The sequence below is a fragment of the Oncorhynchus clarkii genome, chromosome 9 (assembly GCF_045791955.1).
Source record: "Oncorhynchus clarkii lewisi isolate Uvic-CL-2024 chromosome 9, UVic_Ocla_1.0, whole genome shotgun sequence".
Taxonomy (NCBI): Eukaryota; Metazoa; Chordata; class Actinopteri; order Salmoniformes; family Salmonidae; genus Oncorhynchus; species Oncorhynchus clarkii.
The window spans coordinates 14,675,048-14,736,730 of NC_092155.1; the positions used below are offsets into that span (position 1 = coordinate 14,675,048).

Here is a 61,683-nt window from a genome sequence, read left to right on the forward strand (position 1 = left end):
TTTGGTTGGCTCTAATTGTGTTGCTGTCCTGGGGCTCTGTGGGGTTAGTTTTTGTTTGTGAGAGAGCCCATTGACCAGCTTGCTTAGGGGACTCTTCTCTAGGTTCATCTCTCTGTAGGCGATGGCTTTGTTATGGAAGGTTTGGGAATCACTTCCATTTATGTGGTTGTGGAATTTAACGGCTCTTTTCTGGATGTTGATCTCTCTCTCTCTCTCTCTCTCTCTCTCTCTCTCTCTCTCTCTCTCTCTCTCTCTCTCGCTCTCGCTCTCGCTCTTTTAGTACCTTTATTCACTGACAGGTTTGCCAGGTTTGAGCAAATAAAATAACCACAGTCGCAAAATGGCCATTAAAATATTTATCTTGTAGTCCATCAAGGGATATTGGGTTATTGATATTCTTAAAATTGTTCATAGGGGATATCACCATAACTATAAATATGTGCCCTGTACTCTGTTCTATAGAATATGTGCCCTGTCTGTCTGTCTCTGTCTGTCTGTCTGTCTGTCTGTCTGTCTGTCTGTCTGTCTGCCTGCCTGCCTGCCTGCCTGCTAAGGACTGCACTGGCAGAACACAGTATGCAGGCAACAGTATGCAACTGTATCTATTTCAACAGGTTCTATGGCACAGAGTATTAGTTTCAGGATATTATCAGGGGTGGCAGGTAGCCTAGTGCTTAAAGCATTGGGCCAGTAACTGAAAGGTTGCTGGATCGAATCCCTTAGCTGACAAGGTAAAAATCTGTCATTCTACCCCTGCTGTCATAGTAAATAAGAATTTGTTCTTAACTGTCTTGCCTACTTAAATAAAGGTAAAAATAATAATAATTATGAATGTTGATGATTATATGACGCTCTCAATATGTCTCTACAGTACACCTCCATCAACCCAATCTCATAGCTCATCAACCCTCAGAATTCAATGGTGGCCATCTTGTGAATGCTCACACCTTCGGTGTCAGTATTTTTAGGCATGGTCAGGGACCTCTACAAAACTTAATATGGGAATGGAATCCTCCCTCTCTCTGTCACCCATACCTTCTCCCCTCCCTGACACTAGGTATGTCTCTCTCTCTTCTCGCTCCGTAGCCATGGCATCCAACAGGTGGCCCTAAGATAGCCCCTCCCACGTGTCCACCCATTTGCTATTTTCTAAACCCCCCAAACCCCTCGTCAGTAAGACCCCCCTTCTACTTTCTCTCCCTACTTTTCAGCGGTCAACTCTCCCTGGGTCTTCAGCCTGCTTCTCTCTCCCTCCAACTCACTCTCGTTATTGGAACCACTCCCCTCCCTCACCCCCCTGGCCAGTAGCGTCTAAGCCCACGCGCCATTTTTTTAAAAGGGGGATTCAACACTCCGACCTGCTCTTCTCTGGCCGGCGTCGAAACGAAGTGGACCTTGTTCCTGGGTGTAGTGTTTTGTGTATTTTAGGAACAACGTAAAACATATATATATTTTTTTTTACGAAACATTAAACAATTCATCCATTGACGTCCGAGTCGTGGGAGACTTGAGTGTCGGGAACCAACAATAACCTGGAACCATGAAGTGGGGTTGGGTGTTTCTGGGGGCCCTGCTCTCCTTGGGGTCCCTGTCCTGGGGGGAGAAGGGTCTGGAGATCCCTGAGTATGATGGGAAAGACCGCGTCCATGATCTCAACGCTAAGAATTACAAATCTGTGATGAAGAAGTACGATGTGATGGTGATCTACTACCATGCACATGTGGAGAACAACAAAAACGCCCAGAAAGCTTTTGAGATGGAGGAACTCGCCCTGGAGGTAGGTCCTATAAAGGGAATGAATGGAAATATGGAGGGTGGGTGGATTGAGAGGATGAGTGAGGTAGTGAGGGAACAATTAAGAGTCTTTGAGATGGAGTTGGCCCTCAAGGTGTGTCCCAAGGAGCATGACCAATCGGAGGGATGAGGGGAATAAGGGTTGTAGAGGCACAGAGTGGATGGAGGGATGTGAGGATGAGGGAGATGGAGGACATGACCCTGTAGGTAGGTGTTGGGACAGCATGACGAAGTGGAGGGATGAGGGGAAAAGGGTATGGAGGGATGAAGGGTTGAGGGTGGAGGAATGAGGGAGATGCAGGAGATGGTGCCGGAGGTCGGTCCTAGAGAGGTACAGACAAGAAGTTGAAGGGTGGGAGAGTGGATGTAAGGAAGCCGAGGAATGAGAGAATGGAAGGAGGGGCAACAATGAGGGAGAGACACACGGCATCAGTGGAGCTGTAGGTACATCCCAGGAAGTCAGCATCATCAAGCCAGAAGATATTGAGGGAAGAGAGGAGGAGAGAGAGGGGAGACAAGATGGCAGGGGAGAAGACTAAATGCTGAGAGATGCTGAAAATAGCTGCGTCGATCAGTCTTTACCAAGTCTATTGTCTATCCCAAGTCATTCTAACCTGGTTAGAATGTGCACAGCAGACCAGGCTAAACCTGGGGCTGTATGCATCAGTCGTCTCAGAGTTGGATCTAGGGTCAGTTTTTTAGATCCTAATCAATTACATGGACACGAGGGACCTGGGGCTGTATGTATCAATCGTCAGAGTAGGATTGCTAATCTAGGATCAGGACCCCCCCCATCCATTTAATCTTATTCATTGTAATTAAAAAGAAAACACTGATCCTAGATTTGCACTCATACTCAGAGACTGACAGTGTCTTCTTCCAGGTCTAGAGTAGGGCTATCTGTAAACCACGACTCTAAATTGCTCTGGAAAGGGGTGACGTGGTTAGGAAGAAGGCCTCTGGGGAGAGAGAGAGCATATCTCATAGCTCTAACTGTAAGGTGGCAGGTAGCCTAGTGGTTAGAGTGTTGGGCCAGTAACCGAAAGGTTGGTGGCTCAAATCCCCAAGCTGTTAAGGTAAAAATAGCTTGTTCTGCCCATGAACAAGGCAGTTAACCTACTGTTCCTAGGCTGTCATTGTAAACAAGAATTTGTTCTTAACTGACTTGCCTGGTTTTAAAAATTAACTGCTGTTTATGTGCCATAACACACAATGCTTGGTCTCAGGTTAGTGTCTTAAATCATTGTTTTTGTACCTATCACGCTTTGGATATGATCGGTGGACTGGGTGAATGTGCCTGAGTTGAGCATGTTTGCGAGTGTGAGGAGTTGTTGAGTAGCTAGACCCCTATTTTCATACTGCGGACTCCTAGCCAATCGGTAACTAGCTCTCAGGGGTCTAAAATAAATACTGAAAATAGCAGGTCATTACTACCAAATGGGATTCATTCATTATTAAATGATGGACCCAATAGAAACATATGTTATTGGTTTTATTGCAGTGAAGACCCTACAATCTCAAGATATTGATCAGAGGAATGGTTTTTCATGGTGGTTTAGGTTGTGTGACATGCTCTGACACATTTCATAGCTGGGAACATTTCATATGTTTTCTCTTCGTCTGTGTGATGTCTTGTAATGCTATTGGACAGATGAGTAGCATACGATGTGTAATCTAATGTTCTCTATCTAGCTCTAACTGTGTTGATCAGACTTCTGAAACTGCTGTCTCCTCATGGATATCCCAAAACCATAAAGAGGCTCAGCGTGGATACGATTGATTTAACCGTTAGATACAAATTACAGCAGTCTAGCCACATTACATCATTTTTGTTGAGGCTTGTTTCTTTCTTTAGATTTAGCGTTGTTGTTGAGGTTGTGACAGTGTCTGGATTCAAAAGCAGTGTTTATGTGAAAAGCTTATTGAATTGGTAGTCTAGAGGTTAACTGTTAAGACTGCTAAGTGAGAGATAAAGAGAGAGAGAACGAGAGACACACCAGAAACACTGACAGTTAAGACAGGTAGTGTGACTCTCCATGTGTACGAGATCGCAAATATGTCCTCTTGTGTCCATAGCAAATAGGACCCCTGGTTTTACTGCCGCCCGAGACTGAACCATCCTCGTCTAAGTGTGGCTGTCGCGGACGACACCTTCAGCATCTTCTTCTCAGAGAGATCAAAGGTTAAAATGCTGGCGAGAGTCATCCTGGTCTGTCACCCCTCTAACCCTGCTGGAGTCAGGTTATAGTGTATCTCTCTGGGTTGAAAAACAAGACCACTGAGAGGAAGATGCTATATCTATATGTGTTTGGGCGTATCGGTTTTGGGGTTGATGTTGAGGAGTATATGATGTTGCTTGAGGATGATTTGGGTGTGGGAGAGTATCAGTGTTCATATGTGTGCAGTTTGTGTTCATGAGGTGTGATTATAACAATCCTGATTGAGAAATGCTGATAGTGAGAGGGAGCAAGAGAGAAGAATAGAGAGAGTTCTTTGTTCTCAATGAAAGTACCAAGCCTACTATAAATGGGTCCAGATCGCAGCTGTTTGGTCACTATGGAGATGTGTCTTAACTTGAGTCAGTCAGTGACTGCTGCAGTAGGCCTAACAACATTGACTCATGCTAGCTATAATTGCTGTACTGTAATAGGCTCAAACGCCAATGAATCATGCTAACAAAAGCTAGCATTTCTGCTTGAGGCATAACGACAGTGACTCATGCTAGCTAACATCGCTGCACCAGGCCTAACAACATCGACTCATGCTAGCTAACAATCACTCATGCTAGGAAAAGCTAGCATTGCTGCACTAGGCCTAACAACAGTGACTCATGCTAGCTAGCATTGCTGTACTTTACTAGGCTCGAACAACAATGACTAATGTAAGCTAAGCTAGCATTACTACCTTAAGTCATAGGGAACTGGTTGGCTCCATGGTGGATTCTATTGAGAATGTGTAGCATGCACTATGTGTAGTACTGGTGAGCTAGCATTTCTACACTACATTATGCCTAGGGAAGTGGTAGCTATGTGGTATTCTATAGAGAATATATTTGTCAGTGACTCATGACAGTTTAGCACACTACACTATGGTGGACTCTGTGTAGTTGGGTAAAGATAAGACGAAATGCCACATTGAGGCAACGTCGTCACATTGATTGATTTGGTTGAAATGACGTGGGAAACAACATTGATTCAACCAGTTTTTACCCAGTGGTTAGGTTAGGGGTAGCTGTACTTGAATTTGTAACATTCTACCCTGAAAGTATCTATGTCTGCCTGTCAGGGTATTTTAACGGTGCAATATGTCTACTGGGTATACACATCCAAATCTCACAGGATTGCATCCAAAGTTAAAGACTTAATATGCTGAGTCCTCGCTAAGGCACCTAAGCATAGTAAAGTACCTAAGTAGCCTACAACATGGTTTTGCAATGTACTTTCAGTTTCACTATGGGACTCTAAAGCCGTTATGTTGACCAGACCTCAGGGTTATACCCAAGAAGAAGAACATGAAGAATGTTGGTATACCAGACATCAGATAACTCTGCAACAAACTTTACAGTGACTTTTCAGTCGTTGTCTGACTAACGCTCCTTGGACCTACATAGCCAATATTGGGCACCATTGCTCTACCACTGTTTGCAGGGTAGGGACTGTGAGCTAGGTCTATACCATGTATCTAAGGTGGGGAGACAGAGAGTGGTCGAGGTCTGGTCAGTAAAGGAATACTGTAACCCAAAGCCTGAGGAGTGCCTTGATTTATGCATCTAGGAATGTACTCGAAGCAGAAAGGTCAAGGGTCAACCTCATAGGCTGAATGGGATACTGGCTAAAGGGGGCAGCAGGACATCTGGTTCTTCATGTCATAGAAGGGGGACAGTGGGCAGTTAGGCTTTTATGGCTCAATGGCTTTGAAAAGAGGGGAATAGAGTGAACAAGAGATGCATCCACTGTGGTAAGGTCCACATGATACTGAAGTTTCCTTGGGTCAAGTTAGGGTGTAGTTTTATCTCTTCTATGGGACAGGACTGACCTGGCCTAACATGAAGTGGGACACTAAGGGGCAGCGGGCAGCTATAGGTTTTATGGGTCTATGTCTTTGAAAAGATAAATGTACTTTATAGTTTGTATGAAAAGTAAATGGTACATGAGTTCACACGTGATACTGTATTTAACTTTGTCTCTGGTTTCAAACTGCAGTGTAGTTTTAACCCTCCTTTGGGACATGGATTGAGATATGGACTGAGATAGCCTGCAAACAGTGGGCTTACTGTCCCTACCCTATAAACAGTGAGCTCACAGTCCCTAACCTGTAAACAGTGAACTTACAGCGCCTACCCTATAAGCAGTGAACTCACAGCGCCTACCCTATAAACTGTGAACTCACAGTACCTACCCTGCAAACAGTAATCTCACAGTCCCCACCCTGCAAACAGTAATCTCACAGCACCTACCCAGCAAACAGTGAGCTCACAGTCCCTACTCTGCAAACATTAGTAGAGTATTGCGGCATCAACAGGCTGCAGTGAGTGCAGGCTTTTGCTCCAGCACAGCGCAAACACATTTAGTTCAACTAATTATTGTCTAGATCAGTTGCACTAGTTGAACACACAGTGGACATCCATAGCCACTATCGGCCACCCATGGACAATACCACATTACCTTGTTCGTCTACACATCTTCCTTGCATGACTAGCCACATCTTCTACAGTACCTTGTGGAGTAGACGATCTCTGTAGTATGGAGTTGAAAGGTCAGATTGTCATCATGGCAACTGTGTCACTCTTCATGGGGGGCCATGCCGTTTATGCAAAATAACATAATCACTGCTTGTTCATTAGGCAGCAGCGGGAACAACAAGACGCTTCAGACTTTGATTACTGCAAGTTCTCACAAGAGTAACGATGTTATGCAAGCCTTACTGCTACTAACTAAGACATTTAAAAACATTTTAGAGCTGAGTAGAACATTTGGGGACGATTAAAATGCTACAAAGGATGAAGCAGCCTATGGTTAAGTTGTGCAGTGTTCTTGTGTGTCATAGTTTGCATTTCCTATACTCTGTTCCTTGTTCTGAAAAGTGATAATCAAACTTTTCTTTCAGTCCTGCTCTCTATTTCCTGACTGTTACAGTCCATACATACCTTTCCTCTGATGACACTTTGGAATTAACAGATCAACAGCACAACGTGGACCAGGTCCAGATCATAAGCTTAGTTAATGAGTGAATGAATTAGGAGCTCGTTGAAAGGATTTTCCAAAGCCTGGCGACGCTGTGCCAATCAGCCAGACTGGAGACCACAGCCAGCCAGCCGGCTAGAAGACCATAGCCTCTTTAACTCTGACCCTGACTGCAACAGACCCACTGGGCAAAAATTGGCAGAATCAATGTTGTTTCCATGTAATTTCAACAACAAAAAATCTATTTGATGACATTGAATCAACATGGAAAACTGATTGGATTTGCAGAAAGTCATCAAAATAAGGGAATTTCATTTTTTTTTTACCCAACAAAAAAAAGACAAATTGTTGTTGATTTCACTTTGAATTCACATTAGTTGACAACTCATCCAAATGTAAATCAAAACTAGACGTTGAAATGACGTCTGTGCCCAGTGGGCAGTGTCATCAGGCATGAACTGAGAGGGAAACGCTAGGCTATATCCTGTAGAGTTTATTCTGGTTATGACAAACTCCTGGTTCTAAAGATGGCCCTAGTCTTCGAGGAAAGGGCGCGAGGAGAGGAAGCTATTTAAGTTATTGAGACACATCCAAGTTAGGAGGACACATTCCGTCATCATCTCACAGCTCCAATGGTTGGGGTATGATGTCACGGGGATTGAAGAATACACTCACACAGAGATTTCTTTCTTTTTCTCAGTGTGTGTGTGTGTGTGAGAGTGTGATTGATTCACCCCCATGTGACAACATGTGACAGGAGGGAAACAACTTTATGCACATCCTGTTATTTAGAATAAGCACAATCTAGAACTTCAACAACTACAGTTTCTCCTTGTGTGTGTGTTTGTGTGTATGTGTGTGTGTGTGTGTGTGAGACATCTCTTACCCAATGTTGATTCTACTGCGTTTCCACACCTTTCTAGGATATTAATAATTTCCAGATCTGAGTTCAAATACTATTCAAAATCAAAAACATTGAGTGTTTGCGGGACTATTCTATTGTTTCCTCTGCGACAGGCAAGCTCAATCATGTGCAGCTAAAGTAGTTGAAAATAGTATTTGAACCCAGGTCTAGAAATGTGTAATATACAGGAGAGGTATGGGAAAACATATGGACAAATATCCTACCTTTGATGCTGTTACTGTACACCTTTCTGAGCAAGATGGACTCTGCACTAGAGAGATTTATTGCACATCAATCATTCGGATGACTATGCATTTGCGTGGGTATATGTAATGTATACAGCATATGATGTCAGAGACATTTAATGTGATATGAATATACTTTTGCATGAGAGTCAGGCTGTGTCCAAAATATCTAGGATTAAGTAGGTACTGTACATGGCATAGGTTACTATGCCTGCGTTAACAAAGGCAGCCCAGTTCTGATATTATTTCTACCAATTGGTCTTTTGACCAATAACATCAGATCGTTTTACATCAGATCTTTTTTCAGAGCTGATCTGATTGGTCAAAAGACCAATTGATGAAAAATTAACATCATAATTGGGCGTCCTGTGTAAACGCAGCCTATGAGTCATAAAAAGATATGTGTGTATACTCTAACTCTGAACACGGCTCTAACAGTAGATATGCAGTTTGTCAGTTTGTTGATGGTATGAACGTCTGTAGATCATCTATGGGGGACTATCTAAATAAGTGTGACCTAAATAGGTTGCATGGTATAGAAGGTTACTGTCAGTCATGACGATGTGTTTACTGTGCATTCCGTAAAGTATTCAGACCCCTTCACTTTTTCCAAATTTTGTTACGTTACAGACTTATTCTAAAATGTATTAAATCATATTTATTTTCAATCTACACATACTACCCCATAGTGACAAAGTGAAAACAGGTTTCTAGAAATGTATTTTAAAAAAACAACTGAAATATCACATTTTATCACACAATATCACACTTTACTCAGTACTTTATTGAATGACCTTTGGCAGTGATTACAACCTCTAGTCTTCTTGGTTATGACGCTACAAGCCTGGCACACCTGTATTTGGGGAGTTTCTTCCATTCTTCTCTACAGATCCTCTTAGAAAAAAAGGCTCCAAAAGGGTTATTCGGCTGTCCCAACAGGATAACCTTTTTTGGTTTTTCCAGATAGAACCCTCTAGGCTACACCCCTGTCCTAGCGATTTATTTGGTCATTGCTACAAAAAACAACATGATATTGGTGTCAGGCCCTTACGCAGTCTCCATCTTCTTCCATCCCAGCAACAGTCTGTTTTCTCCCTACACTACAGCACACAGCAGTTTTCTAACCTATCAGATAATCAGACTCCTATCCCCAGATTCTGGCAAAAAACACACACACACACACACGCACGCACGCACGCGCACACACACACACACACACACACACACACACACACACACACACACACACACACACACACACACACACACACTCACTGATTCTGCAGCGTTGGCTAGCTGCAGCCTGTAGCAGACAGCTATGCGGGTTTGATACTGTACTTGTCAGCAAGTCCCCAAAGCCTTGCCAAAATAGTCCCTGTTGAAGCGGCCGGCCGGCTGCTTTCTCTCTGTCTATGTCGGGCTAAATTTACCCAATGACACTGACATTTCACCCTTTAACACTTCCCTCAGTCTAGCCTATCTAGTCTGTTTAGGCCCACGTATTTAAGCTAGGAAGTTCTTCTGAGTGGTCTTGTATCAGAGATGATTTGGGTGCTATCACTGTCTTTTAGTTCTATTACATCCGCTTCTTGTTTCTCACTATTTCCTGTGTGGGTTTGCACTGAATCTGCCCCCTTCTGGAGATTACAGTATGGTACAGTTGATAGTTGTGACTACTAGGTTGCTGAGCTCTATAATTAACTTATGCTGTGTGCACTGGAATAGAGTTTCATTCTAGAATCATTCAGGACATTTTTGGGCCTCATCATTGCTGTCTGAACATCATATGTAGAATCGGAGGTAGAATTCAGAAGAATGTGGGACATCAAAGCCTTGGAATCTCTTTAATGTCTCAAAGAGAATACATTCCTGTTATTGTGCTTCTATGCAGGTCTGTTTATTGTGCTTCTATGGGGTGGATGATCACTGTTGTGTTCCTTTGAGGTGGATTTGACCTCGTTGAGGTTGTCGTTCCCAGATTTAGTCACAAGCGACAGGCAACGTGACACACTGTTGTTCCATTGTGTTTCTACTGGGAGGCTTAGAGAAGAGGCATACACACGTTGCTGTTGTGTTATAATAGTCTGTACTTCGTGTTGTGCCTAATGATTAATGAATGACCCTCCTCCCTCTCTGTAGGCGTACTAAATGTTGGAATGTATTTTTATATCTTATTCATAGGAGAGGTAATGTTAAGGCCGGGAAAGCACACACACACACACACACACACACACACACACACACACACACACACACACACACACACTGAAAGACAGGGGAGCAAAAAGCCTGGTTAAAGTTTAAAGTTATTTTATTTCTTGCTTTATAGATCGGAACTAGAGGGAGAGGCAAAAGTGGGGAAGTGTACGTTGTCATGGTTTTCACTTGCTGTTGTCATTGTTACTCTGAAGTATTAACATATATAAATACCTGTTTATTGGAGGATCATGTTGTAACATCTTGGGCCTAATATGTACACAGGATTGAGCACATTTTTATAGATATACAGTATACTACTGTACCATGGCTACTAATAGGAGCTGTAGTTATACAGTTAGTAGTATTGTATTGTCGGTTAAGGTCATGTGGTCAGGAAAAAACACCTAGTATTGTAGTATGGTTTACTGTGTGTTATTGTGCATCTTAGGCCTGTGTTCTGCCTCTTAAATACAGGCAGAATAGCCAGAATGAGGTACTCCAGGAGAATAGACCGTGTTTGATAAAGCTGTGCCACAAGGCCTCTCTTTGATAGATCTATCCTGCTTGGCTAACCAACCCCTGACGACTGCAGGGTGATTGATGTGTGATGCGAGGAGGGTATTGGCTGGTTGGCTGGTTTGGTGTGTGACAAAGCTGCGATGGAGTTCATGTATTGAGCATGAGTCACTCAACAATGGTGACAAACAGAGCTCCTTAACACTCCTCCAGACGCTGATCTTGGGTCAGTTTTGCATTTTCCCCTCTAATGGTTCATCGTAAGATTGAGGGAGGGGAAGCTGACCTTAGATCTGTACCTAGAGGAACCTTAACCCCGGAGCCCTCCAGCAGATACTGTAGTTGTGTTGGTGTTAAGTCTGATATGATTTAGAATGGATATTCAATGGCATGCAAAGCTAGGCTATTAAATGTGCATTCTGTAACTTTCAATTCATTTGATTCCCCCAGTGGAACTTAAACTGTGACTTAAAACTGACTTAAACTCTGGTTCAAACTGTGACTTAAAACTGACTTAAACTCTGATTCAAACTGTGACTTAAAACTGACTTAAACTCTGATTCAAACTGTTACTTAAAACGGACTTAAACTTTGATTATAATTGTGACAAAACTGCCACTCAACTCTGACTTAATAAGTCACACCCACGTGTTGCCTTTAAACAAAGCTCTGCTGGCTCCTTTTGCTCAGCACGTTTAAATCTGTTGTTTGAATCTTTAATGCCCACCCAGTTATGTAACACGTTGCTGTAGGCTGTAGGGATGTGTTCAGCATCAAACATACTGTACACACACACACACAACCACAACCACACACACATACGCACACACACACACACACACACACACACACACACACACACACACACACACACACACACACACACACACACACACACACACACATACTCAGACACACACTGGTATTTTACAGCTACATCCATGACTTATTTACACTATAGCTGGGATTCGATGGGATAGAATTGGAAGGCCTTGTTATTCTGCATCCCTGGGCTCTTAGGGATGTCCTGGTGTGTCCAGCACAGTGTTAATTTTGTCAACAAAAATTGTCACTCAAATATTCGTCAAGCACCTATTTTTCAGTGGCGAGACGACAACTGACTAAATAGACCCAGGAAAAACTATAACTAAAGATTTTTCATTTCAGTTGACTTAAACGAGACCAGACTAAATTATCTCTGTGACTAAAATTAGACTCCGGCTCCGCCTTCGATTTATACACATCGCCCAGGCGACTTTCTTGTTTCAACTTGGCTAAGCAGTCACCACCAGCCTTCTAGTTAGCTAACTTTTGCCTGGTTAAGAAACATAAGCTGCTTTACAAAATTAAAAGCAATAGCAGCATTAAGTTTAATAGTAAAGCAACAAACTTCTTTACCAATACTTTGTGACACCATCTGGGGATTCTCTCTCTCTCTCTCTCTCTCTCTCTCTCTCTCTCTCTCTCTCTCCTACTCTCTCTCTCTCTCTCTCTCTCTCTCTCTCTCTCTCTCCTACTCTCTCTCTCTCTCTCTCTCTCTCTCTCTCTCCTACTCTCTCTCTCTCTCTCTCTCTCTCTCTCTCTCTCTCTCTCTCCCTCTCTCACTCTCTCTCTCTCTCTCTCTCTCTCTCTCTCTCTCTCTCTCTCCTACTCTCTCTCTCTCTCTCTCTCTCTTTCTCTCTCTCTCTCCCTCTCTCACTCATTCTCTCTCTCTCTCTGCTTGTGTGTGTCTGTTTGTTTTTTATGTAATGTGTAATATCTATTTAGGCTGAATTAGTAATTCACATGGCCAGATAATTCCTATATAATACTATTATTCTTAAATATATGTCTGCTGTTGAGAAGAGTATAGGATGTTATACAGAAAAATATGTTGGTAGGACCAGGCTATGTATGTTTGTTCACGTGGAAGTCAGTGAATATGTTTACTATGGGTTATTGAGGTGAAATGAAAGAGCATTTAGTTGACTAAAAAATGGCCCACTGTTTTTGTCATTTTGACAATAACTAGACTAAATCAGTATTTAATGATATTTTAGTAAAAATGACTAAGACTAGAGACTAAATCTAAAAAAAGAGTGCCACACACACACACACACACACACACACACACACACGTGTCGTGAGCGATTCACCACATCCCATGCTAGGATCGGTTCCTGTTGTGCTGTGACACGTTCTGTTTTTGCATCACTTGGGGAGAAAATCTCTAATTTAACAAGGCAGTCTTGCTGTTGAGTTTCTTTGTGTATTAGCATACGGGGATTGAGTTGTGAACTCCTAACAGTTATTCAGTAGCTATGGGTAGAAATGTGACTCTTCGTTGTCCTGGGGTCTCATACAGACCTCAAATCTCTCTGCATCAAAACTAAGTGGTTTAATCATAACATTGGTGCAAGGAAAAAAATGGCTTTTGACACAAATGAGAAGTCGGTTGTGTTAGTAATTGTATCAGTTTGTGTTCTTCTTTCCTTCGGAACAGAGAGGTAGAAGGGATGGATGTAATAAGCATACACACAGCCATAAACACAGCCTCCTTCCTCGCCCTACCTAATTACACCAGGACAACCACAATATACTGGCGCTGTGAAGACCAAAAAACGATGCTATAATAACATCATGGAGGCCGTCAGACATCCAATGAGCCTCTCCACTCTGTGAGTGACTCACTCATATCAGATGTGACGCATACACAGACGTGTTGTGACTCATCAAACAACGAGCAGCGTTCAGTTCCCAGATCAGGTTTTCTTTACATCAAAGGTCAGCCACACAGCAAGGTTGAAGACAAACGATTCAGCTCCCAGATCAGTTTCAGCAAGGTTGAGTTGACAGGCTAGAACTACCGCTTTACTTTAACAATGGAGCTATTTTAATTTATGGACATGACGTTAATGCACGATTTACAGGAAACTAGGGATGTACTACCTCTTTGTTTCCCCTGTTTGCACTTAGACTGTCCTTCATTCACCCATAGAATATGAATGAGGATGCATTAATCTGATCCAAGATCTTAGGAGGAATTGTACCACATCATTCATCAACAATGTCAAATTGAGTGTGGGAAGTGCCCTCTACAAATGTATTATTATTATTACTGTTATTATTATTACTGTTATCATGATTCATGTTGTTATTATTCATGTTATTATTATTACTGGCATTATTATTACTGGTATTATCATTATTACTTGTATTATTATTACTGGTATTATTATAAATGGTATTATCATTATTACTAGTATTATTATTACAAGTATTATTATTACTGGTATTATCATTATTACTATCTATTATCATTATTACTGTTATTATTATTACTGTTATTATTATTAATGCTATTATTATTACTGCTATTATAATTATTACTGTTATTTTTATTGATGTAATTATGATTACTATTATCATTATTATTGTTATTATTAACACTTTTATTATTATTACTGTTGTTATCATTACTAGTATTATTGTTATTGGTATTATTATTGCTGGTATTATTATTATTACTGTTATTATTATTACTGGTATTATTATTATTACTGTTATTATTGCTGTTATTATTATTTGTTATTATTATTGCTGTTATTGTAATTCTTACTGTTATTATTATTAATGCTATTATTATTACTGTTATTATTATTACTGTAGACAGACAGACAGACAGACAGACAGACAGACAGACAGACAGTGAGAGAGAGAGAGCGAAAGTGATAGTCACAATGAATCAGATAGGAAATGCAAGTCAGAGAGAAACAGAAGTGACAGTGATTTCTCTGTGAGGAGATGATTGATAGTGTAACATATCAGAGATATAGGTGGAAATGATCAGAAATGGCTAGATAGAAAGTTAGGAGATCAAATGGTCAACCTGTGGGAGGACGACTGGGCTGGCTAGTGGTTTACTATACAGCAGACCTGCATGTCATAATGGATCCTTTGTATGTTGCATAGCAAAATGTTCATTCAAAAAGCGTCTCAGAGTAGGAGTGCTGCTTCTAGATCAGGTCCCTCCTGTCTTATTTATTATTATCTAAAATGCCGTACTGATTCTAAATCAGTACTCCTACTTTAAAACTTCTTGATGCACCTATCCCGTTAGCGGGATCATTTTCATCAACATCCGCTGAATTGCAGAGTGCCAAATTCAAATTAAATTACTAAAAATATTTAATCTTCATGAAATCACAAGTGCTATATAGCAAGACACAGCTTAGCTTGTTGTTAATCCACTTGGCATGTCAGATTTCAAAAATTATTTTCGGTGAAAGCATACCAAGTGTTTATGTAAGGACATCTCTCTCAGTAGACAAAACATTACAAACAGCTAGCAGCCAAGTAGATTAGTCACAAAAGTCAGAAAAGCAATAAAATGAATCGCTTACCTTTGATGATCTTCGGATGTTTGCACTCACGAGACTCCCAGTTATACAATAAATTATTTTTATATCCAAAATACCTCCATTTGGTTGGCACATTATGTTCAGAAATCCACAGGCTCGAGCGGTCACGACCAGGCAGACGAAAAATCCAAATAGTATCCGTATAGTTCGTAGAAACATGTCAAACGTTTTTTATAATCAATCCTCAGGTTGTTTTTACAATATATAATCGATAATATTTCAACCGGGACTGTAGCTTCTTCATTAGGAGAGAGAGAGAAAATGTCTGCTCCAAGCTGTTGCACATGCAAAACGCTGCTGGCACCCAGCCACCATCTCGCTCATTTTTCAAAGTAAAAGCCTGAAACTATGTCTAAAGACTGTTCACACCACGGGGAAGCCATGGGAAAAGGAATCTGGTTGATATCCCTTTAAATGGAGCGAAGGCAGGCAATGGAACAGAGAACTGTCAGGAAAAACAGCACTTCCGGGTTGGATTTTCCTTAGGTTTTCGCCTGCAATATCAGTTCTGTTATACTCACAGACAATATTTTGACAGTTTTGGACACTTTAGAGTGTTTTCTATCCTAATCTGACAATTATATGCATATTCTAGATTCTGGGCCTGAGAAATAGGCAGTTTCATTTGGGAACGTTTTTCATCCAAACATCAAAATACTGCCCCCTACACTCAACAGGTTTTTAAGACACTTTGTGAATCTTTGTGGTTCAAAGAGCATTTGCGCTTATTCTAAAGTCGGAACTCCGACCTCCATTGAAGTTAGATTGTTCTGTACTCTGCCTCTTGACCCGTCACCATCTCTGTGTTCTATGGACTGTCCTGTATAGTGGAAGTATTCTACATTCTATTCACTGTCCTGTGATGTCATGACTCTGTCCGTATGTCTTAATATCCATATTCATGATACTAACATAATATGTTTTATGATGACGTAATGAAATCGGCAAGTAATCCCACTGGGCACACACTGGTTGAATCAACGTTGTTGCCACGTCATTTCCACGAAATCACGTTGAACCAACATGGAATATATGTTTAAGTGAAGTCTGTGCCCAGTGGGATATTAGTGAATAGTATATATTTACTATAAAGTAAAAAGTAATATAGTGACAATGCACTCTACATGAATATGGATATTGGGACACATACACTATGTTATGCTTTGTTCACTGTCCTTGGTCCATTTGTTTACTATCCTTTGTTTACCATCCCTTGTTTACTGTCCCTTGTTTACTCAGTCTTGTAGTGGTTATACAATCAATCAAAGACGCATTGTCAACAACGCACATTTTAAAGGCAATTTCTCCGTCTTTCGTGGAGATCGCATTCATGGTAACTCTGCGGATGTTGGCTCAAGCATAAATGACCTTAAAGAGTCTAGAGCGGTGCTCTTGTCATCAATGCACCTTTGATTGAATCCCGGACTACGCGTCAATGTCCTGTGCTAAAGCATAACTTCTCTTTACAGTTACTCACCAGTCCAGCTGCCCTGACGTTCCAGGTATGTCCAGGCCTTCGAACCAGCCCTCAACAAAACTGCTGCCCTACAGAAAAACCCTCAGCAGCTTGCTCTATCGCATCGTCCCAAATGGCACCATATTCCCTATGGGCTCTGTTCAAAAGTAGTGCACTATACAGGGAATAGGGTGCCATTTGGGAAGCAGGCTATTACTGCTTCTCTGTACTACAGCAGTGAAAGTAATGTTGCAAATAAAGGTCACCGAAACAACAAAACAAACGGAAACAGTCTACAGTCTAACCCCTTTATCCTTTCATTCATTCATTCATTCATTCATTCATTCATTCATTCATTCATTCATCCTTTCAACAATTTCATGCAAAACACAGATGCTGGCCCAAAGGAATTGCTTGGCACGAGAGCAGGACTTGTCACACTGGCTTTATTGTAAACCGGATTGAGCCACATAACGTTGGCCTTCTTGTTTTGTCGCCCATCTTGGTTTGGTGCTATCCGGGAATGGTCCGTGCTATCTGGGATCCTGGGGACTTCCCAACCCCATTTGAAGTTGACATTTAAAATGGGTTAGGTAAGGGTTGTGGTCAGGGTTTAGGATAAGGCCGTCCCAAGGATACCAGGTAGCACAGTCCAAACCAAAATGGATCTCAGGGCTGTTGTTATGGCTGAGGTGGAGTTGAGGCTGGGACCGAACCGTGACCTGGCTATGGTGGATGTTGCCTAGCTTGACTGTGTGGGCTGGACATATCAATGGATATTCCTTGATGGATAGTGCCTGCTTTTGAATGATACCCATTCTGTAGACATTTGTAATTAAGACATTTGTAATTATGTGATTCTTAGACATCAATTGGAGTACAATGTTTTTTTTACTGATATTTTGTTCCATGTACTGCCATAGACTGCTATAAAATGAGAACAAAGTATGTGTGTTTGTGCATCTGTGTGTGTGGGAGTCTGTGTGTGTGTGTGTTTGTGTGTGTCTTTGCAAGTAGGTGTTAGTGAGCGTGTGTATGTAAGTTTACTCTCACAAAGCGTGAGCCCTTCTCCTTTTCCACCAGCCCACTGCACCTGTCGTGACCACGTCTCTTCCTGATGACACACTAGGAACATGCCCCCCCTTCTCTTCTCTCTCTGACCTCTCATTCGCTGGGCTAACTATCCATCAATAGGTCCAGTTTCACACAGATTTAGAAAGTGCAAGGCAGCGCTCTAAGGCTTTTGCTTTTAAGGCCTTGAAAGAGGGAGGAAATGCTGTGGTTGGGGGTGTGAGTGCTTACAGAGTATGTGGGAAATATATTTTCCATGCAGTCCATTGGAGTGCAATGTGGTCATATGTGTCTAGGACTGGAGTGCTGAGCACCTCATTCCTGAGGTATGGCACATCTATTAACATAGGGGGGGGGGCATACACATATCTATTCCGTTCTAAGTCAACCCCCTGTCCCTTTAGGCAGTTGTGTAGATCTGAAATGATTGGATAGGTTAATGATTGGATAAGCAATATGTTGAAAATGTCACCTAGCCTATCAGAGGACACAGTTGAGCTATAGCGATATTGCTGATACCTGTCAGATCCATTCAAGGTTGTTCAAATAAGTAAGATCTAGAAATCCAAAAATGGAGCGTAAAACAGACGCTAGGATGCTAGGGTCCATGTGCTCTGATACAGCTCCATCTCTTTCTTTCTTTCTTTCTTTCTTTCTTTCTTTCTTTCTTTCTTTCTTTCTTTCTTTCTTTCTTTCTTTCTTTCATTCTTTCATTCTTTCTTTCTTTCTTTCTTTCTTTCTTTCTCTCTTCTCTCTCTTCTCTGTAGCTTGCAGCCCAGGTTCTTGATGATATCGATGATGAAGACATTGGATTCGGTCTTGTGGATGAGAAGAAGGACCTCTCTGTCGCCAAGAAGCTGGGTAAAAGCTCACTCATCTCTTGACCCCCTTTTCATCATCGATTAAACCTCAGTCTTTCTGTCTGACTTCACATAGAATCCTGATCTCTCCTGCCCTCTTCTGCCCGAGGTGTGGTATCGTTCCTGTTGAAATACATGAGAGCAGTGATATTCAAATCTCTCCTCGGGACCCCCAGACATTTCACAATTTTGTTGTAGCCCTGAACTAACTCAAATGATTCACAGCCAGTGCCTAGTGAAAGTCTAGACACCCCTCGCACACTCTTCACATTTTGCTATCTTAATATTAAATGTAAAAAGGGATTAAATTCGATTTTTTTCCTGCTGTTCTAGACAACCTACTCCACATTTTGAAAGTGAAAGAAAAATTATAGAAAATGTTCTTAATTAATCAAATATGAAGATGTTTTGATTGCGTATGTCTTCACACAACAATGTGACACACAACTTGTTGGAAGCACGTTTGGCAGACAATTACAGCTGTGAATCATTTTGAATAAGATTCTACAAACTTTGCACAACTCTTAAAGCAACATGCTCAGACAATTTGGTTGGGAGTCATTGATGGACAGCAATATTCAAACCTTGTCTCTGAGTTCCTGACTGACTCGACCATTCAGAAACACTCAACACATATTACTCAACACATGAGCTTTGGAATTAACATTAAAATGTTGTGTAATTGTCCCGTTGAAAATAAAAACTCCATCCCAGGGTTAGATTTTAGGGAGGTTTTCCTCTAACCGTTTACCTGGGGTTTGCTCATTTTTATTTTGATCCTGACAAACTCCCGAGCTCCTGCAAGTGACAAGCATACCCATAATATGATGCTGCCACCATTCAAAATACAGAGGGTTTCACTCTGTGTAGTGTTGTATTGGATTGGACCCAAACCTATTTTCAAGTTTAAACAAAATATAATAGCAGACCTACAGTAGTAGATGTACAGTTGTAGACTTACAGTAGTAGACCTACAGACACATAAAAGCCTCGTTATAAATTGGGTGGTTCGAGCCCTGAATGCTAATTGTCTGACCGCCGTGGTATATCATATCGTATACCACGGGTTTGACAAAACATATATTTGTACTGCTCTAATTACTTTGGTAACAAGTTTATAATAGCAATACGACACCTCGGGGGTTTGTGATATATGGTCAATATACCATGGCTAAGGACTGTGTCCTGGCACCCCACTTTGCGTTGTGCCTAACAACAGCCCTTAGCAGTCGTATATTGGCCATATATCACACCCCCTCGGGCCTTATTGCTTCAGTATCCCCCTCAGTACATCATTCAGCCACCAGAGAGCTGTAGTGCTCAACAAACATTCCTCACAGAGAGATCTGAGTCTCACTTTCAGTTTCTAAATGACTTGCAGCTCTCTGTATCTTTGTCCTTATAATACCATGTAATATTTTATGCTTATCTCGTACTGTCACTGCCTTGAACAAATACATGTCTAAAGTTCAGTCCCTACACACCTGATTCCACTAATCAAAGGTTTGCCGATGGGCAAAAAAAGATTGAAAAGAAACCATTGCATTTACAGTACGCAGAACTCTGGACCCAATCTAGTAACTGTGTAAGATATCTTTATAACACAGAACATATTATATGGGAAGGGCAGAGTTTTTCCAAACAAGGAATAAAATCTGTCCTAGTTCTGGTTAGGAAAGGTTATTGTCATGTTACATGTTCAGGAAGAAGTCAGGGCTCTACAGCCTAGACACGTATAAGCTTCACTATCACCCTCAGTAGATCATTCAGCCACCAGAGAGCTGTAGTTGTCCAGCAACATTCCTTGCAGAGATCTGAGTTTCACACTCAGTTTCTAACTGAAAAAACATTCCTTTGCAGAGATCTGATTATTTCACACTTTCATTTTCTAACTGACTTGCAGCTCCCTCTGTACAGACATCCTTATCTTGTACTGTCACTGCCATGGAAGAAAAGGTGGCTCAGTCACCGGTATGCAATTAAACAACTAAAGCATTCTACTTCAGGAGGGAGTAACTCACTTTATGTTCATACTGTGCAGATAAAATAATACATTATTTTACAGGTGAGAAGAATGTCTTGTTACCAATTTACTTGCCCATCCCTTCCCTAGCCCCATCCCTTCTCTAGCCCCCATCCCCTCCCTAGCCCCATCCCATCCCCTCCCTAGCACCATCCCATCCCTTACCTAGCCCCATCCCTTCTCTAGCCCCATCCCTTCCCTAGTCCCATCCCTTACCTAGTCCCATCCCTTCCCTAGCCCCTATCTCCTAGCCCCTAGCCAGAGTCTCTAACATGTCCCCCTAAATCCTCAACCCTAAGTATATTTTCTAACCTGTCCCCTAAACCATAACCCCTAACCAGAGTTCCTAGCATGTCCCCTAAACCCTAGATCCTAAGTAAAGATCTTAATCTGTCCTCTAGACCTTAAGTAGAGTTCCAAACCTGTCCTCTAAACCCTAGTCCCCAGAGTTTCTAATCTGCCCCATCCCTTCCCTAGCATCTAGCCCCATCCCTTGCCTATTACCTAGCCCCCATCCCTTCCCTAGCCTCTAGCCCCATCCCTTGCCTATTACCTAGCCCCCATCCCTTCCCTAGCCCCCATCCTTTCCCTAGCCCCATCCCTTCCCTATTCCCATCCCTTACCTATACCTAGCCCCATCCCTTCCATAGTCCCCATCCCTTTCCTAGCCCCAATCCTTTCCCTAGCCTCATCCCTTCCCTAGCCCCATCCCTTCCCTAGCTCCATCCCTTACCTATACCTAGCACCATCCCTTCCGTAGCCCCCATCCCTTCATAAGTCCCATCCCTTTCCTAGCCCCATCCCTTACCTATTACCTAGCCCCCATCCCTTCCTAAGTCCCATCCCTTTCCTAGCCCCATCCCTTACCTATTACCTAGCCCCCATCCCTTCCGTAGCCCCCATTCCTTCCTAAGCCCTATCCCTTCCCTAGCCCACATCCCTCCCTAGCCCCATCCCTTCCCTAGCCCCATCTCTTACCTAGCCCCATCCCTTCCGTAGCCCCTAGCCCCATCCCTTCCCTAGCCCCATCCCTTCCCTAGCCCCTTCCCTAGCCTCATCCCTTATCTAGCCCCATCCTTTCTCTAGCCCCCATCCCCCCCATAGGCCCATCCCTTACCTAGCCCCATCCCTTATCTAGCCCCATCCCTTCTCTAGTCCCCACCTCTTCCCTAGCCCCATCCCTTCCCTAGCCCCCATCCCCTTCCCTAGCCCCTCCCTAGCCCCCATCCCCATCCTAGCCCCTTTACATCCCTTCCCTACCCCCATCCCTTCTCTAGCCCCATCCCTTCTCTAGCCCCATCCCTTCCCTATCCCCATCCCTTCCCTAGCCCCATCCCTTCCCTAGCCCCATCCCTTCTCTAGCCCCATCCCTTCCCTATCCCCATCCCTTCCCTAGCCCCATCCCTTCTCTAGCCCCATCCCTTCCCTAGTCCCATCCCTTAACTAGCCCCCTCCCTTCCCTAGCCCCATCCTTTACCTAGCCCCATCCCTTCCCCATCCCCTTCCCTAGCCCCTAGCCCCATCTCCTACCTAGCCCCATCCCTTCCCTAGCCCCTTCCCTATCCCCTAGCCCCATCCCTACCTAGACCCATCCCTTCTCTAGCCCCATCCTTTCTCTAGCCCCCATCCCCTCCCTAGCCCCATCCCTTCATTAGCCCCTTCCCTAGCCCATAGCCCCATCTCTTATCTAGCCCCATCCCTTATCTAGCCCCATCCCTTCTCTAGTCGCCACCTCTTCCCTAGCCCCATCCCTTCCCTAGCCCCATCCCATCCCTAGCCCCTTCCTATCCCCTAGCCCCCATCCCCTCCCTAGCCCCATCCCATCCCTTCCCTAGTCCCATCCCTTAACTAGCCCCCTCCCTTCCCTAGCCCCATCCTTTACCTAGCCCCATCCCTTCCCCATCCCCTTCCCTAGCCCCTAGCCCCATCTCCTACCTAGCCCCATCCCTTCCCTAGCCCCTTCCCTATCCCCTAGCCCCATCCCTACCTAGACCCATCCCTTCTCTAGCCCCATCCTTTCTCTAGCCCCCATCCCCTCCCTAGCCCCATCCCTTCATTAGCCCCTTCCCTAGCCCATAGCCCCATCTCTTATCTAGCCCCATCCCTTATCTAGCCCCATCCCTTCTCTAGTCGCCACCTCTTCCCTAGCCCCATCCCTTCCCTAGCCCCATCCCTTCCCTAGCCCCTTCCTATCCCCTAGCCCCCATCCCCTCCCTAGCCCCATCCCATCCCTTCCCTAGTCCCATCCCTTAACTAGCCCCCTCCCTTCCCTAGCCCCATCCTTTACCTAGCCCCATCCCTTCCCCATCCCCTTCCCTAGCCCCTAGCCCCATCTCCTACCTAGCCCCATCCCTTCCCTAGCCCCTTCCCTATCCCCTAGCCCCATCCCTACCTAGACCCATCCCTTCTCTAGCCCCATCCTTTCTCTAGCCCCCATCCCCTCCCTAGCCCCATCCCTTCATTAGCCCCTTCCCTAGCCCATAGCCCCATCTCTTATCTAGCCCCATCCCTTATCTAGCCCCATCCCTTCTCTAGTCGCCACCTCTTCCCTAGCCCCATCCCTTCCCTAGCCCCATCCCTTCCCTAGCCCCTTCCTAGCCCCTAGCCCCCATCCCCTCCCTAGCCCCATCCCATCCCTTCCCTAGTCCCATCCCTTCTCTAGCCCCCATCCCCATCCTAGCCCCATTCCATCCCTTACCTAGCCTCATCCTTTCCCTAGCCCTCTCCCTTACCTAGCCCCATCCTTTCCCTATCCCCATCCCTTCCCTAGCCCCATCCCTTCTCTAGCCCCATCCCTTCCTTAGTCCCATCCCTTACCTAGCCCCATCCCTTACCTAGCCCCATCCCTTCCTTAGTCCCATCCCTTCATAGCCCCCTCCCTTCCCTAGCCCTATCCTTTCCCTAGCCCCATCCCTTACCTAGCCCCATCCCTTACATAGCCCCCTCCCTTACCAAGCCCCATCCCTTCCCTAGCCCCTCCCTTCCCTAGCCCCATGCCTTACCTAGCCCCATCCCTTCCCTAGCCCCCTCCCTTCCCTAGCCCCCAACCTTCCATAGCCCTATCCCTTCCCTAGCCCCCTCCCTAACCTAGCCCCATCCCTTCCCTAGTCCCCTCCCTTACCTAGCCCCATCCCTTCCCTAGCCCCCTCCCTGCCCTAGCCCCCTCCCTAGCCCCTAAACAGCATCTCTAACCTGTCCTTATCCCTCCCCTAGCCCCATCCCTTCTCTAGCCCCATCCCTTCCCTATCCCCATCCCTTCCCTAGCCCCATCCCTTCTCTAGCCCCATCCCTTCCCTAGTCCCATCCCTTAACTAGCCCCCTCCCTTCCCTAGCCCCATCCTTTACCTAGCCCCATCCCTTCCCCATCCCCTTCCCTAGCCCCATCTCCTACCTAGCCCCATCCCTTCCCTAGCCCCTTCCCTATCCCCTAGCCCCATCCCTACCTAGACCCATCCCTTCTCTAGCCCCATCCTTTCTCTAGCCCCCATCCCCTCCCTAGCCCCATCCCTTCATTAGCCCCTTCCCTAGCCCATAGCCCCATCTCTTATCTAGCCCCATCCCTTATCTAGCCCCATCCCTTCTCTAGTCGCCACCTCTTCCCTAGCCCCATCCCTTCCCTAGCCCCATCCCTTCCCTAGCCCCTTCCTAGCCCCTAGCCCCCATCCCCTCCCTAGCCCCATCCCATCCCTTCCCTAGTCCCATCCCTTCTCTAGCCCCCATCCCCATCCTAGCCCCATTCCATCCCTTACCTAGCCTCATCCTTTCCCTAGCCCTCTCCCTTACCTAGCCCCATCCTTTCCCTATCCCCATCCCTTCCCTAGCCCCATCCCTTCTCTAGCCCCATCCCTTCCTTAGTCCCATCCCTTACCTAGCCCCATCCCTTACCTAGCCCCATCCCTCCTCTAGCCCCATCCCTTCCTTAGTCCCATCCCTTCATAGCCCCCTCCCTTCCCTAGCCCTATCCTTTCCCTAGCCCCATCCCTTACCTAGCCCCATCCCTTACATAGCCCCCTCCCTTACCAAGCCCCATCCCTTCCCTAGCCCCTCCCTTCCCTAGCCCCATGCCTTACCTAGCCCCATCCCTTCCCTAGCCCCCTCCCTTCCCTAGCCCCCAACCTTCCATAGCACTATCCCTTCCCTAGCCCCCTCCCTAACCTAGCCCCATCCCTTCCCTAGTCCCCTCCCTTACCTAGCCCCATCCCTTCCCTAGCCCCCTCCCTGCCCTAGCCCCCTCCCTAGCCCCTAAACAGCATCTCTAACCTGTCCTCATCCCTCCTCAGGTCTGGACGAGGTGGAGAGCATCTACATCTTTATTGATAATGAGATCATTGAGTATGACGGTGAGCTGGCCGCTGACACCCTAGTGGAGTTCCTCTACGACGTGAGTAACTGTTATAACATTATATAGTCATTTAGTTGTCGTGCCACCTCATTTTGCTCTCAGTCATTTGGTTGTAACTTCACTTTAACTTGTTTTTATTACTGTGTAAACACTCTCGGAAGTGTAGTGTATTAACAGGTAAAAAAAGGATAGATAAAATAAGGCCAGTAAAATCTTTCTCGACCTTCTAAAATCTTCTATTCTAATCTCTTCTCCCTCATGCAATCTCTGTCCAGGTGATTGAGGACCCCGTGGAGATAATTGATAATGAGCGTGAGCTGAAGGGCTTCCACAACATTGACGAGGACATCAAGCTGGTCGGCTACTTCAAGAGTGAAAAATCGCCCCGTAAGTAAAGCCAACAAACTCTGTGGGAAAGAACAGAGAAATCATGACTGAAATTACTAGCCTAGTCCCAGATGTGTTTGTGCTGTCATGCCAACTCCTATGGTCATTGTCACTGAATTGGCACAAAAATATCTGGGATCAGGCTAATGAGTTGCTAGTCACAACTATTTCTGTGAGCCACATGCAGGTATTCTATGCCTGAATTCTGACAATTTTCTCAATCAAGTATGTCAATGACAATATCACATTAGGTTAATGTTATTTTTCTCTTTTACAGACTTCATTGAGTATGACGATGCTGCCGAGGAGTTCCATCCATTCATCAAGTTCTTCGCCACCTTTGACCCCAAGGTACGGAACCACAGAGCGTAAAATTAGAGTTGACTATTGTTAGAGCCGATTTGGACATATTTGTACGGAGCTCCATATGGAGCTCCATGTATATTTATGTAAATATATTAAATATTAATGTATATGATGAAATATTAGGTACGTACCTTTTATGATTTATATTTACCTGATTGAGATATATTCATTTGTTAGTGTAACTCAGTTTTTGGACCCCTCCTCTTGCCCATTCATTGTATTGTGGTAAGTGTGTTAGGATAAAGGCAGGAAGTTGGGCCTTCGGGGGAGGGAGTCCTTGCTAGATGCGGGAGCGGTATAGTTTTTGACCATACAGACATACATACAGGTCATAATATGTATTTTCCATATTAAGTAATCTATGCTTTAAGTTGATTGGAGAATCATTTCCTTGTTAGATATACGAATAATAAACTTTTTTGTTGCACCATATCCCTGGATGCCATTGAATGTTTGGCCGTTTGGAAACCTTGAGTGTGGACTGTATGCGTACCAAACAACCCCGCTTCAGGCTTGGGCAGTGGCTATGGTAAAAAGGAAAGGAAGCCACTACAACTATATTCTAAACTCCATTCTGGAATATTTCCATTGTCCCCAATGCAGACCAACTGTCTATACAGTGTACCATTTTTAGTAGTCTTAACTTGAAAAGATAAGTTACTGCACTACCTTGAAGTGTTAAGTCAACTTAGGAAATCAAGTTTAGTCCACAAAACATAATATTAGTTACATTGCAAATACTTTAATTCAAAATGTTAATTCATCTTTTCATGTTGAAACAAGATTTCTGATAGCCAAATTAATGTTCTTTGTCCATATCCAGATTGCCAAGAAGCTGAATATGAAGTTGAACGAGGTTGACTTCTACGAGCCCTTCATGGAGGAACCAGTGACCATCCCAGGAAAGCCGTACACTGAGGCTGAGCTTGTAGACTACATTGAGGAGCATGACAGGTGAGTTAGGGCCTGCAGTTCAGCTGAACTACAATGCAGAGCCAGAAGGCCTATACTATGTTATGTAGACAAAGTGTGGTTCAAACGACATTACTTCTTTTCCCAAGCCACTGTGCTCTTGCTTCAGCCTTTCCTTGCTTGCTCTTTTGGGTCTAGGCCGTGTTACTGTGAATGCACTCTATGACTGCCGATGTAAAAGGGCTTGATATCATTCTCATTCCAGGCCCACTCTGAGGAAGCTCGAGCCCCACAGCATGTACGAGACCTGGGTAAGATTTATTCACTCACTATTAAAACATTTAGAAAGCGGAACTGTCCGGTGGGCCTATTTCTCATGGAGATGTACAGTAGGCCTGAGTCGCGTTCCTTCTTTCCTACTTCCTTTAGGAAGATGACATTGATGGAGAGCACATTGTAGCCTTCGCTGAGGAGGATGACCCTGGTATGTACAGTGCACTAGTCCAAAGCAATGTTTCACTATATATTTTTTCTTATATTTACCATTTACTCTATATATATACACTACAGTATATATATATATATATATATATATATATATATATATATTCTCTGCTCTTTCAAAAATCTGGTCATAAAAACATCTAAAAGTTAGATAATAAAAATACAATTGTCTTCCAATGTTGGGGTGTAGAAGTGGCTAAAAGACTGCATTATCTAACCTTTTACTTTTCCAAGACGGTTTTGAGTTCCTGGAGATCCTGAAAGAGGTGGCCCGTGAAAACACTGACAACCCCGACCTCAGCATCATCTGGATCGACCCCGACGACTTCCCCCTGGTAAGAACAGGCTGAAGATATTTGAACTGGCTGAACATACTGTGTACAGTGCATTCGGAAGGTATTCTGACCCCTTAACTTTTTCCTAATTTTGTTACATTACAGACAAATTTAAAATGGATTACATTTTTTTATCAATCTACACACAATACCACATAATGACAAAGCAAAAACAGCTTTTTAGAAATGTTTGCAAATTAAAATAAATACATTGAAATAACTTATTTACATAAGTATTCATGCCATTTTCTATGAGCCTCAAAATTTAGCTCTGGTGCATCCTGTTTCCATTGATCATCTTTGAGATGTTTCTACAACTTGATTGGAGTCCACCTGTGTTAAATTCAATTGATTGGACATGATTTGGAAAGGCACCCACCTGTCTATATAAGGTCCCTCAGTTGACAGTGCCTGTCAGCACAAAAACCATGCCATGAGGTCGAAGAAATTGTCCATAGAGCTCCGAAACAGGATTGTGTCAAGCCACATATTTTGGGAATGGTACCAAAAACTGTCTGCAGAATTGAAGATCCCCAAGAACACAGTGGCCTCCCTCATTCTTAAATGGAAGAAGTTTGGAACCACCAAGACACTTCCTAGAGCTGGCCGCCCGGCCAAACTGAGCAATCAGGAGAGAAGGGCCTTGGTCAGGGAGGTGAACAAGAACTTGATGGTCACTCTAACAGAGCTCCAGGGTTCCTCTATGGAGATGGGAGAACCTTCCAGAAGGACAAGCATCTCTGCAGCACTCCACCAATCAGGCCTTTAAGGTAGAGTGGCCGGACGGAAGGTAATCCACAGTAAAAGACACAAGACAGCCCAGTTGGCGTTTTCCAAAAGGCACCTAAAGGACTTTCAGACCATGAGAAACAAGATTCTCTGGTCTGATGAAACCAAGATTCAACCCTTTGGCCTGAATGCCAAGTGTCACGTCTGGAGGAAACCTGGCACCATCTCTACAGTGACGCATGGTGGTGGGAACACCATGCTGTGGGGATGTTTTTCAGCGGCAGGGACTGGGAGACTACAGAGAGAACCTTGATGAAAACCTGCTCTAGAGTGCAAAGGACCTCAGGCTCGGGCAAAGCCTCACCTTTCAACAGGATACGAACCCTAAGCACACAGCCAAGACAACACAGGAGTGGCTCCGGGACTAGTCTCTGAATGTCCTTGAGTGGACCAGCCAGAGCCCGGACTTAAACCCGATCAGGCATCTCCGGAGGGACCTGAAAATACCTGTGCGGCGACACTCCCCATCCAACCTGACAGAGCTTGAGAGGATCTGCAGAGAAGAATGGGATAAACTCCCCAAATACTAGGCAAGTCAGTTCACTTCACTAGGGTAGGGGGCAGCATTGGGAATTTTGGATGAAAAGCGTGCCCAAATTAATGTGCCTGCTACTCAGCCATAAAAGCTAGAATATGCATATAATTATAGATTTGGATAGAAAACACTCTGAAGTTTCTAAAACTGTTTGAATGATGTCTGTGAGTATAACAGAACTCATATGGCAGGCAAAGACCTGAGAAAAAAATTGGTTGATGCTTCTACTGAGAAGTGGGGACGAATGAGAGGGGAATGAGTTAGAGATCTGCCAGAGAGGCACAAGCTCAGTCTCGCGCGTTCACATGAGAGCGGGCTCTGTTCCATTGCAATTCTACAGACAAGGGAATTCTCCGGTTGGAACATTATTGAGATTTATGTTAAAAACATCCTAAAGATTGATTCTATACTTCGTTTGACATGTTTCTACGGACTGTAATATAACTTTTTGGACTTTTCTCCCGTGCCTTCCGCTGGACTTGTACGCGTGTCGTGAGTTTAGATTGTGTACTGAACATGTGAACAACAAGGAGGAATATGGACATAAATGATGGACATTATCGAACAAAACGAAAATGTATTGTGGAACTGGGATTCCTGGGAGTGCATTCTGATGAAGATCATCAAAGGTAAGTGAATATTTATAATGCTATTTCTGACTTCTTTTGACTCCAACATAGCGGATATCTGTTTGGCTTGATTTGTTGTCTAAGCGCCGTACTCAGATTATTGCATGGTTTGTTTTTTTTTGTTTTTTTTAAATCTGACACAGCGGTTGCATTAAGGAGAAGGGGATCTAAAATTCCATGCATAACAGTTGTATCTTTTATCATTGTTTATTATGAGTATTTCTGTAAATTGATGTGGCTCTCTGCAAATTCACTTTCATTTTAATTATGGGATTTCTATTGTTTTGAATTTGGCGCCCTGCAGTTTCACTGGCTGTTGACAAGGTGGGGCACTACTGTCCTACAAACCCTAGTGAGGTTAAGAACAAATTCTGATTTGCAATGACTGCCTACCCCCACGGCCAATCCCTCCTCTAACCCGGGCGACGCTGGGCAAATTGTCACCACCCTATGGTACTCGATTGTCACCACCCGATCACGGCAGGTTGTGACACAGCCTGGGTACGAACCAGGTTCTGCAGTGACACCTCTAGCACTGCAATGCAGTGCCTTAGACTGCTGTGCCACTCTGGAGGCATACCCAAGAATACTCAAGGCTGTAATCGCTGCCAAAGGTGCTTCAACAAAGTACGAAGTAAAGGGTCTAAATACTTATGTAAATACAACATTTCAGTTTTTTTATACATTTGAAAAAATCTCAAAAAAACTGTTTTTGCTTTGTCATTGTGTGGTATTGTGTGTAGATTGAAATAGAAATAGAAAACGATTTGATACCTTTTAGAATGAGGCTGTCACGTAACAAAATGTGAAGAAAGTAAAGGCGTCTGAATATGCTGCATGTGTTCGAGACTGACTAAATTGGAGTTGGACAGTGTAGAATCACTGAATCCTGCAATCATTTTGTAATCCCAAATAACTACTCATTATGTGATCAAGATGATTAATTTTGCACCTGTATGTGTATCGACTAGTCTAACAAGGGAATATTAGAAATGTCCAACAGATACACTAAGGACTTGAAAAGCAGAACTTTTCAAGACTCAGAATAAGCCTATATGTAGTATTTTTATATTTTTATTTTCTCTCTCTATCTCCCCTCTCTACCTCCCTCTCTCTTTTTAGCTTGTGCCCTACTGGGAGAAGACCTTCGGCATTGACCTCGGTTCCCCTCAGATCGGTGTTGTGGATGTGGAAGATGTAAGTCTGATCTTCCCACCTACTTTGTCTCTGTCGTCTCCTTTGTGTTATCCTCTTCTCTCTTCTATCTATCCATCCATCCATCCATCCATCCATCTTCTCTGGGAACCTCAGGTTTTTGATGGTCTACTCTCACTGTCTTCTCATCCAAGCCTCTCTTGAATTTCAGTGTCTTTCTGTCTTGTGCAGACTTAGTCTCCATCTTGTTTCGTGACATTAAAATTGTGATCTCACTGTGTGTGTGTTCCCTCATAGGCTGACAGTGTGTGGATGGAGATGGATGATGATGAGGACATGCCCACTGCTGATGAGCTTGAGGACTGGATCGAGGATGTGCTGTCCGGAAAGATCGATCCAGATGATGATGATGATGACGATGATGACGACGACGATGATGATGATGATGATGATGATGATGATGATGATGATGATGATGACGACGACGACGACGACGATGATGATGATGATGATGATGATGATGATGATGACGACGATGATGATGATGATGATGACGATGACGACGAAGATGACGACGACGACGATGATGATGATGATGACGATGATGAATAAAAGCTTACTTGCCATCCTTGGGTTGGCTCGGCTTTAGCCAACAGTGGCCGAAAGCTGGCACCAATCATCAGTTTCCTAACATCTCGTCAAACACATGTTGTGTCCCTTCCTGTTTGCTTCCTGTATCTCTTTCTCAAAGCCCTGATCAGATAGTCCGGTGATATGCCAAAAGGGCAACACCTAAATCAAATTGACTCACAGAAGGTTGGTGGCACCTTAATTGGGGAGGAGGGCTCGTGGTAATTGCTGGAGCGGATTAGGTGGAATAGTATCAAATACATCAAACACATGGTTTGATGCCATTCCCTTCGCTCTGTTCCAGCCGTTATTATGAGCTGCCCAACCCTCAGCAGCCGCAACTGATTTCACTGGGTGAGAAAAGACATGGAAGCAGGGGGAAATTTTTGTCTGTGAAAAGAAAATGGGTTGCGGCTCAAATGTAAGATCAGTGTTCCTTGTTCAGTATGAAACGTTTGTCTCTCTCTTCATGTGGTTATAACTGTGAGTGTATGTGAGGACAAATTTGAGGAAAACTAGTATGTTTGACTTAGTTTTATCTCGTTTTTCACAATCAGGGTTGCTCCCTTTCCCCTCTCTCATTTGTTCCATTTGTCTGTACTCTGTAACATCTACATGTTTTCTACTGGTAAAGAGAAGAAACATTGTACTATATTTTACTATATTGTATTATTTTTTAAAGAGAAGGAAACTTAACCTCACTGAAATGTCTTAAGACATGTCTTAAGAAAAAATCAGTTTCGAAGAGTGATTATGAAGATCTTGGAGTTCACAAAGAGACAAAATAACTTGATTGTTTCTGGTCCAATATTGGAAAAAAAATGAAAAAAACAAGCAATTAAAAATGTAATATTGTTGTTTGTCATAATTTCTATATGAATGTGGAAGTGTCTTTGTGTTTGTGTGACACGACAACATTTCTACAAACGAAAGCTACATAATTGTGAAACCTATAAGAACCAGTACATATTTGGTGAAGCTTTACACATCAAATATAATCTAATTCAAGACTCTTGAGAATGTCAGAGAGACAAGACTGTGTCAACTTTCATGGTTCCACAAAACTAAAAGGTGCAAAATTCTCACAGGAGCAAACATTTCGTAAATCTGTCCCAGAGAGTATTTTACTGCCTTAATGAGGCATAAAACACATGATATACAGAAATACCTTCAGAAAGTATTCATTCCTGTTCACTTTTTACACATTTTGTTTTGTTACAGTTTGTGTGACTGATCTACTCATAACGTCAACATTAAATTTTGTTTTTAAGAAAGGTTTACAAACTAATTAAAAATAAAAAGCTGAAATATATTGAGTATTCAACCCCTTTGTTATGGCAAGCCTAAATAAGTTCTGGATTAACAAATCCCATAATACTTTGCATGGACTTCGTGTGCAATAATAGGGGTTAACATGATTTTTAAATGACTACTCCATCTCTGGACCACACAAATACAATGATCTGTGAGGTCCCACAATCACTTAGTACATTTCAAGCAGAGATTTGACCACAAAGACAGGGGGGTGATGCCTCGCAAAGGAGGGCACCTATTGGTGAATATGCATCCCTTTGAGCATGGTGAAGTTATTAATTACACTTTGGATGGTGTATCAATACACCCAGTCACTACAAAGATACAGGTGTCCTTCCTAAGTCAGTTGCTGGAGAGGAAGGTGACTTTAAAACAGAGTTTAACTTCTTGATGCTACTTGAGACGCAGACTTTGAGCACGAGCTCAGAAGATAGATAGGGGGCAATCAGTTCACATATAGTATCGAGGGCACAGCTGGGGGCAGAGGGAGGTCTGTAGCAAGCGGCAACAGTGAGAGACTTGTTTCTGGAAAGGTGAATTTTTAGGAGCAGGTTTCTGGGCACGATAGCATAGATTCAAGGCATAGTGTACAGACAAAGGTAAGGTAGGATGTGAGTATATTGGAGGTTAACCTAAGCATTGAGTAATGAAGAGAGAGATATAGTCTCTAGAGATGTTTAAGACAGGTGATGTCATCGCATATGTAGGAGGTGAAACAACATGGTTGGTTAAGGCATATTGAGCAGGGCTAGAGGCTCTACAGTGAAATAAGACAGTAATCACTAACCAGGACAGTAATGGACAAGGCATATTGATATTAGAGAGAGGCATGCGTAGCCAAGTGAACATATGGGTCCAGTGAGTGGTTGGGCTGGCTGGGGACACGGCGATTCAGACAGTTAGCAGGCTAACAAGCTAACAGTTAGTGGGCCAGAGCTAAACAAGCCAGCAACTAGTAGACCAGGGCAAGCTAGCAGTGAGCAGGCCAGGTTAGCAAGCAAGCAGTTAGCATGGGCTGGCATTCTCTCAAATGTCTCTGGAAGTGAACTAGCATAGTAGGAAGTGATTTCGGTAGTACTTTATTTTACGGGTATATAAAATTACACATTTGCTAGGACATTATAAGGTATCTATGGTTACTTTATGGTAACTTACTTTAAATAATTGTACACAATTGGTAACTTTTAGTGCTTGTTCCAATGAGTCCCAAAGGTAACAGTTTAATGTAGGTGTCCTTATTCATACATTCATAAAGCCTTTATAACATCTATATAACACATTATAACGTTTGCTGTAAGCCGTAATGAGTAGTTTCAAATAGTTATGAGTAACGGCATAAGATGTTACAAAACTAGCTATAATGGGTGTTGAAATCAAACAGCTGATTGAGCTTTCATGTCACCGAATTCATTCACGGGTCACTACGAAGGAGTTTTGGTTTCTGATTCAAATGGAGTACCGTTCCGTCTGCTTTTCACCTTTAATGTCGCCTACAAAACAACTGGGAACTTGGAACTGGAACTCGGAAATTTTCAACTTCCGATAAAAAATTTGAACGGTCATTCAACTCGGAATTCTAACTCGAGAACTCAGGCTTTTTTCTAGAGCATGAATATCCAACTTGAAAGTCAATGATGTCATGATTTGACCTCGAGGTCCATGTTGTCTTAGAAGGACAATAAAATACATTGTACCCTTCGGCAGCTCATATCTGTGTGAAGCTAGATTCAGTGTTCTCATCTGCATTAAAACCAAATATCGATCCAGGTTGGATGTGACAGCAGAGATGAGGTGCGCACTATCGACCACATCCCCTGATTTTGAGAAGCTCCAGCGCGACATGCATGAAGCCATCTCCTTAGTGCTGGTGAGATACATCATGTCAGACTGATTTGTCACAGCCCCACATTAAAAATATGTGATGGTGAGTTGAGAAGACATTCAGAAACACTGTTAGAATGTTTTTAAATTGACTGCCATAGCCCAAAATCTAAAGTAAACAAAGGCTGTTAATAGCATGTTTTTTTACATGGTTGGGGTCGCGATACTTTTCAGATATCATAATGGGGTCGTGGGCCAAAAAAGTTTGGGAACCCCTGGTATATATAATGCTTCCAGTAACTAAACTGGCCATGAGAGAGAGGCAGCTTTCCTATTAAAGTACTGTAATGAGGAAGCCAATAAGATACAGATGTCTTGATGAAACCTGGACCCTCCCAGTTTCCTTACGTGATTCTTGCTGGAGGGTTCAACTGACTGGTTACCCATTAACCAAAGGAGCTGCAGTATGCTGTCTCATTATCAAATCTTTCTGTTCTCGTAATTATGGCCACTCGCTAGCATTTAGCATTAGTCAGTTGGTAAATGGGTACTTGGTATGAATAATATTTGAGACTATAGGTGGTACATATACAACATAACAGGACAGGTTTTGTACACAAGGTAAGTGTCTGAAAGATAATCACCATATGGTCTTGAAATCAATCTTCTTTGATTCACTCAGCGGTATTGTTTTATTACTGGGTCTTAGAGCTTTTATACTAAAGTTTTAAACAATAATCCTTTTGATATGAGACAACTTGAAATATCTCTGGAACAGAACACATTCATCAGGATAACTATACTGCCTTTCTGAAACAAAATTCTCACGTTTAGAACGTCATGCTTTCTTCAAATGTCTCTGGAATTGAACTAGCACAGTAGAAAGTGATATGGGTAGTACTTCTTTTACAGTATTTAAATGACACCATTTGCTAGGACATTTTAAGGTATCAATGGGTACATTCTGGTACTTACTTCAAATAACTGTACCCAATTGATAACTAACTACCTGATACCAAATGCCTTTTACTGCTTGTTCCACTGAGTCCCAAAGGTAAATCAAATCAAATTTTATTTGTCACATACACATGGTTAGCAGATGTTAATGCGAGTGTAGCGAAATGCTTGTGCTTCTAGTTCCGACAATGCAGTAATAACAAGTAATCTAACTAACAATTCCAAAACTACTGTCTTGTACACAGTGTAAGGGGATAAAGAATATGTACATAAGGATATATGAATGAGTGATGGTACAGAGCAGCATAGGCAAGATACAGTAGATGGTATCGAGTACAGTATGTACAAATGAGATGAGTATGTAAACAAAGTGGCATAGTTTAAAGTGGCTAGTGATACATGTATTACATAAGGATACAGTCGATGATATAGAGTACAGTATATACGTATGCATATGAGATGAATAATGTAGGGTAAGTAACATTATATAAGGTAGCATTGTTTAAAGTGGCTAGTGATATATTTACATCATTTCCCATCAATTCCCATTATTAAAGTGGCTGGAGTTGAGTCAGTGTCAGTGTGTTGGCAGCAGCCACTCAGTGTTAGTGGTGGCTGTTTAACAGTCTGATGGCCTTGAGATAGAAGCTGTTTTTCAGTCTCTCGGTCCCAGCTTTGATGCACCTGTACTGACCTCGCCTTCTGGATGATAGCGGGGTGAACAGGCAGTGGCTCGGGTGGTTGATGTCCTTGATGATCTTTATGGCCTTCTTGTGACATCGGGTGGTGTAGGTGTCCTGGAGGGCAGGTAGTTTGCCCCCGGTGATGCGTTGTGCAGACCTCACTACCCTCTGGAGAGCCTTACGGTTGAGGGCGGTGCAGTTGCCATACCAGGCGGTGATACAGCCCGCCAGGATGCTCTCGATTGTGCATTTGTAGAAGTTTGTGAGTGCTTTTGGTGACAAGCCGAATTTCTTCAGCCTCCTGAGGTTGAAGAGGCGCTGCTGCGCCTTCTTCATGATGCTGTCTGTGTGAGTGGACCAATTCAGTTTGTCTGTGATGTGTATGCCGAGGAACTTAAAACTTGCTACCCTCTCCACTACTGTTCCATCGATGTGGATAGGGGGGTGTTCCCTCTGCTGTTTCCTGAAGTCCACAATCATCTCCTTAGTTTTGTTGACGTTGAGTGTGTGGTTATTTTCCTGACACCACACTCCGAGGGCCCTCACCTCCTCCCTGTAGGCCGTCTCGTCATTGTTGGTAATCAAGCCTACCACTGTTGTGTCGTCCGCAAACTTGATGATTGAGTTGGAGGCGTGCGTGGCCACGCAGTCGTGGGTGAACAGGGAGAACAGGAGAGGGCTCAGAACGCACCCTTGTGGGGCCCCAGTGTTGAGGATCAGCGGGGAGGAGATGTTGTTGCCTACCCTCACCACCTGGGGGCGGCCCGTCAGGAAGTCCAGTACCCAGTTGCACAGGGCGGGGTCGAGACCCAGGGTCTCGAGCTTGATGACGAGCTTGGAGGGTACTATGGTGTTGAATGCCGAGCTGTAGTCGATGAACAGCATTCTCACATAGGTATTCCTCTTGTCCAGATGGGTTAGGGCAGTGTGCAGTGTGGTTGAGATTGCATCGTCTGTGGACCTATTTGGGCGGTAAGCAAATTGGAGTGGGTCTAGGGTGTCAGGTAGGGTGGAGGTGATATGGTCCTTGACTAGTCTCTCAAAGCACTTCATGATGACGGATGTGAGTGCTACGGGGCGGTAGTCGTTTAGCTCAGTTACCTTAGCTTTCTTGGGAACAGGAACAATGGTGGCCCTCTTGAAGCATGTGGGAACAGCAGACTGGTATAGGGATTGATTGAATATGTCCGTAAACACACCGGCCAGCTGGTCTGCGCATGCTCTGAGGGCGCGGCTGGGGATGCCGTCTGGGCCTGCAGCCTTGCGAGGGTTAACACGTTTAAATGTCTTACTCACCTCGGCTGCAGTGAAGGAGAGACCGCATGTTTTCGTTGCAGGCCGTGTCAGTGGCACTGTATTGTCCTCAAAGCGGGCAAAAAAGTTATTTAGTCTGCCTGGGAGCAAGACATCCTGGTCCGTGACTGGGCTGGATTTCTTCCTGTAGTCCGTGATTGACTGTAGACCCTGCCACATGCCTCTTGTGTCTGAGCCGTTGAATTGAGATTCTACTTTGTCTCTGTACTGGCGCTTAGCTTGTTTGATAGCCTTGCGGAGGGAATAGCTGCAATGTTTGTATTCGGTCATGTTACCAGACACCTTGCCCTGATTAAAAGCAGTGGTTCGCGCTTTCAGTTTCACACGAATGCTGCCATCAATCCACGGTTTCTGGTTAGGGAATGCTTTAATCGTTGCTATGGGAACGACATCTTCAACGCACGTTCTAATGAACTCGCACACCGAATCAGCGTATTCGTCAATGTTGTTATCTGACGCAATACGAAACATCTCCCAGTCCACGTGATGGAAGCAGTCTTGGAGTGTGGAGTCAGCTTGGTCGGACCAGCGTTGGACAGACCTCAGCGTGGGAGCCTCTTGTTTTAGTTTCTGTCTGTAGGCAGGGATCAACAAAATGGAGTCGTGGTCAGCTTTTCCGAAGGGGGGGCGGGGCAGGGCCTTATATGCGTCGCGGAAGTTAGAGTAACAATGATCCAAGGTCTTTCCACCCCTGGTTGCGCAATCGATATGCTGATAAAATTTAGGGAGTCTTGTTTTCAGATTAGCCTTGTTAAAATCCCCAGCTACAATGAATGCAGCCTCCGGATAAATCGTTTCCAGTTTGCAGAGAGTTAAATAAAGTTCGTTCAGAGCCATCGATGTGTCTGCTTGGGGGGGGATATATACGGCTGTGATTATAATCGAAGAGAATTCTCTTGGTAGATAATGCGGTCTACATTTGATTGTGAGGAATTCTAAATCAGGTGAACAGAAGGATTTGAGTTCCTGTATGTTTACTTTAGGTGACCTTGTTCATACATTAATAAAGCCTTTATAAAAGCTATATAACACATTATTACATTTGTAATGTAATGTAATGAGTAGTTTTAAATAGTTATGAGTAACGGCATAAGATGTTATAAAACTGTTGTCATATGTGCTTATGTCACCTTTTAATAACAACTGATATTACACAGTCTGCATGACAACTTATTTCATATGTTATTACATGCTACTTAAGTGTCTACGTACCAGATGTTATAATAGGGGCGTTATAGAATTGATCAAACTCTGTGTCACATTAATATATTAAATGTAATTATGGGTGTCATAACCATGCCATGGGCCGTTATGGAGTGTGTACAGACACTTTAAATAAAGTTACATTAATTTGAGGTGCTATAAAACAGTTATGAATGTACTGGGTTGAGCCTATCACAAAACCATTCAAGACTCACTTCTTTTGGTGGTAACACAATAACAATTCTGCGTTTGAGACTGATCAGAGGCATTGCAAGTTACTTTCACCAATTAAACAATTAATAATAGATAAAGTTTGCCTTCCTCCCAACTCAAGAACTTTTCCATCGTTTTTGTGGAATCATGATTCCTTTACACTTGTCTCTTGGTTTTTTGTTAACATTGTGAATCAGGCCTATCAGACGTTAAATAAGGCTGATCATTTCTTTATAGGTGCCGTGGCTGAGTATTGGAGAAGGACAAGACACAGAGTTGTTCTGGGACTATTTGACTGTTAACGAATACAATTTAGCCACCATCACCATGGGTAAAGCTGCCCGGATATATATACTTAAGGGCTGGATTCAATCCGTATCGTGGAAGATATACGTTCAAATTTAAAAGCAAATTTCCGATTGAGCCCACATACGGTATGCAGCATTTACCATGAATGCAGTCGCCGCAAATTCTGGAACATTGCAGTTAAATTTCTATCAAGCCATAACGCCGATCCGCAATAATTCTGCAATATAGATTGAATCCAGCCCTCAATCATTACCCCTAAATGCATTATGTGATATATTGGGGAATATTTGACTGTTAGCTGTTACCATTTAGCCACCATCACCATGGCAATAGCCACTATCACCATGGGTAGAGCTTGCTCGCGTATACAAACCTAAATCATTACCCTAAATACATTAATTTACCCCTGACTACAATATTGATTACAGCTATAGTACATATACCACTGGGTCAAAAATTGTTTCCTTCATTTACAGGATGTTTGGAATCAAAAACAGAAGAACAGAGTAAGTTAGTTTTCTTGTCTTTGCCATAAAAATATGCATATTTGTCTTTCAAAAGAAGAAAATGTGTTATTTAACAGTATATTACTTTATACAGTACAGAGCCCGGTGGATTCAACAACGAAGGGTCAGCTATTAATCTCTTAATTTAAATATTTTTAGTGGAATTTTTTTACAAAAAGATAGTCATGAGTTGGTATATTTAAATACATGATTTCTGACTCATAAGGATTTAATATGTTGGTGTTTGAAGTTTTAACCTAACATTTGTTAACTAATAAACAACAAAAACATGACATTGATGGAAAGCATAGGATCTGACAAAAAAATTCAGAGGAAGAATGTTTATTTAAATTACTTAAGGAGAATTCTATTATTTTGTTGATATGAATGTTATGACTCAACTGCAGACAAAGAAAACCCTTCACAGTCAGAAACTCAGCTCAAACTATCTCCAGAAAAAGGTGAGGAATATTCTACTTGAGTTCGGTAATGCATCTCTTTTAAATACAATATAATTTCAGAAAATATTAATATGAAATGTGATACTCATGTAGAGTATATATTAATGTAGAGTATATATTGAAATATATATATATATTTCTCCAGATATAAATCAAGCACGCTCACATGAAGGTAATGGGCTCTGCCAACAGAATCGGTTTTTCAACTAAATTAAAATACTTACTAAAATAAAATATAATATTAATACTTAAATCACTGAAGGTTAAATTACAATGAAAATAATAAGTGAATAAAATATATTGTTTTCCTATTCTCCACAGTGGATGTTACTCTGGATGTGGACACAGCTCACCCTAAGCTGAAGATACATGGGAACTCACTACAGTGGATAGATGAATCACCACAAAGAAACATTGACATTGAGAACTGTTTTAATGAAGAGCCTTTTGTGTTGGGCAAAATGGGCAGTCCTTTGAAGACTTACTGGGAGGTGAATGTGAAGGAGAAGGAAGACTGGGTGCTTGGAGTTGCCAAGGCAATGGCTAACAGGAAGGGGCCGTTGGCTTTCAGTCCAACTAATGGCTTCTGGGTAATCAGACTATCCAATGGGCAAAGACTTAAAGCCATGGAGGATGAAGAACACGTTCTTGACAAAGGTATTCCAGGTAAAGTCGGTATCTATCTAGATTATCAGGAAAGGAAGGTGACTTTCTTTAATGCAGAAGAAGATTCACTCATCTACTCATTTATTAATGGACCAAGTTATCAGGATGATGTCCTGCCACTTTTCTCACCCTGGAACAATGATGCAAAACCAATCACAATTTTGTCCATCACAGCAACATAGAAAAACATCAATGATCGCATTCCCTGTCTGTCAATAGCTTGTCATGGTTTAAAGCTATGCAAAACATTTTTTATTAAGTAATATCCAGAATTGTGGATTACTTTCTATGTTAATTTGCTGTCATCTAACCAGGTATCAACGTTGTGTCCATATTTTTTGTTAATATATTAATGCTCTGTCTTTCCGACTTGAAGATTACTGACATCATGATTTGACCTCGTATTTGTCTGAGTTCCCTGTTGTCGTGAAAGCACTATAAAACTCATGGTACCCTTCGCCAGGCCATATCTGTGTGATGCTTGACTCAATGCTCTCATCTGCTTTAAAACCAAATATCGATCAGGCTGGATGTGACAGCAGAGATGAGTTGCGCACTGTCGACAACCCCCACTGACTTTGAGAAGCTCCAACACGACATGCATAAAGCACAACCATCTCATTAGTGCTGGTGAGATAAGACACATCATGTCCAGTGGGGACCCTTCGTTCAGGGCAGGTGGGGCAGAAGCCACAACAGGTGATCCACCACCTATTTTTTGGGGGGCCTGCTTTGCATGTTATTTTAATACAGGTAACACATCAGTTTGCAAACAATGTCTGTTGTGTAGGAAGCTGTTAGTAGCCCATGTGCTTCACCATAATAATTTGCTCCCTTTTCCCCTCATAACTTAGCCTACTGTTCTGACTTGGTGGTGCACATTCAGCCTATAGCCTGTTTTAGAGAAATGTTACCATCAAATATTGTAAGAGCTTTAATTGTCTGCTTATAGACCACACTTATGACTTGGTTGTCAGGGAGAACACTGTAAGAACGGCCCATGTTCTCAATTCTGTCGCAGTACATTTTAAAAGTGCTGAACAAATAGTTATATTGACTACGTCAGTCCTAGCTCTCTCATTAATGTCTTAATCAATGTTATGGATTGCCTCTTATCCGCTCATTGTCCCCTTATGCCATAGTTTGTACATCTCAATTGCAAGAAGACACCACATCTGTTTAGCAAGTCAGCCATATCAGCTATGCTTTTTTAAAAGGCAGTAAATGAGGCTGAATGAACTGTTTCGCTGCCAGACAAGGCTCTGCTGAATGCCAGGTGTAGCAGTGGTAAGGTGTTGGGACTGCTGTTGGAACTCTGCTGTTGGGACAGCTTTCTGTAGGCCCTACCAGTTTGTGAGCACGGTTTGTCACCGTTATATTGCAATTAATGTTTTGTTTATTGTTGTGTTGTGTTGTGTAGTGGCTTTTCTGGCATGCATAAATCAAAAGTAAAAAAATGTCACACCATTATTTACATGCTAAAATTGCCACTGATCATGTCAGTCTAATTTGCAATTCACTGTCATAGCCCCACATAAAAAATATGTGAGGGTGAGTTGAGAAAATCAGAAATCAGAAATAGTTTTAGAATGTTTTTAAATTGACTGCCACAGCACCAAATAAAAAAATAATGAATGGCATTTAGAAAAACAAACATTTTTGGTGTTCATTTTAATTGTTTTAAGGCGATAATTTTCAAATATCAAAATGGTGTCGTGGGACAAAAAAGTTTGCGGATCACTGGCATAGTATATATTTGGCTTGCAGTACCTAAACTGGCCATGGAGAGGGGCAGCTTTCCTATAAAGTAGTGTAATGAGGAAGCCAATAAGATACAGATGTCTTGATGAAACCTGGACCCTCCCTGTTTCCCTACGTGATTCTTGCTGGAAGGTTCAACTGACTGGTTACACATTAACCAGAGGAGCTAGAGCATGCTGTCTCATTATCAAATATTTCTGTTTTCATAATTATGGCTACTCAATAGCCTTTAGCATTAGCAATTTGGTAAATGGGAAGTTGGAATGAATAATATTTGAGACTATAGGTGGTACATATACAACAAAACAGGCCATTCATATATACACAAGGTAAGTGTCTGAAAAATAAACACCATAGTGTCCTGAAATGAATCTTCCTTGATTCTCTCTCTCTCTCTCTCTCTCTCTCTCTCTCTCTCTCTATCTCTCTCCCCCCTTCCCCTTGCTGACTAACCATTCAGCGTTATTGTTTTATTACTGTATCTTTTATCTTTTATACTAGTGGGTTAAGCAATAATCATTTTGACATGAGACAACTTGAAATATCCATGAATGACAAGCCTTCAACAGGATAACTGAAGTACTGCCTTTGTAAAACTAACTAATCACTTCTAGAATGTAATCTTTTCTAGAAATGTCTCTGGAATTGAACTAGCACAGTAGGAAGTGATTTCGGTAGTACTTTATTTTACGGGTATATAAATTACACATTTGCTAGGACATTATAAGGTATCAGTGGGTACTTTCAGGTACTTACTTCAAATAATTGTACACAATTGGTAACTTTTAGTGCTTGTTCCAATGAGTCCCAAAGGTAACAGTTTACTATAGGTGACCTTATTCATGTATTAATAAAGCCTTTATAACAGCTATATAACACATTATTACATTTGTCATAAGTAATGTAATGTCATGAGTAGTTTTAAATAGTTATGATTAACGGCATTAGATGTTATAACACTAGTTATAATGTGTTTTATAGAGAACTGTTCATCCTGTTGTCATATGTGCTTATGTCACCTTTTAATAACAACTGATATTACACAGTCTGCATGACAACTTATTTCATATGTTATTACATGCTACATAAGTGTCTACGTACCAGATGTTATAACAGGGGCGTTATAGAATTGATCAAACTCTGTGTCACATTAATATATTCATTGTAATTATGGGTGTCATAACCATGCCATAGGCCGTTATGAAGTGTGCACAGACACTTTAAATAAAGTTACATTCATTTGAGGTGTTAGTTATAATATGCTTAATACCACAGAGTTGAGCGTATCACAAAACCATTCAAGATCACCCACTTCTTTTGGTGGTAACACAATAACAATTCTGTGTTTGAGACTGACCAGAGGCATTGCAAGTTACTTTTTCCAATTAAAATATTAAGGAGAGATAAAGTTTGCCTTCCTCTGTACTCAATACATTTTCCATTGTTTTTGTGGCGCCATGTTTCCTTTACACTTGTCACTTGGTTTTTGTTAACATTGTGAATCAGGCCTAGCAGACGTGAAATAAGGCTGATCGTTTCTTTATAGGTGCCGTGGCTGAGTATTGGAGAAGGACAAGACACAGCGTTGTTCTGGGACTATTTGACTGTTAGCTATTACCATTTAGCCACCATCACCATGGGTAAAGCTGTCTCAGATATAGATACTTAAGGGCTGTATTCAATCTGTATTGTGAAAGATCCCAGTTCAAATGTAAAAGAAATTTTCTGATTGAGCCGACATACGGTATGCAGCATTTACTGTTAATGCAGTCTCCGCTAATTCTTGAACATTGTCTTTAAAATTCAATCGAGCTATAACGTGGATCTGCAATACTTCTGCGATATGGATTGAATCCAGCCCTCAATCATTAGCCCTAAATACATGATGTGATGTATTGAGGAATATTTGACTGTTAGCTGTTACCGTTTAGCCACCATCTCCATGGCAATAGCCACCATCACCATGGGTAAAGTTGCTTGCATATACAAACCTAAATCATTACCCTAAATACATGAATTTACCCCTGACTACCATATTCATTACAACTATAGTACATATACCACAGGATCAAAATAAGCCAAAACTCTTTCTTTCTTTTACAGGATGTTTTGGCTCAAAACCAGAAGAACAGAGTAAGTTTGTTTTCTTGTATTTGCCATATAAATATTGATATTTGTCTTTCAAAAGAAGAAAATATATTATTCAATTACATGTTACTTCATAACGTAGAGAGCACAGTGGATTCAACAAAGAAGGGTAAGCTTTTAATCTCTTAATTTAAATACTTTTAGTGGATACTTATTACAAAAAAAGACAATCATGAGTTGGTATATTTAAATACATTATCTCTGACTCTTCAGCACTTCATTTTTTAGTGTTTGATGTTATAAATAGTGGAGGAAATGTTTGTGTGGGGTGGGGGGTGGGTTTTGGAGCATGTGCAGTTATAGGGTCTGACAAAATATTTCAGATGAAGAGTGTTAATTTACATGATTCTATTGTTTTGGTGATATGAAGGTTATGACTCAACTGCAGAGCAAGAAAACCCTTTACAGACAGATACTCATGTCAAACTATCTCCTAAGAAAGGTGAGAAATATTGTACATTAATACAGAGGATGCTGTATAACTTCTGGGTAAGCACCAACTTTGCACCAACTTACACAATATTAAGTCAGTGTCACGCCTTGACCTTAGATATCTCTGTTTTCTTTATATTTTGGTTAGGTCAGGGCGTGACTAAGGTGGGTACGCTAGTTTTTGTATTGTCTAGGGTTTTTTGTATGTCTAGGGTTTTGTAGGTCTAGGTGATTTGTATGTCTATGGTGGCCTGATATGGTTCCCAATCAGATGCAGTTGTTTATCGTTGTCTCTGATTGGGGATCATATTTAGGTAGCCATTTCCCTTTGGTGTTTGGGGGATCTTGTCTATGTGAAGTTGCCTGTCAACACTCGTTTGTATAGCTTCACGTTTCGTTTTGTTATTTTGTTAGTTTGTTCAGTGTTCATTCTTTAAACTTCTTTTGGTTGGGGGCAGTATTGAGTAGCTTGGATGAATAAGGTGCCCAGAGGTGCCCAGAGTAAACGGCCTGCTCCTCAGTCCGAGTTGCTATTATATGCATACTTTTAGTAGCATTGGATAGAAAACACTCTGAAGTTTCTAAAACTGTTTGAATGATGTCAGTGAGTATAAAATAACTCATATGGCAGGCAAAAACCTGAGAAGAAATCCAAACAGGAAGTTGGAATTTAATACACAGTGGGATTTATGTTGCAGTTCCTAAGGCTTCCACTGGATGTAAATCGTCTTTAGAAACTTGTTTGAGGATTCTACTGTGAAGTGGGACCGAATGAGAAGGGAATGAGTAAGGTCTGCCATGAGCTGACCATGCTCTGACCATGCGCGCTCACATGAGAGGTATCTCTCGTTCCATTGCTTTTCTACAGACATAGGAATTCTCCGGTTGGAACATTATTGATGTTTTATGTTAAAAAACATCCTAAAGATTGATTCCATACATCGTTTGACATGTTTCTACGGCCAGTAACGGAACTTTTCATCTGCAACTAGGGAACGCGCTTCATGACTTTGGATTTGTTTACCAAACGTGCTAACAAGAGTAGCTCTTTGGACATTAATGATGGACATTATCGAACTAAATCAAACATTTAATGTGGAACTGGTATTCCTGGGAGTGCATTCTGATGAAGATCATCAAAGGTAAGTGAATATTTATAATGCTATTTCTGACTTCTGTTAACTACCCAATATGGTGGATATCTTTTTGTCTGCTTTGTTGTTTGAGCGATGTACTCAGATTATTGCATGGATTGCTTTTTCCGTAAAGTTTTTTTGAAATCTGACACAGCGGTTGCATTAATCTCTAGCACTTAGCCATCCCGGATCCGGGATCGTGAATACAGCCTCAAGCTCATTACCATAACGCAACGTTAACTATTCATGAAAATCGCAAATGAAATGAAATAAATATGCTAGCTCTCAAGCTTAGCCTTTTGTTAACAACACTGTCATCTCAGATTTTCAAAATATGCTTCTCAACCATAGGAAAACAATAATTTGTGTAACAGTAGCTAGCTAGCATAGCATTTAGCGTTAGCGTTAGCGTTAGCATTTAGCAGGCAACATTTTCACAAAAAACAGAAAAGCATTCAAATAAAATAATTTACCTTTGAAGAACTTCAGATGTTTTCAATGAGGAGACTCTGTTAGATAGCAAATGTTCAGTTTTTCCTGAAAGATTATTTGTTTAGGAGAAATCGCTCCGTTTGGCTACCAAAAAAAACAGAAAATCCAGTCATCAAAACGCCAAACTTTTTTCCAAATTAACTCCATAATATCGACTGAAACATGGCAAACGTTGTTTAGAACCAATCCTCAAGGTGTTTTTCACATATCTCTTCGATGATATATCGTTCGTGGAAGTGTGCTTTCTGTTCTGAATCCCAGGAGAAAATGCCTGCAGCTGAAGATTACGCACCAATTTAGACAAAGGACACCGGGCGGACCCCTGGAAAATGTAGTCTCTTATGGCCAATCTTCCAATGATATGCCTACAAATACGTCACAATGCTGCAGACATCTTGAAGAAACGACAGAAAGGGCAGGCTCGTTCCTGGTGCATTCACAGCCATATAAGGAGACAATGGAAAACAGAGCCTCAGAAATTCTGCTCATTTCCTGTTTGAAGTTTCATCTTGGTTTCGCCTGTAGCATGAGTTCTGTGGCACTCACAGATAATATCTTTGCAGTTTTGGAAACGTCAGACTGTTTTCTTTCCAAAGCTGTCAATTATATGCATAGTCGAGCATCTTTTCGTGACAAAATATTGCGCTTAAAACGGGCACGTTTTTTTATCCAATAATGAAATAGCGCCCCCATAGACTCAACTGGTTAAGGAGAAGGGGATCTAAAGTTCCATGCATAACAGTTGTATCTTTTATCAATGTTTATTATGAGTATTTCTGTAAATTGATGTGGCTTTCTGCAAATTCACCGGATGTTTTGGAACTACTGAACATAACGCGCCAATGTAAACTCAGATTTTTGGATAGAAATATGAACTTGTGTATCTATATTTCCATGTCTAACAATTGTATTTTCATCGACATTTATAATGAGTATTTCTGTAAAATGATGTGGCTCTCTGCAATATCACCAGATGTTTTTGGAACTAGTGAAGATAACGTGCCAATGTATACAGAGATTTTTTTATATAAATATGCACTTTATCGAACAAAACATATATGTATTGTGTAACATGAAGTCCTATGAGTGTCATATGATGAAGATCATCAAAGGTTAGTGATTATTTTTATCTATATTTGTGCTTTTTGTGACTCCTCTCTTTGGCTGGAAAAATGGCAGAATTTTTCGGTGACTTGGTGGTGACCTAACATAATCGTTTGTGGTGCTTTCGCTGTAAATCCTATTTGAAATTGGACACTTTGGTGGAATTAACAACAAGATTACCTTTAAAATGGTATAAGATACAGGAATTTTAATTATGAGATTTCTGTTGTTTGAATTTGGTGCTCTGCACTTTTACTGGCTGTTGTCATATCAATCCCATTAACAGGATTGCAGCCCTAAGAAGTTTAAATAAGAATATGTGCATACCACGCTGCACCTTGGTCCGCTCCTTATAACGAACGTGACAGAAGATCCCACCACAAAAATACCAAACAGCATGTTCAAGAGGAGTGGACATCCTGGGCTCGGGAGAAAGATGAGTGGAGGACATCCTGGACCTGGGAGGACGTAATGGCAGGGGAGAAGACCATGCCATGGAAGCAGGTGGAGATAGCGCAGGAGGAATGGCGACGATATGAGGGGACATGGCTAGCACGGAAGCCCGAGAGGCAGATTTTTGGGGGGGGCACACAGGGAGAATGGCAGAGTGAGGGGTTAGCCCTGAGCCAACTCCCCGTGCTTACCGTGGGGAGCGTGTGACTGGTCAGACACCGTGTTATGCAGTGATGCGCACGGTGTCTCCAGTTCGCATTCATAGCCCGGTGCGCTCTATTCCAGCTCCTCGCTTTTGCCGGGCTAGAATGGGCATCCAGCCAGGACTGATGGTGCCAGCTCAGCGCTCCTGGTCTCCAGTACACCTCCTTGGACCAGGATATCCTGCGCCGGCTCTGCGCACTGTGTCTCCGGTGCGTCTGCACAGCCCAGTGCTTCCTGTGCCAGCTCCCCGCACTTGCTGGGCTCAAGTTAGCATCTAGCCAGGATGCATTGTGCCAGCTCTACGCAGATCTCCAGTGCGCCTCCACAGTCCAGTACGTCCTGTGCCTCCTCTCCGCACTCGCCCTGAGGTGCATGTCTTCAGCTCGGTACCACCAGTGCCGGCACCACGCATCAGGTTTCCAGTGCGCCTCCACAGTCCAGAGCTTCCGGTGACAGTTCCCAGTCCAGAGCTTCCGGCGATCGTTCCCAGTCCAGAGCTTCCGGCGACAGTTCCCAGTCCAGAGCTTCTGGCAACGTTTCACAGTCCGGAACCTCCAATGACGTTTCACAGTCCGGAACCTCCAATGACGGCCCACAGTCCGGAACCTCCAACGACGGCCCACAGTCTGGAACCTCCAACGACGGTCCACAGTCCGGGAACCTCCAATGACGGTCCACAGTCTGGAACCTCCAACGACGGTCCACAGTCCGGAACCTCCATGTCTATTGTGGTTTGATATGGTTCCCAATCAGAGGCAGCTGTTTATCGTTGTCTCTGATTGGGGATCATATTTAGGTAGCCATTTCCCTTTTGTTAGTTTGTTCAGTGTTCATTCTTTAAATAAATAAGAATGTACGCAACCCACACTGCGCCTTGGTCCGATCCTTATAACGAACTTGACAGTCAGTATATTTTTGTTAGTTACACATTATCTTTCCCAGTTATTAGCTTTGTGTTCCATACCTCATTCTGGTTTATCATTACAATTGTAGATGCATCAGCAAGATCCATCAAGAAGACTGCAAAGTTCGGTAATGCATCTCTTTTAAAATACAATATAATTTCAGATAATATTCATCTGATATGTGAGACATTGAATTTCTCATTGCTATTCTTTTTTAAATGTATTTTTTTCCAGATATAAATCAAGCACGCTCACATGAAGGTAATGGGCTGTGAAAACAGAATCTGTTTTTCAACTCAATTAAAATACCTAATAAAATAAAACACTTTCTCTGTCCTTTATAACTAAGCTTTAAATCACTGAAGATTAAATTACAATGAAAATGATGAGTAAATAAATATTTGGTCTTCCCATTCTCCACAGTGGATGTTACTCTGGATGTGGACACAGCTCACCCTAAGCTGAAGATACATGGGAACTCACTACAGTGGACTAATGAATCACCACAGAGAAAAATTGAAGTTGAAAACTGTTTTGATGAAGAGCCTTTTGTGTTGGGCAAAATGGGCAGTCCTTTGAAGACTTACTGGGAGGTGAATGTGAAGGAGAAGGATGACTGGGTGCTTGGCGTTGCCAAGGAAACGGCTAACAGGAAGGGGCCGTTGGCTTTCAGTCCAACTAATGGCTTCTGGGTAATCAGACTATCCAATGGGCAAAGACTTAAAGCCATGGAGGATGAAGAACATGTTCTTGACAAAGGTATTCCAGATAAAGTCGGTATCTATCTAGATTATCAGGAAAGGAAGGTGACTTTCTTTAGTGCAGAAGAAGGTTCGCTCATCTACTCATTTATCAATGGACCAAGTTATCAGGATGATGTCCGCCCACTTTTCTCACCCTGGAACAACGATGCAGATCCAATCACAATTTTGCCCATCACAGCAACATAAAAAAACATCATTCATCACATACCCTGTATGTCAATAGCTTATTGTGGTATAAAGCTATGTGAATCATTTTCGATTAAGTGATGTACAGAATTGTGGATTAATTCTCATCCTTTGCTGTCATCGAACCAGGCATCAATGTTGTGTTCCCTATTCTTTATTAATATATTAGACATTCATTATTTCAGTAGAGTATTGTGTGTGAGATTAAACATGCATTTTTGTTTTAAAACATGTTGATTTGTGAAAAATACAAGTTCTTATTCGGTATCTGGTTGTCAATGTATTGATGACTAGGATTGAAAGAAACAACTGCCATCTACTGTAGTTGTTTTGACAAGTTTAATAATCATCCATCACATAAAACCTTGATTATCTTTACAATGACCAACAATGCAAGCTAGTTAGCCAGATACTTGACACAATATATTGACCCAGTGAAGCCTGTAGTTAGTTGTACAGTGTAACATCTAGTTGGATCATATTATCATTACAGATATTTCTACCGACATTCTAGTTCTATCAGTCTGGGATATAAAGTCATTCTTTGATTTAAAAAATAAATATGACTATACACTATGAATATGACGGAACATTAATATGACAAATGAGTATGACAAAACAAAATATGTTAGTTTATACATCATTACAGCAGATGATATTGTCTCACTTTACAGTAATGAGTATTTACAGGATCAAAACAGAGATATTTGTAGATTTTTACAGTTACATCTACAGTTACATCAATAAGTTGTCAGTTACATCAAGGGGAAAACGGTCCATCTCAAATCGCTCAGATCAGTGAAGAAGTAAAAGACTAAAGTAACTCAATCTTCAAAAAGTTAATAATTGCTAAAGCTAAAATAAAATGCTTAAACGATGGAAGATAATCTGCATTGCACTCTGTGCATCAGCTGTTTTTCCCATGGTCAAATAAAACCACAGATAGTTTTGGGGTATTAGAGTAATAATAAAACCACAGAGAGTTGTGTGGTATTAGAGTACTAATTAAACCACTGATAGTTTTGGGGTATTAGAGTAATAATAAAACCACAGAGAGTTGTGGGGTATTAGAGTACTAATTAAACCACTGATAGTTTTGGGGTATTAGAGTACTAATAAAACCACAAAGAGTTTTGGGGGTATTAGAGTACTAATTAAACCACAGAACGTTTTGGGGGTATTAGAGTACTGTTAAGACCACAGAGAGTTGTGTGGTTTTAGAGTACTAATTAAACCACAGAGTTGTGTGGTTTTAGAGTACTAATTAAACCACAGAGTTGTGTGGTTTTAGAGTACTAATTAAAACCACAGAGTTGTGTGGTTTTAGAGTACTAATTAAACCATAGAGTTGTGTGGTTTTAAGGTACAAATACATAATAAAGCTACAGGCAGTAGTAACCAAAGACTGAACAAACAATGCTATGGCCTTGCCTGTTAACTGCAATCTTTTACAGGTTCACTTTGCAGCTTGTGGAGGATTTTGCTTGTCAGACAGGTGCGCTTTTGAGTTCATTTTTACAACCTAACAAAGGGCCGAAGAATGGATAGAGTTTCTTGGTAAATGTTCCAGTGAAGGAGTGGATGTGGCATCTCTTCTCAACGTTGAAAAATACTATCTCCCCCCTCATAGTGCTCTAACACGCCCTGCTTCTCAGGTTTCAGTTCAGTCAACTGCTTTCAATACTTTGTTTTCCACCGATTGGTATCACCTCGTTAGTCAGTATGTGTTACATCCGGGATGACGTATAGTGTAGGAACCATGACGTTTAACAAATACTGACTCCCAAATGAGATGCTGCTTTCATGGGCTGTAGCAAGCTCGTAGGTCTCTGGAACACTGTAAGATGGCGCCGGAGAAGATGGCAAACGTTTTACGTGCCCCCAGCCGATTGTGTTTTTTGTTTGTTTATTTGAGTTGTTTGTAATTAATTGTTTTACTTATTTTGTACATAATGTTGCCTCTACCGTCTCTTTTGACGAAAAATAACTTCTAGACATCAGGACTGCGATTACTCACCACTGTAACTGTCTGCTTCCAACTCATACTCTCAAACACATAGATCCCCTGAACGCAGCTAACTCTCCAGATCCCAATCACCTGAATTCTGATAACCTGTTCACACACCTGTATGTCATTTACATACACTATTTAGGTCAGTTATTTGCACCCCATCATAGTGAGGTATTGTTTGTTTTGATACACATTTCTATTCGGAGCTCTGTTTTGTCCTGTATTAGTCCTCCCGTGTATCGTAGTTTTTGGCCATCCTCACTAACGATGCCTTTTTGCCTATTCCCTGCCTGTACTTTTGCCTATTGGATTTCCTGTCATCAACCTCTTTCCTGATCTCCCAGACTACGTTATTAGTCTTTTCCCTGCCTGTACTGTTACCTTTTTGGAGCCCTTGTGTATGACCATCTGCCTGCCCCTGGACCCAGTTACCTGCCTCCTCCTGTGGTCCTTTACAATTAAACACCTGCTGCGCCCTGCACTTTAAACCCGCACTCTGTCTCCCATCGTATTCATGACAAGCACGGACTAGCAGAATCCTTTTTTTCCTTTCATGACTCTGACGAGCACAATGCGAAGAATACACTGCTTCCTCGTGATCTAAGTGATCTGATAATTCGTAGGTGATCGAATAAACCCACACTTTCCTCCATTCTGCTAGCAAACGTGCAATTTTTGGACAATAAAATCAACGAGTAATGCGGAAGATTAAACTATGAACGGGACATTAAATACTGTAACATCTTATGATTCACGTAGTCGTGGCTGAACACTGACAACATCAACATACAGCTGACTGTTTATATGATGTACCGGCAGGATAGAACAGCGGCACCTGGTAAGACAAGGGGCGCCATCTATTTATTTTTGTAAACAGCTGGTGCACGATATCTAAGGAAGTCTCGAGCTATTGCTCACCTGAGCTAGAGTTTCTCATGATAAGCTGTAGACCACACTACCCACCGAGAGAGTTTTCATCTGTATTCTTTGTAGCTGTTTACTAACCACCACAGTCAGAAGCTGGCACTAAGCCAGCATTGAATGAGCTTTATTCTGCCATAAGAAAACAAGAAGAAGCTCACCCAGAGGCGGCACTCTTAGTAGTCGGGGACTTTAATGCAGAGAAACTTATTTCCGTTTGACCAAATTTCTATCAGCTTGTTAAATATGCAAACAGAGGACAAAGAACTCTGGACCACCTATACTCCACACACAGAGATGCATACAAAGCTCTCCCTTGCCCTCAATTTGGCAAATCTGACCATAATTATTGCCTCCTGATTCCTGGTTACAAGCAAGAATTAAAGCAGGAAGCACTAGTGATTTCCCCCCCCCCCCCCCCCCCCTCTGTTGTCATCTGTGCATAGTCAGTCACTTTAATAACTCTACCTACATGTACATACGACCTCAAACTACCAGTGCCCCTGCAACGGCTTTCTTCTGTGGACGAAGGATCGGACCAAAGCGCAGCGTGGTTAGTGTTCAACATGTTTAATAAAGACCATAAACGTGAACACTACAAAATACCAAAACAACAAATGTGAAAAACCAAAACAGTCCTATCTGGTGCATAGACACAAAGACCGAAGACAACCACCCACAAAACCCAACACAAAACAGGCTACCTAAATATGGTTCCCAATCAGACAATGACAAACACCTGCCTCTGATTGAGAACCATATCAGGCAAAACAACAAACCCAACTTAGAAACACAAAACATAGAATGCCCACTCAGCTCACGTCCCGACCAATACTAAAACAAAGAAAACACAAAAGAACTATGGTCAGAACGTGACAGTACCCCCTGCCCAAGGTGCGGACTCCGGCCGCAAAACCTGAACCTATAGGGGAGGGTCTGGGTGGGCATCTGTCGCGGTGGCGGCTCTGGTGCAGGACGTGGACCCCACTCCACCATAGTCTTTGTCCACTTTAGTGTCCTCCTAGGAACGGCGACCCTTGCCGCCGACCCTGACCTGGAAACCCTAATAAATAGGCCCACAGGACTGAGGGACATCTTTGGACTTAACAAACTCCTCCGGACTGAGGGGCAGCTCCGGACTGAGGGGTAGCTCAGGACTGAGGGGTAGCTCAGGACTGAGGTGTATCTCAGGACTGAGAGGTAGCTCAGGACTGAGAGGTAGCTCAGGCTGTTTGACGGCTCTGGCAGCTTCTGGCTGACTGACGGCTCTGGCGGCTCCTGGCTGGCTGACGGCTCTGGCGGCTCCTGGCTGGTTGACGGTTCTGGCGGCTCCTGGTTGGTTGACGGCTCTGGCGGCTCCTGGCTGGCTGACGGCTCTGGCGGCTCCAGGCTGACTGGCGGCTCTGGCGGCTCCATGCTGACTGGCGGCTGGCGGCTCAGGACAGACTGGCGGCTCTGGCGGCTCAGGACAGACTGGCGGCTCTGGAGGCTCAGGACAGGCGGGAGACTCTGGCGGCTCTGGACAGGCGGGAGACTCTGGCGGCTCTGGACAGGCGGGAGACTCTGGCGGCTCTGGACAGGCGGGAGACTCTGGTGGCTCTGGACAGGCGGGAGACTCTGGCGGCTCTGGACAGGCGGGAGACTCTGGCGGCTCTGGACCGGCGGGAGACTCTGGTGGCGCTGGAGAGACGGGAGACTCTGGCGGCGCTGGAGAGACGGGAGACTCTGGCAGCGCTGGAGAGGAGGAAGGCTCTAGCGGCGCTGGACAGGCGGGAGCACCTGTAGACAAAGGACGGAGAGACAGCCTGGTGCGGGGGGCTGCCACCGGAGGGCTGGTGCGTGGAGGTGGCACTGGATGGACCGTACCGTGAAGGCGTACTGGAGATCTTGAGAGCAGGGCTGGCACCATCCGGCCTGGCTGGATCTTCACCCTAGCCCGGAAGATGTGGGGAGCTGGGATGTAGTGCACCGGGCTAAGCACGCGTACTGGGGACACCGTGCGTCCCACCGCATAACACGGTGCCTGACCAGTAAACGTGAACACTACAAAATACCAAAACAACAAATGTGAAAAACCGAAACAGTCCTATCTGGTGCATAGACACAAAGACAGAAGACAACCACCCACAAAACCCAACACAAAACAGGCTACCTAAATATGGTTCCCAATCAGACAATGACAAACACCTGCCTCTGATTGAGAACCATATCAGGCCAAACAACAAACCCAACGTAGAAACACAAAACATAGAATGCCCACTCAGCTCACGTCCTGACCAACACTAAAACAAAGAAAACACAAAAGCCCCCACACATTGACTCTGTAATGGTACCCCCTTGTATATAGTCTCGGTGTTGTTATTTCAATGCTGTTCTAAAATTACTTGTTACTTTTATCTCTTATTCTTATCTGTATTTTTTGAGACTGAATTTTTAGTTATGGGCTCGTAGCATTTCACTGTAAGGTCCTACACCTGTTGTATTCGGCGCATGTGACAAATTCAATTTGATTTGATTTGATTTTCATATGTGTGTTTATGTGAATTGGCTAGCTAATTAGCAGTGTGCTAGCGGTGAAATCACCTGCTCTGAGACCTAGAAGTAGTTGTTTCCTTTGCTGTGCAAGGGTTTTTGTGACACTGCTGTTAACACTACTTTGTCGGTGACATGTGTCAATGTGTTCAGGGAGTCACTCGTTTGAGCACAGGTTCAGACAACAAGAATCATGGAAGCAACACCATTAGCCTCAGACAGCTCAGCCAATAACTCAAAAACAATTTCTTATCCCTCCGTGACAAAATGCTGTTTTTGCTAGTCAACTTTCAGTGGACACTCCCATGAGTGTCTTTCAGAACCCCTACTAAAACCCCAGCTGTTTCATTTTGGTTGTTACCGGTGACACTTTGGTTTTCTTGGAACGTAACAGTATCTAAGAGGAAAGCCCTCATGCTCATCACATTGAGAAACAATCACGGATCACCTATAGACTGTGTCCCAAATCACTGTACAGTGCATTGCCAAAGTAGTGCACTAAGTAGGGAATAGCATGTCATTTCAGATGCAGCCCTAGTAAAGCCATAGGTTGGGTCTACATGTATCTTACATACAGGACTGAATGCAGCTACATATGATGACCACTGTGACATCAAAACACTGTACCATAAAACAACTATTTCAATATCAGACAAGGTTGAGTGGATTGTCAATATGAATTGAATAACCTGACTGACAATAAGTGTCCCAAACATGCTCGTAATAACAACAGTGATGAATAGCACAATTTTTCCACTGAAAGCAAATGCGTAGGATGTGTGAATAGTAGCTGCATTCTTCCTTGTTGTTGGTTGTAGGCAAGCACAGAGTGTCAAGTAACATGGCTATCAGTATTTTCATTACATATTGTATTTGATTTGGATATATTTGTAATCACAGGGGTCATCTGTATAAAGAGACCTTGTTCTCAGCATGACTACTTGTAAAATAAAGATTACACATTAGGGTCATACTCACAAAGCAGTGTGGCTATGGCGTTAGTGAGGTTTGGCACTGGAACAAACACACACACACGCACACACGCACACACGCACGCAAGCACGCACACACGACTGCATCTTTATTTAACTAGGAAAGTCAGCTAAGAACAAATTCTTTTTTACAATGATGGCCAAGGAACAGTGGATTACTGCCTTGTTCAGTGGCAGAACGACAGATTTGTATCTGTTACTTTATCTTTAGCTCAGGGATTCAATACACCAACCTTTTGGTTACTAATAAACTAGTGTATGCCATAGGTTGGATATTACCTGGTTCTTAACCAACTACTGGATCACATGACAGTAAATGCCGTAAGAGTTGGTCAAAGCACAAACAGATCCGGCTACCAGGATAAGAGATAGAACGGTTGGGTGATTAGATCTTCATCAGATTCTGATGCCCCACAAAAATGCAGTCCCACCTGTTCAGCAACACGACAGGGGCCTTAACACGGAATCAAGTTTCACCACAAGAATGAAAGGTTATCGAGCTCTCTCTCTCTCTCTCTCTCTCTCTCTCTCTCCTCTCTCTCTCTCTCTCACACATCTTTCAACACTGAGTCATTCAGGAAAAATCTGTTTTCCACTAAATAAAACGAGAACATTTAGTTGAGTCACCAAAACATCAGATAAGGACTTGCTCACCATGTAATCATTTTAACTACCATTACATCTAATAGCAAAGAATACAAGATACACATTTCAAAGCTGTTCTTTTTGTGCTGAATAGAACGAATAGTCGATGGTAAATATAATTTTCCAAACAGTATTTGACTAAAACTTGACACGCACAATTAAAAATAATAATTTGTATCCAAAGGCAGGTTATGAGGACGTTGAGAAATGTGCCAGTCTTACAGCTTCATTATCCTTATACAATACATATTTGGACAAATAATCAGAAATATGGGTATTGTAAAGCAGTTGGCTACTGTAAAAACGTAGCATGGTGTTGTATGCCATTTCTTCCTCGTGCAACATTGAACAAGATCACCTTTTCTACGTGACTAATACAGTATTGCCTGTCAGAGAGAATAAAGTAGACGGCACACGTCAAACGTTTGATTTATGACCCTATGTCAGGATGACGTGTGCATGCCCACATTTGGGCATCCGGTCAGGACATCCTGTTCCTGTTCTCACGCCTTAGAGGGAGTGTGTATATAATTCCGGGAAGTGATCACGTGCTCTAGGGAGTGCCCATATTTGGGCATCCGGTCAGGACATCCTGTTCCTGTTCTCATGCCTTAGGGGGTGTGCTAATTTATGGATATATTGTATCTATTCCTTTGAAGTTGTCATGATGATTGATGTGTAGGGACCTGGTTGAACTGGGGTGGGACCTGTGTGGGGCCTGTGGGGCCTGTCTTTTCCAAATTCATGAACAATTACGGCGCTGGCCTCGGCTATCCTTGAGACATACCCAGGACCTTCATGCCCGACGGATTATCAACCCATGGAGGGAAAACGCTTTGATGGAGCGTGCAAGAATGTCATGGCGACGGTGAATTGGAAATGGATGCAGGTCAGGGCTAACCAGGCCCTATATCTGTAAGAAAGGAATAGTAAAAAGGTTTAATTATGACATGCTTTAAACTGTATGTACTTAATATTTTGAATGAAATTAAATGGTTTTAAAATTGTATCTCACCCCTTAATGAACGGGAAGCTCTCATTTTCGCTCTCACCCCGGTCTGTCTCGAAGAAAAAGACTTACGGAAAAGCCATGTGCGTGCGTGTGCTGGCGTGTGTGTGTGTTTCAAAAACAAAAAGGGTATGGGGGTGTGTCTCTGTAGGTTTGCACTATCATGCATACTGTATATCCAGATATCTGCCCACCCCCCATCAAAAAGTGTGTGACGGCGTCTCTTAAATGGGCACTTTCGATTCATTAACACATAGGTCTTTCAAATCCGAATTTATCTCACCCCAGAGGATGTGGGGGCTAAAAAGTCAAACACCCAGAGGATGTGAGGGCTAAAAAGTCAAACAACCCAGAAAGAATACAGTATGGCGAGATAGCCCCCTAAGGTTTAAAACAATGTTATTTCTAATCAGCGCCAGGTCCCGCCACCCCGGTCTATGCATTTACATCGGACACCCCCCAAGCTGCTACCCCTGAGGATGTAGGAAATCAAAAGGCAATACATGCAGAAGAAATGTCTCGACATCCCCTCCTGTTGTTTGAAATCACTACCTTTGTAATCTAAACCAAATATACAGGGTGTTGCATACAGGATATCCGTACTATCTCTAGTTAGGGACACGACCGCGAACGAGTCTAGTAAAACAGATACTTTCCCACTCTGTTCGAACCGCTTTAGCGCATCTACAAACCCACAGGCCAACAGATAAAAAGATCATCCGTGAATCCATCCTAATGGAGCTTTCTGAAGGTGAGTTAGTGAAAATAATATATAAGATTTGGAGTCGGGGAATTGTTTTAATATTATGGATATTATTGTACTATTAAACAGGAGTTAAATGTGTTTTAAACCGATGACATCGATTTTTTTTTAATGTCAAATGCCCATATTCTTGTAATTTAAAAATGTATATATATCGTATAACATGTTAATATTATCTAATATGGCACACCTGTATTTGGGGAGTTTCTCCCATTCTTCTCTGCAGATCCTCTTAAGCTCTGTCAGGTTGGATGGGGTGCGTTGCAGTACAGCTATTTTCAGGTCTCTCCAGACATGTTCAATCCAGTCCAGGCTCTGTTTGGGCCACTCAAGGACATTCAGAGACTTCCCGAATCCACTCCTGCGTTGTCTTGGCTTTGTGATTAGGGTCGTTGTCTTGTTGGAAGGTGAACCTTGGCCCCAAACTGAGGTTCTAAGCGCTCTGGAGCAGGTTTTCAACAAGCCGACATATTGAATTGTTATAAGCTGACATATTGAATTTTTTTAAGATGATCATACCTTGGATCATTTAGCTATTTAATTTAGAATTTTAGGACCCCTTTAGGTATAAAAACATATATAATACAATTATTTGATAAAATATAGAATATGGCTATCACTACTATAGCCCATAGAAATGCATTGAACAACACATTCATAAATGATTTTTTTTAAAGACAGTCAAAAATGTAATCTTGAGAAATAAGTTCATTTTTTTTTAAAGTTATTTTTACATCATCAGTTGTCACAAAGTACCACACTATAATACTATCATCCCAATAAAATAAGTCCATCATCTGCATAGTATCCTCTAATTCAGAGCATCCCAACACAGTGTTAGTGTGTGTTTTTATGTTTCTGTCTGTTTGGATGTAAACGTTCAGGATGAGAAGGATTCTCCCTGGTGCCCTGTTTGGCTATGGAGCTAAGGATTCTCCTTGGTGCCCTGTTTGGCTATGGAGCTAAGGATTCTCCCTGGTGCCCTGTTCGGCTATGGAGCAAAGGATTCTCCTTGGTGCCCTGTTTGGCTATGGAGCTAAGGATTCTCCCTGGTGCCCTGTTCGGCTATGGAGCAAAGGATTCTCCCTGGTGCCCTGTTTGGCTATGGAGCTAAGGATTCTCCCTGGTGCCCTGTTCGGCTATGGAGCAAAGGATTCTCCTTGGTGCCCTGTTTGGCTATGGAGCTAAGGATTCTCCTTGGTGCCCTGTTCGGCTATGGAGCAAAGGATTCTCCTTGGTGCCCTGTTTGTCTATGGAGCAAAGGCCACCCTATTTTCACTCTTCCATTTTCTCTTAGTCACCCATGTCTTTTTTACTCAAGTTGTTGTTTCCTGAATTTCATATGAATTCATATTAATCTGAATATTAATAATATAACAATGTAATAATATCTTCACTATAGGAGGGCATATTGGAGGTTCAGCCTCTGGAGATAACTACAGTTCCAGTACCTAGTGCAGAAATCCCACTGGACACTGAAGATGCATGTACTGTACATTGCCTTCAGAAATAATTCAGAACCCTTAACTTTTTCCAAATTTTGTTACGTTACAGCCTTATTCTAAAATGGATGAAAAAAAAATATCCTCAGCACTCTACCCACAATACCCAATAACGACAGCAGGCTTTTAGAAATGTTTGCTAATTATTGAAAACTAAAAAACAGAAATGTCTTATTTACAGTACAGAAGTATTCAGACCCTTTTCAATGAGGACTCGAAATTGAGCTCAGGTGCATCCCTGTTTCCATTGATCATCCTTGAAAAGTGTAAACAATTTGATTGGAGTCCACCTGTGGTAAATTCAATTGATTGGGCATGACTTGGAACGGCACACACATTTCTTCATAAGGTCCCACAGTTGACAGTGCAAAAACCAACCATGAGGTCGAAGGCATTGTCCTTAGAGCTCTGAGACAGATTGGGTCGAGGCACAGATTTTGGGAAGGGTAACAAGAAAGTTGTGCAGCATTGACGATACCCAAGAACACAGTGGCTGAGAAGGGCCTTGGTCAGGGAGGTGACCAAGACCCGATGGTCACTCTACCATCAAGTAAGGTTTTGGATTTGCTAGAGTTGTGGATGTGGGTCTGTGGGCGTAGTCCCATGACTCCGGATTGGATGGTTTTGTGCTCAATGGCAGTGGTAGACCAGTGTTTCTTTCTTTATTTTGTTTTAACACTTTCGGAACCCTATCCCAAACCTTTACCTTAACCATTGGTAACGAATGCCTAAATTTAACTTTTGGAGAAACGTAACGATGCTGAGCAACCCAGTCCAGGGTGTAAAAAACAGTTTGAAATTTGACAATTGGAGAAACGTGGATAATCTTCAGAATCTGAAGTCAATTTGGTAGATCCCACAAGGTTTCAGACTCCAGGATGGGAAAATGCTAACAAGAAATGAAACAAAACACAGAAGGGGACCATGAGACCCCATGTTGTATTTAAAATACTTCATGTTTTGTCCATTTCCATTCTGACTGTTAATGCTATAAACGGGAGAAAAAGACAATCTATGTCTATATCGGATGCAACTGAGGAA

General features: G+C 42.6%; 3 protein-coding genes across 7 annotated transcripts; all 3 read left to right on the forward strand.

Moving 5' to 3' along the window:
- Positions 1-1,084: 1,084 nt before the first annotated feature.
- Positions 1,085-32,547, forward strand: LOC139415939 (calsequestrin-1-like). Of its 2 annotated transcripts, XM_071164127.1 has the most exons (12): positions 1,089-1,777; positions 16,711-16,743; positions 18,536-18,629; positions 24,932-25,032; positions 25,269-25,380; positions 25,658-25,731; positions 26,570-26,700; positions 26,924-26,969; positions 27,088-27,142; positions 27,397-27,497; positions 30,573-30,647; positions 30,903-32,547. In XM_071164127.1, the coding sequence occupies exons 1-12, from the start codon at positions 1,541-1,543 to the stop codon at positions 31,215-31,217; spliced, it is 1,374 nt and encodes a 457-aa protein (XP_071020228.1). In that variant the 5' UTR covers positions 1,089-1,540; the 3' UTR covers positions 31,218-32,547. The 2 variants fall into 2 exon arrangements, with proteins under 2 accessions (XP_071020229.1, XP_071020228.1); XM_071164128.1 differs by lacking the exon at positions 16,711-16,743 and having other exon boundaries at positions 1,085-1,777.
- A 2,268-nt stretch (positions 32,548-34,815) lies between these two features.
- LOC139415945 (butyrophilin subfamily 1 member A1-like) lies at positions 34,816-41,139 on the forward strand. The gene is made up of 7 exons (XM_071164137.1): positions 34,816-34,991; positions 38,978-39,071; positions 39,526-39,555; positions 39,650-39,679; positions 39,963-40,016; positions 40,162-40,188; positions 40,338-41,139. Exons 2-7 carry the CDS (start codon positions 39,068-39,070, stop codon positions 40,862-40,864), a joined length of 672 nt encoding a protein of 223 aa, XP_071020238.1. The 5' UTR covers positions 34,816-34,991; positions 38,978-39,067; the 3' UTR covers positions 40,865-41,139.
- Positions 41,140-42,558: 1,419 nt separating this feature from the next.
- On the forward strand, positions 42,559-50,532 carry LOC139415943 (butyrophilin subfamily 1 member A1-like). 4 transcript variants are annotated; one of them, XM_071164134.1, is made up of 8 exons: positions 42,559-42,772; positions 43,990-44,083; positions 44,547-44,576; positions 44,674-44,700; positions 44,962-45,033; positions 49,406-49,444; positions 49,552-49,578; positions 49,741-50,532. In XM_071164134.1, the coding sequence occupies exons 2-8, from the start codon at positions 44,080-44,082 to the stop codon at positions 50,265-50,267; spliced, it is 726 nt and encodes a 241-aa protein (XP_071020235.1). In that variant the 5' UTR covers positions 42,559-42,772; positions 43,990-44,079; the 3' UTR covers positions 50,268-50,532. The 4 variants fall into 4 exon arrangements, with proteins under 4 accessions (XP_071020235.1, XP_071020237.1, XP_071020234.1 ...); XM_071164136.1 differs by lacking the exon at positions 44,962-45,033; XM_071164133.1 differs by lacking the exons at positions 42,559-42,772; positions 43,990-44,083 and adding an exon at positions 44,371-44,410.
- Positions 50,533-61,683: the final 11,151 nt, after the last annotated feature.

Coding starts and splice junctions, on each gene's coding strand:
- LOC139415939 (XM_071164127.1), top strand. CDS start 1,541: ATGAAGTGGGGTTGGGTGTTTCTGGGGGCCCTGCTCTCCTTGGGGTCC. Junction 1,778..16,710: donor TGGAGGAACTCGCCCTGGAG/GTAGGTCCTATA, acceptor TTCTCTTTACAG/TTACTCACCAGTCCAGCTGC. Junction 26,970..27,087: donor ACAGCATGTACGAGACCTGG/GTAAGATTTATT, acceptor TACTTCCTTTAG/GAAGATGACATTGATGGAGA.
- LOC139415945 (XM_071164137.1), top strand. Junction 39,556..39,649: donor ATCAAAAACAGAAGAACAGA/GTAAGTTAGTTT, acceptor TACTTTATACAG/TACAGAGCCCGGTGGATTCA. Junction 40,017..40,161: donor CAAACTATCTCCAGAAAAAG/GTGAGGAATATT, acceptor ATATTTCTCCAG/ATATAAATCAAGCACGCTCA.
- LOC139415943 (XM_071164133.1), top strand. CDS start 44,386: ATGGCAATAGCCACCATCACCATGG. Junction 45,034..49,405: donor CAAACTATCTCCTAAGAAAG/GTGAGAAATATT, acceptor TTACAATTGTAG/ATGCATCAGCAAGATCCATC. Junction 49,445..49,551: donor CAAGAAGACTGCAAAGTTCG/GTAATGCATCTC, acceptor ATTTTTTTCCAG/ATATAAATCAAGCACGCTCA.